Here is a 72,089-nt window from a genome sequence, read left to right as displayed (position 1 = left end):
CCAGGATTCACTCACCGCATCCTCAGTTTCTCAGAACATTGCTGCTGATATAGCCAAGGTACCATCTGGCTGCAGTTCCTGAAGCTTCTGTTAGTCATTATCCAGAATGTGAGATGATAATGAGGAAATTCACCTCCACAGAATTTCCACCAGTGAAAAAAAAGGTACAGAATCCAACTGTGAGCAATCAGTTGCAGGAGGCAAAGGTGCTGGGGATGATGGAACCAACAGCACATTTCGAATTATTTTAGAGAAGACTGTGAATTGTCACACATGGTCACAGCTACTCTCAGATTTTCAAGGTTTCCATGGAAGAAATAAGTTAGCATTAAGGAAAACAAACATCTCAAGACATTTTTTTTTGTTGCAAAAATTAGATTGGCAAAATAAAATGCTAGAATATGAAGAACTAGCAAGATTAACAGCAAGATTCTGAGACCATACAGATCAAATATTTAATAGAGAGTGGAATATCTACAGAGAATATTTGCAATAACATACCTTTGGCAGGCCTGGATTGATTTCTGCATGAATTAAAAAATTGTTACAGAATTAAAATAACAGAAGAAATGAGGAGAGATAAAGTTAAGTGTGCAGCGTAATGAAACTTAGGAACCACATTGTGGGGAATCGGAGGTCGTGTTAGAATTTGCGATGGATGAACTTAATCTTTTCTTTTTCAGTGTTTATATAAGGTGTATGGAGTGTTAATTACCAGATTACCCTCTGTTGATTGATGCGTTTTGTTTTGTATTTGTTTTGTTATTTTTTTAAAAAATTAAAGCATGAAAAAGAAAGAAACTTTCATAGAATCATAGAACTGTGCAGTTGGAAGGGATCTCGAGGGTCACATAGTCCAGACCCCCATTTGTGAATTTGATTATAAGAAAACCTCTAAGTGGTTTGCAAAAGTAAAAGCTATGCTCAATAAAAATACAAATAAACCAGACATTTGAAAAAATTCAAAAGGTGATTAAAATTGGCACTATCTAAAAATAAAAACACGCATAACTAAAGAAAAATGTTTGTTCTATGCCTAATTATGGGTCAAAGTTAAATCTTTCAGTATATTGCTTTGGGGGGCATATTTTGGCTTTTATATTGTTCGTTGTTTTCTCCCTCTCACTTTTCCTCCTTTTTTCTGTATCACTTTATTTCTTTTAACTGAAATTAATTTACATTAATAAAATGTAAATATTAAAAATGAATAATATAATTCAGAGTTAATGCATGATTTAGACAACTCTTTAAGGTAATCCCTAGCCTGTGATGTTCCAGTCCAGACACCATTTTGTAAATTGACCGACAGTTTGAAAAACCTATTAAAAAATAAATAGAAATGGAAACAGACTTTTTAGATTGATTGGTAATGCATTCAGCCTGGGAGTCCATGGAGGCAGCTACCAAAGGCAGATATTGAAATTTGAATATTTCAAGCTAGCTTTCATCACTTCAAATACAAACTCTGGGTTTGTATTTGATGTTTAGAAATGGAGCTTTGACCTGAAAACTTTATCTTAGCTATATGTTCCAATTTCTAGTCATGGTGAAAGTTAGGATAAACTCACCATGGATGTAAAGAGTATTTAGCATGGGAATCTTGAATTAACACATTTCACAAAAATGTGGTGAAATAGTTTGAGAACCTTGGAAAACAAACTGCTTGGCCTTGTAGACAAGGTTAAAAAAAATCCCCACAGATTTTATTTATTGACATTGGGAAAATTAATTATTGCAGTTGCTTCCCCCTCCTATACTGTCCTATACTGTTAGTTAATTGCCATGTGAAGGCTGCTTCTCATGTTTCAACATGTTAAATAAATAGGTTCATTCTACACTTGACCTACCTTGACTCCACAGCTGGAGTGTGAACTGCAATCTCACCTTAATGTGCATAAAGTGATCACACGGTTGCACCCATCCAAAGCATCATGGTGAGAGTTCTACAGGTAGTAAGATACATCTGCCATGGTGTGTGGATTATTTTAGGAAAACTTGTTTACAAAAATGGGATAAATGTGCATTAAAATGCTGGCAAATTGCTTAGGAAATGTAAGAAAATGAACTTAAGATGGGGGGATGAGAAAAACTGAAATGTACTGTTACCCCTAGGTGCAATTGAAATATATGTAGCAGTTTCAAGTTTTGAAAATTGTAGTTAGCCTTGACTAGGGCACAAAATAGCCTGGCAATATCACTCAGTATCCAAAAAACCAAAGTGCTGCACCAACAAGCACAAAATAACCCCTCTGCATTGCCACAAATCCAACTTGATGGTGTAACATTGGAAAATGTCGATCACTTTTCCTACCTGGGAAATTATCTTTCCACAAGGGCCGACATTGATGCTGAAATCCAGCATTGCCTGAGCTCTGTGAGCACAGGTTTCTCCCGACTGAAGTGCAGAGTGTTTGAGGACCTGGACGTTTGCAGGGAAACCAAAATACTTGTTTACAAAGCTATTGTATGATCAACCTTACTGTACACTTGTGAAACATGGACCACTTATAAACGCCATCTCCAACTCCTCGAAATATTCAAACAATGGTGTCTCTGAAATTTGCAATGCCCGTGTACTGGAAGAAGCACAGATCACCAGTGTCAAAGCAATGATTCTTCAACATCACCTTCGTTGGACTGGTCATGTTGTGCGGATGCCTGGTTATCATCTTCCAAAGCAACTACTCTGTTCCCAACTTAAGAATGGAAAGTGAAATACCGGTGGACAACAAAAGAGGTTTAAACATGATCTCAAGGCAAATCTTTAAAAATGTAGTATAAGCACTAATAACTGGGAAACAATGGCCTGTAAGCACTCCAACTGGAGAACAGCCTTTACCAAAGGTTTTGTAGACTTTGAAGAAGCACGAACTCAGGGCGAAAAGGAGGAATGAGCTAAGAGGAAGGCATGTTTGCAAACCCTCACCATGATCAATTCCCACCCGGAAACCACTGTGGAAGGATGTGTGGATCCAGAATTGGCTTCCACAGTCACTTATGGACTCACTGTTAAGATCGTGTTCATGAAAGACGATCTTACTTGACTACGGTTGATTGCCAAAGAAGAAGCCTGACACTAGTACTGCCTGCAGAGAAACTTTTTTATGGTGATGAAAGCTTGCTATGTGATCTAAAAAGGAGGCTCTTTAGTCCAATGTAGAAATTATAACAGATGGGGAGAAAAAAGGTGTAATGAACTGACAAAGACTGTACAGTAGTGACCCTTGAGATTGCCACCACATTCGCATCAGAGCCAGATTTACTGTCCCTGCTTTTGTTGTCTATCAAGGAATCTACCAGGTGCAAGGAAATTTCATACAGCTAAGGGCAGTCCAGCTGTGTGGGTATTTCATTGAATAAGCAAATGCCTTCAAAAGATATATTGGAAAGATCCTCGTGGACATCTCACTTGTCAGAAGGGGCTAGGATTTCTTTCGGATACTTTACATCTTAGCCACGGTAATAAAAAAGAAAGAAAGAAAGAAAGAAAGAAGAAAGGCAAGTGTTTGTCATTGTTTCATGGAGGAAGAAGTTAAGGTGAAATGGTTTCTAGGTGTAAGAACATTACATGGTGACATTGACTGAAATTTCAAAGAGGCAATTGTCTGCCTGTCAGTTGAAGGCCACTCGTCACCATTGCTCGAGGTATGTTGTGTTCCAAAGTGGACTATTTTTAACACTCTAGCTCGCAGCATTGTTTCAAAGTGGATTTTCAGTACAGTTTTTTAAAATATGGTTTGAGGTGCAGTGAAGGAAGGAAGGTGCAAGACAATTTCTGGAGTCCCTGGATCCTTGAACTAATGTTAAAGATCTAACTGGGCTTTGGTGCTTTGGAGAATCATTTGCTTCCCTCCAACTCTTACGCCTTTTCTCAAGTGACCATGAGATCCTGATATTTAAGCAGAAGCAGAAGTTGGGGGGGGGATGTGTATATTCAAATACACACTCTTTTTCTCAAGGACTGTACATAGATTGCAAATGATTCTTTTAGTGTTACATCACCTCCTACTCTCACTCACACATAAAAACCTGCTTCCCATTCAGCTATGAAGAATCTTGATTGAATTTTTGTGAGTGCTTCTCTTGTCTTTTAAGTTTCTCCCGTGCATATACATGTGAAGAAGAAACATTTTTGAAGCAGAGAAAGAAGCGGCGGAATGTCACAGAGGAAAGAAAGGCAGATTAAAATAATACGAAGAATATGGTGTGCCCAGGGGTCTAGATCAAACCCCTGGGCACACCATTGGCCAGAGAAGCACACGCCCCATTGCCCCAATACCTATAAAACAACAAGCATTGCTGCATTAGGGGAGTGCTTGACTGAACCACTTGCAATTGCTCATAGCCACAGAGGTCAATGTCGTCCAACTGATCATAGGGGAAGCAGTTGAAGCAGCACCACTGTTTGCTTATGGAAGTGAGAGATCATAGTCAGATAGGTGGCCCATTAATTTCAAAGCTCTGCAATCTAACTCTGCATTGGACTATGGTTGTTATTGGGAGGCCAGCCTGCCCATGAGGTGGAGTAAGGCAGGTGCCTCAAGTGGTAGAAACCCAAGGAGGCACCTTTGCAGGTGTTCCACGCCACCCATGGTGAACTGGCTCTAGTAGTGGCACTAGTTTCCTGTGAGATCCCCCCCCCCAAATCTTTCTGAGATCTCGCCTGCAGCCAGTACTGCTGTTGCCGCTTTGTAGGCACCCCTTCACAATGCAGATAAGGAAGGCATTTGGGGTAGAGCAGCAGTAGTGGGGCTCCAGTGGGGCGGTGCCTTGGTTATTATTCAGAGTAATAGTAGTCAGCAGTAGCTGTCAAGGCAGGGCAGGTGTTGGGGACCTGGCTTCCCACTGCTTTGTGCCATTGTCAGTTGCCAAGAGGGGGAGTAAGGCTGCATCTGCACTATGCTGAGCTTCCTGATGCCTTGCCCTTCCCTTTCTTGGTAATCAGCAGTGGTGCACGGTGACAGGAAGCCAGGTCAGCAACCTTGCTGGCCATTTCTATACCGCCCTACACCCGAAAGTCTCTGGGAGGTTCACATAAAGGATCACATACATAAAATCAAAATAAAAACAACAATCCAATAAACCCCCCCCACAAGCCCCACATTTTAAAAGGGCATAGGATAGGACGCCAATCAAATCAACCAAAGGCCTGGTTAAAAAGGAATGTTTTTGCCTGGCGCCTAAAGGTGTATAGAGAAGGCGCCAAGTGAACTTCCCTGGGGAGAGCATTCCACAGATGTGGAGCCACGGGGAGGCCCGTTCTCATGTTGCCACCCTCCTGACCTCTCAAGGAGGAGGCACACAAAGTAGGGCCTCAGAAGATGATCTCAGGGTCCAAGTAGGTTCATATGGGAAGAGGCGGTCCTTGAGGTACTGTGGTCCAGAGCCATTTAAGGCTTTATAGGTCAAAACCAGCACTTAGAATTGAGCCCAGAAACTAATTGGTAGCCAGTTCAGTTGGACCAGGATCAGTATCATATGCTCAAACCGTCTTGCTCCAGTGAGCAACCTGACTGCTGAATTCTGCACTAGCTGAAGTTTCTGAACCGTCTTCAGAGGCAGTCCTAGTATAACACATTGCAGTAATCTAACCTTGAGGTTATCAGAGCATAGACAACAGTAGTTAGGCTATCTCTGTCCAGATAAGGGCATAGCTGGGCCACCAACCGAAGCTGATGGAAGGCACTCTGGGCAACTGAGGCCACCTGAGCCTCAAGCAACAGCAAAGGATCCAGGAGTACCCCCTAGCTATGAACCTGCTCCTTCAGAGGCAGCGTAACCCCATCAAAAGCAGCTGACCACCCAGCCATCTGGTCTGAGGAACCACTCACTAACAGTGCCTCAGTCTTATCTGGATTGAGCTTCAGTTTGTTGGCTCTCATCCAGTCCATTACTGAGGCAAGACACTGGTCTAGCACTTCCACTGCCTCACCTGCAGATGTAAAGGAGAAATAGGGCTGGGTGTCACCAGCATACTGCCGACAACATACTCTAAATCTCCAGATAACTCCATCCAGCACGTTTCTGAGCACAATTCAAAGTTTTGGTACTGACATTTAAAGCCTTAAACGGCCTCGGTCCCGTATACCTGAAGGCGCGTCTCCACCCCCATTGTTCAGCCCGGACACTGAGATCCAGTGCCGAAGGCCTTTTGGTGGTTCCCTCACTGAGAGAAGCAAAGCTACAGTCAGAGGGCCTTCTCGGTAGTGGCGCCCACCCTGTGGAATGCCCTCCCATCAGAGGTCAAGGAGATAAACAACTACCTGACATTCAGAAAATACCTGAAGGCAGCCCTGTTTAGGGAAGTTTTTAATCTGTGATATTTTAATGTATTTTAATATTTGTTGGAAGCCACCCAGAGTGGCTGGGGAGACCCAGCCAGATGGGCGGGGTACAAATAAATAAATAAATAAATAAATAAATAAATATCCAGTGGTTTCATGTAGATGTTAAACAACATGGAGGATAGAATTGAGCCCTGAGGTTCCATGGGGCTGAAAAGCATTCCCCAAGTAACACCCTCTGGGAACGACCATCCAAGTAGGAATGGAACCAAATTGCAAAGCGCTGCCACCCACTCGCAGTTTGGAGATTCGCTCCAAAAGGATACCATCGATGGTATTGAAAGCCTCTGAGAGGTCGAGAAGAATTAACAGGGACATGTTTCCCTTTTCTCTCTCTCGACAGGGGTCATCGTACAGGGCGACCAAGGCAGTTTCTGTGCCAAAACCAGGCCAGAACCCCAATTGAAATGGATCCAGAAAATCAGCTTCTTCCAAGAACACCTGGGTCTGATCTGCGACCACTCACTACAGAACTTTGCCCAAGAAAGGGAGATTAGCAATTGGCCGGTAGTTTGTTAGGTTTTCTGAATCCCCTCACACATATTTTAACATTACTTTAAAAACCATTCTGCTAATAACCTCACTGTTCTCTCAGATACATAGTTTTCAAATGCATTTTCTTTTAAAAAAAGAAGCCATTACAAATATTAAAGTCAGTAGTTTCTGTACTGGTGTATTTTTTTTTAATCCACTCTCATGCCATAGGAAAATATGACTTCTTTTGGCAAATATTAGTCATTTGTTCATAAAAGAGTCTTTAGAAGAAATTGCATATTGCTTTTTCAAAATGTATTCAACTACTTTTTTAAAAATCCCCGAGGTATAATGATGATGTTCCCAAGGCATTTCAAATGATAGCTCATCTTTGTCAGTGGTTCAGACTGGGAGGGGTAGAAAACTAATCTCTTGAATAAACCTCTGTGACATATTGCTCAAAATCAACAAACAGCAGAAACAGGGTACAGTTTGGGTAATTATTGACTCTGGACTTCATGTCCTCGATCCTTTGGGCTTAATGGTCTTATGGGTTGGCCAGCTCTGCCACTTTTGGGGGCCTTCCTTCCCATTCTGTGGTATGTGGTTCTGGCCATCTGCCTTAAAGTGCTCTCTTGAGTGAACTATACGGTTGGGCTTGATAGGAAGTTGGATGGGTTTGGGAAATTTCTTGGTATTTTTTCTTCTTCTTAATTTTTGGTTCTTTTTTGTCTTCGTCTTTTTCTTTCTTTTCTTTTTCTTTTCTTTCTTTTTATGTCATTTTTTTCTTGGCTTAACGATACACTATTTTTGTTTGTATTATTACTGTATTTGTATTTTCTTTTTACAAGTGTATTGAATTGGGTACCAGTTAGGGATATCAACAAAATCAAGCAGATACAGTAATTGTAATTGCTTCTTATTTACATATATATATATATTTTCTGTTTGTTTGGAATGTTTATTGTACATTTATGGTAAATATTGTATATCGGATGACTGAACAACAATAAAAAAATTCTTTACTTAAAAAAAAGTGCTCTCTTGCGTGAACTGCTGGATAGAACAGTGGGACTCAAAAGCCCTATTCAGTTGACCATAGAATGCATGAACAGAGCACTGTGGTTTGTTAAGGGTTGCTTGAAACTGTAACTCTCTGAGGGGTAAACAACAGTACCCAGAATTCTTTGAGGGAAAGAATGTGCTTTGAATGTGTTTGAAAGATATAGTGTGTATACAGCCAGAGTTTTTCATTTTAATTTGGGATTAAAATGACCAAGCCAAAGGTCATATCTCTTAAGACCAGGAAGTTATAAATGAGCTCCATTTAACAACCAAATCTCACAGAAACATGAGAGCTTGGTGGTCTCCTCTTTCATTGCAATGTTCATTTAAGAACTGCTACAGTTAATGGCTTCGCAAAGTTGTGCCATATTCTGTTTAGGGTACAATAAGCTGGGAAACAGGTGAATGAAAGATAACACATTAAAGCTCCTGCTTCTGAATAGAATCCATCATGTTTGAAGTCGTAAAGAAATTCTTTAATTATGGAAATAAACTTACTGTTTGTCAGGCTCTGATAGTTCTGAGACAGGAAAATGGATAGAATCCATTTTATAAGTGCGTTTGTGTGTTGATATATGTATGCATGCAAATGATCGTGTGATAAATTGCAGAAAGTCTGTGAGTCATTTATCAGAATTAGAAACTACAGGTTTTAAGCTAGTCTGTTATATAGTTTGCAAAATTATGCAAATAAATGGTGACTTGAAAAACAAGCTTTTTTCCACCTAAACATATTATGCAGCAAATCCAAGTGCTTGTAGAAGATAAAAGGCATGGAGGAGTACTTTTGAAAGCCCTGGCAAAACAAAGGAGGTGAATCAGCAATTGTTTATATGGGGTCAATGAACATCTATCAGAGCTCTTCTATGTGCTGTTTTACCAACCCAGGGCAATGCATCTTTTACAGTAGCTTGGTCCCTTTTTCCAGAGAACAAAACCTTGTTTTGTTAGAATAGTTTAGTAGCCTCTGCAAGGACCATAATTCTGAGATTTTGGCATGCCAAGGTTGCAGCCAGGAGAATTAAAAGGCTGATATCCTTGAAACAGGGTATTGCACCATACATTTTCAGAAAACTATCAAAACGTGGTTTTCTGGTTAGTTCCAGAATTTATTAGTACTAGTAGCAGTGCCTGATGAGGTTATAGTGACCTTGATAGACTGATAAGCAATATGGTGCTTATGGGACACACTCTTACAACATCCACAGTGTACACTTACATGAGAATTCAGCTAGTGCTCAAATAATAAAAGAAAATGTAGGGAGCCTCACAAAATCCCCAAGCCACAGCCTCTGATTCAGGGCCAGATTTAGGTTTGATGGGGTCCTAAGCTACTGAAGGTAATGGGGCCCTTTATATGTCCAGATGTCCTTTGTCAACAACAAATTGTCACTAGTTTTTGTGTTGAACATCTGCTATATGGTGATTTATGGACCTAAAAGGTCCATACACAACACAAAACACTGTTGCTATATGCAGGTTTTATTTGTTTTTTATCTTATATTTTAAAAATGTACAACCAGTTTTTTCCCCTTTAATTTTTTTGGGGGGCCCCCCAAGAGAGTGGGGCTCTAAGCTATAGCTTGTTTAGCTTATACATAAATCTGGCACTGCTCTGATTCCTACCAATTGTAAACAAATCATGCTCCCCCCCCTTTCATTTTCTAAAGACAGTAGCTAAGTGGGTTGACAACAAAGGTTATGAGGCTGAACCTTTCTGGCTTTCCAGGACCCCAAGCACCAGATTTACCCTCTGCTGGTTTTCCATTTATCCACATGGTTTAGGGCGAGAGAGCTGTATAAACAGGGTGGCATCTGTTTTTAATTGAACTCCTCAGAAGAGAGTTCCATGCAGAGATAAGAGGAGAGAGGAAGGACAATTTGCTTCTGCAGAAGAACCTAGGTACATAGTAAGTCAACCTGCTTCTGTTTAACAACTGTAGTTTCATACCCTGCAAGTAGTCCCAATTCTCCAGGGATGGTCCCAAAATTATGAAAGCCATTCCACTTCTGATTTGAGCCCAGAATGTCCCTATTGTCCTCAGCAGCAGCAGCAGCTCTGAGCTCAGGGAGGAGGATGAGTCGGCGCTTGTCCCAAGTGATGGTGGCAGTGGTAGTAGCAGCTGCGAAGGAGCATCATGTTGCCTCTCCATGACTGCCCCTACCAGCCTCTCTCTTGGGTAGCTCATAATGGATGCTGGAAAGCAGGAGGAGAGGCTGCTGCTGCTGAGGCTCAGGCCTGTGTGATGCACTGGCTCTGAGGGGCAGGCAGAGGGCAGGGCCACCCTGGGTAGGAAGAAAGTGGGAGCAGAGCAGAGTGCAAGGAGTCTTGATTTTTTTAAATAAAAAAGTGCTTTGTGCATCAGTGTCTAATCTTGTGCCTTTCTAAAATTTATTTATTGGTGTGCATTTTTCTTTTTGTGAATCTACGAAAGAATAAAATAAAATAAAATAAGGACAAAGCAGTTTTCTCGGGGCGGTGGAAGGCTTGTGTGCTGTGTCCCATTGGTGTGCAGTGGTGGTGGCACTTCTCCTTCTTCTGATAGGAAATGCTCTGCAGCGGGGGGGCTGGGGCTGGGAATGGGGGGCGGTCGAGGAGGGCCAGTTTGGGGGGGGGGGAGTGAGAAATGTCCCTATTTTTCATCTAAGGAATGTTATGCAGCTTCACTAACTGACAAAACATATCTGCAATACAGTCAACAAAGCTGAATAAGACCATATAAAAACAATTTGGAAATGTTAGATTCATGAAATTCCTCACTTCCTTATCAATTTTTGTAACCCAAGGAAGCACAAATGTGATGCTGCACATATAAATTTACAACCTCTTTGAAACATGATATGCACCACTGGAGGTTATCATTGCATTCGTGAACACAGGCCCAGGAAGAGTCAATCCTCCCTATGTTTCTCCTAAATTTACAGTCCACACTGGCATCCTTGACAGCAAGTTAATGTCCAAATTGTCAGTGCTCCTTGTTTAAATCGGAAGATACAAGCTACTGGTGGAAATAGCCTTTTAGCACTGAATTGAATCCATGGATATGTTTGATAACTGTGAATAAAAATATTGGGATCTCAGTTTAATGGAAGTCCAAAAGAAAAAATGGAACAAAAAATGACAAAAAAATATTTTGGGTGCTCTGATAATGTGAACAGAATGATGCGTCCCTTATTATTCAGCCAAAGCTGACATAAAATATGAAACCCAAGATTAAACAGAAGCAATGTTCTATTTTATGACAAAAAAAGCTTATTTCAGTTTCACATTTAAAGTAAAGATGCACTAATCTTGCTTCTTCCTTAACAGTTTGTGTTCCCAGTCACAAACTTACTTTAATTTTCTTTTTCATGTTACCTTTTGAGCATTGCCCCCTCTTTTCATTATAGGTTTTTAAAAATACTCCTCCACTCTCTTCAAGGCTTCTGTTGTTTTCTTTGTTGCTAGGTGCTTATTGTTTATTCTGTAATTCTTTGTCATCATTTTCTCACATTTACTTTTTCTGCAACTCCTCTGCAATACATAAATATGACTCTCTTCTTTGTATTCATTGTACATCAAATTTTTGAATGCTTTTCTATGCAACTGTTGTTTCCCCCAATGCTATTCATTTGGTGTTTCTGCAGTGTACCCCTAACCATGTTACTCCAAAGCAAGCCCTAACAATTTCAATGGTGCTCACAGCCTAGTAAATTTGCTTAGGATTTGGTGTGCTCTGGTTCATGGGGTCACGAAGAGTCGGACACGACTGAACGACTGAACAACAACACTTCCAGAAACCTGGAGTCTTACATAGATTTAATATGATCCGCCATTCCACCAACTACTTCACAGAGTAGATCACATCACACTTGAACTCTCTGTACCATTGCAATGTAGCTACTAATCACCATTATGTTGTACACAAATGCTTAAACAGCCAATGCCCAGCCAACCAGCAAGACACCACCCTCCAAGCATGGCCTACAATTGGCCCATTCAAATTTGCCCTCTTTGGCGGGAAGACCGTCCCCAATACCGCCGGTCCAGGGGAATTCCCCCAGCAGCAGCTGGTGAGCGAGAGCAGCCTGGTTGCTGGGGATGAAGGTGGAACACAAAGGGGCTGCAACTGTCACACACACACACACACACACACACACTGAGTGGCCATTTATGACATGCAGCTGTGCTAGCCCAGTTCCATTGGTGGAGCTGTACAAAGATCAGCAGAGTTGTAAGACTGCTGGGGATGACCATCTTATTCATTGTTGCATCTGCCAGTTTTTGATCCTAAACATCCCTGATGTTGATGCTGCACTATTACTAAGCAGCTTAGTTTTGCCACTATTCTGTACATACAGTGGTACCTTGGATTAAGAACAGCTTAATTTATGAACAACTTGGCTTAAGAATGCTGTAAACCCAGAAGTAGGTATTTTGGTTTGTGAATTTTGCCTTGGAATAAGAAAATGTTCTGCTTCCTGTTGAGTGTGTTCTGTTTGTAAATTGAGTCCCCTGCTGCTATGAGAAAGCATGCCTTGTTTTAAGAATGCTTTGGTTTAAGAACGGATTTCCGGAACGGACTAAGTTCGTAAACCATGGTACCACTGTATTCTGAAACTACCAGACTCCTTCAGCTTTTTTCTGTGTGCAGTCAGCATGGGTTCTTGCAAACATACACATTGGCTCATACTACCCTCAACAGCCGTATGTAGGAGACTGAGAAGACCACAGGCTCTGGATGCCTAATTAACCACGCACACCATTTGTCATTGCTAATGCAAGCATACAACTCTAGCTGGTCAGTAATTAGTCCCAGTGAGAACAAAGGCCTCCTTCCAACCAACGTGGTTCACCAGTAATTTAATCAGGTTGTTATTTGCATTTATTGGGAATAAACCACCTCGAGTTCCCACATAGAACAACCTGGACTCCTGGTCATTTGGTCTGATATGTTTAGGAAACCCATGAAGCAGCCCAATCTGGTTTAGGTGGGAAATCTATATTGTTTTACCTAATGTGATTCAGTGCCTGTGTCTATTGTCATTCAGATCCTGTTCCATCTATCATCATTTTTCATAATCTTTTATTATAGAGGCTCCTTTCCTTTAGAAAGTCCTGTGCCTATCAGAGCTCATTTTGGGTCTTTACTACCCAAGCTGTTCCACTGACCTTTTTGACACCCAGATTGCTTTATGAGAACAGATTTCTCCAGCCTTTTCTAGATTCCTTCTATGCCTCCTCTTCCCCTTGCCTCTTCTCTGCATTTGTTATTTTCTTTTGTATTCAAGGCAAGTGTTCCCCTGATGTGTATAGGCTGCTGCTAGATCCCTAAACACTATAAGGTCACTCCTTATACAGTGACCATTACATTAACCACCTACATCCATTTCTGTCCCCACATCCATTTCTGTGAGACTGGGAGCCAGTGTGGTGTAGTGGTTAACAGCAGTAGACTCGTAATCTGGTGAACCGGGTTCGCTTCCCCGCTCCTCCACATGCAGCTGCTAGGTGTCCTTGGGCTAGTCACCCTTCTTTGAAATCTCTCAGCCCCGCTCACCTCACAGAGTGTTTGTTGTGGGGGAGGAAGGGAAAGGAGAATGTTAGCCACTTTGAGACTCCTTCGGGTAGTGATAAAGCGGGATGTCAAATCCAAACTACTCCTCCTACTCCTCCTCTTCCTCTTCTTCTAGCATAAAAATGAATAAATGTCACAGAAATGTATAAATTCTGCCTTAAAGCGGAAAAATAATATGCATTCATTTTGATACAAAGAATCTTAATCTGCACTGGTCCACAAGCTGTGAAAAGCAGTGCTATGAAACACTATATCATAATCATAAAGCAATTCTGAATAGGTAGTAAGAAAATCTGCCCCAAGCATTTCATATAACCTAAAATAAAGACACGTTGATGGAAGGCCAAGAATAGCATGGTCACTCTTAAACATTTTGCTAACATAATTTCTAATGAAGGTATGGGGTTTTAGGGTTTTTTTAAATGGAAATGTGGTTAAAGGGTTATGCAGTGCTGAAAATGGCTATTAAAAACCCCAAATCCCAGTGAATTTGGCTATTTGTTTTTAGTGCTATCGGTGATCTGTGATGCTTTCTTTCTGATGAACTTGTGTGTATTGCCCATGGTTATTGGCATATTTATCACTGAGAAATACAGAGGGCACATTTAGATGTAATAAAAAAACCACAGCTCCCATGTAGGCTCTTGCTTGTGGTAGGAAAAGAAGAGATCCTTGATGTGTTTTTATGCGGCAAAGTTGCCAACGGGCAATTGATAATATTCATTGGGCTCATACACTTTCCCTGATAAACAGCTGCTTTCTCTTTTAAGAAAACCACTACAAGAGTACCTTGGTTCCCGAATGGATTAGTTGATGAACAAATCGGGCCCTGAACGCCACAAACCCGGAAGTAAGTGTTCCGGTTTGCGAATGTTTTTCGGAAGCCGAATGTCCACTTCTGCTGTTGGCATTGTTTCCGGGGCCAATCAGCCAATCAGAAGCTGCACTTTGGTTTTCGAACATTCTGGAAGTTGGACGGACTTCCAGAATGGATTGAGTTTGAGAACCAAGGTACCACTGTATTCCCAGTTATGTAAGAATTTGGAGGAGTGTGCTTTGTTTAAACTCTAATCAGTGCAAACAATTCAGGCTCAGAACATGGTTTCCAATTCTTTCTTGTTCCTATGTGGTTCTCCAAATGTTGTTGATCTCCAACTCCTATCAGCCCTAGCCTCAGTATCAGTAATGATAGGACTTGTAGTTCAACATCATCTGAATGGCTCCATGTTTCCCAATCCCTGAGCTAGATAAACCACAGTTTCCTGCATTTGGAAACTGTAGTTTGTTTAAAAGGAAAGATAGATACTTCCAAGCATGAGCCTAATGTAGGAGTTAGGGCTGCCAAATGTCCGCGTTTTCCTGGACACCTCCGGGAATTGGGCAGGAAGATGACTTCCAAGTGGATTTTGGGCAAATCGGCAAAATGTCCAGGAAAACCAGAACATATGGCAAGGGGGGTTAATATTTTTAAAAGAATCATATAAAAATTCAAAAAAAGACCATTAACTTAGATGTCTGGATTTTCACTTTTGGGACTATGGCAACTCTAGGAGGAGTACACAAGATTATGGTTAGCTGCAGTACATTCACAGTTTCCCACTGCATTTGAAGTAGCCCAGTATCTTGAAGGTATCCTCCTAGAACTGTGCAGACCATTGGTAGCAACAGCAGCAGATATGTTCTATCCTGTTCTCTTGCTAATTATGCTATTTTTAATGTGCATTTTATATTTCACTTCCTTTAGTAATGTTTTATTTTGAAACATTTAAGATGATTTTCTGGTTAACTTTGCTGTGTTAAATTTGCATTCTGTAGTTGTCCTCTGTAATGTTTTATTTTGAAATATTTAGGATAATATTTTAGTTTTCTGTTATTTATGTTACTACTTTATATTTGACCTTCTTAAGTAATGTGTTATTCTAGACTGTTTTATTTGATGTTTTAATGCAGACTGTAAACTGCTTTGAGATTTTCTTTCCTTAAAGATATAAAGCAGTATAGAAATGAAATGAATAATAATAATAATAAATAAATAAATAATAACAAACTCTTCGTTTTCTGAAAAAGAGTTTCCCTGCTCTCTGCATTTGTCAATGTTTGTGGGATTTTCAGAAAAGCAAAATATTTGTGGATGCAAATATATTTAAATGAGTATAGAAGTTATATTGCCTATCACAGAGGTAGATGATTTTTTTTAAAGGAAAATAGCATGCCTTAACGATTTAAACTTGCCAAAAAAAGGGAGGGGAAGCCTCAAATGGATGCTCAAAGTGGAACATTTATTGTACACTGTCATATGCACAAACATTTTAATGTGTCACATTCTTCAGGAGGCGGAATAATTTATTACACTCTTGCTGTAGCAATAGAGCTTGAATTTTTCAGAAACTTAATATTATTTCTGTGTTCCATATAGGAAGCCTCTTGGGGCGTGTGTGGACCTTGCATATTTTGAAAACCAGAACATTCCAGCAGCAGTTAGTGTGAAAAGAAACTAATAACAAACGCAAGACTTGATATTCTGAGTAAATTAGATATAATGCAGGAACATAAGCACTGCTTATGAATAATGCTGAGATGTGCAAAAACAAAATTTGTTGATACTGGGAAAGGATATTACGGATCAAGGAGCAGCAGAATTGCTCACTTTACCCACCTGTCACATTCCATCCTCATCATGCCTTGGACAGAAGGCCAAATAAAGTATCTGACAGGCAGTACACAGGAATGCCTGCAACAGTGTGAGAGAACTAATTCCAATCCCACATCCAGAAAAGCTGGAAATAATATGGCACCATAAATATTGTCCAAACGGTTACAGATTTCTTTCAAACATTTCTGAACCTTAGAAATAGAGTGTGTTGTAAATCTAAATATGTCAAAGATTTGCATTCATTGTTCAATGTTAAGTGGAATGTTGGAACATTGTTGTTGTTGTTGTTCAGTCGTTCAGTCGTGTCCGACTCTTCGTGACCCCATGGACCAGAGTACGCCAGGCACGCCTATCCTTCACTGCCTCTCGCAGTTTGGCCAAACTCATGTTAGTAGCTTCAAGAACACTGTCCAACCATCTCATCCTCTGTCGTCCCCTTCTCCTTGTGCCCTCCATCTTTCCCAACATCAGGGTCTTTTCTAGGGATTCTTCTCTTCTCATGAGGTGGCCAAAGTACTGGAGCCTCAACTTCAGGATCTGTCCTTCTAGTGAGTACTCAGGGCTGATTTCTTTGAGAATGGATAGGTTTGATCTTCTTGCAGATCTTCTCAAGAGTCTCCTCCAGCACCATAATTCAAAAGCATCAATTCTACGGCGATCAGCCTTCTTTATGGTCCAGCTCTCACTTCCGTACATTACTACTGGGAAAACCATAGCTTTAACTATACGGACTTTTGTCGGCAAGGTGATGTCTTTGCTTTTTAAGATGCTGTCTAGGTTTGTCATTGCTTTTCTCCCAAGAAGCAGGCGTCTTCTGATTTCGTGACTGCTGTCACCATCTGCAGTGATCATGGAACCCAAGAAAGTGAAATCTCTCACTGCCTCCATTTCTTCCCCTTCTATTTGCCAGGAGGTGATGGGACCAGTGGCCATGATCTTAGTTTTTTTGATGTTGAGCTTCAGACCATATTTTGCGCTCTCTTCTTTCACCCTCATTAAAAGGTTCTTCAATTCTTCCTCACTTTCTGCCATCAAGGTAGTATCATCAGCATATCTGAGGTTGTTGATATTTTTTCCGGCAATCTTAATTCCGGTTGGGGATTCATCCAGTCCAGCCTTTCGCATGATGTATTCTGCATATAAGTTAAATAAGCAGGGAGACAATATACAGCCTTGTCGTACTCCTTTCCCAATTTTGAACCAATCAGTTGTTCCATATTCAGTTCTAACTGTAGCTTCTTGTCCCACATAGAGATTTCTCAGGAGGCAAATGAGGTGATCCGGCACTCCCATTTCTTTAAGAACTTGCCATAGTTTGCTGTGGTCGACACAGTCAAATGCTTTTGCATAATCAATGAAGCAGAAGTAGATGTTTTTCTGGAACTCTCTGGCTTTCTCCATAATCCAGCGCATGTTTGCAATTTGGTCTCTGGTTCCTCTGCCCCTTCGAAATCCAGCTTGCACTTCTGGGAGTTCTCGGTCCACATACTGCTTAAGCCTGCCTTGTAGAATTTTAAGCATAACCTTGCTAGCGTGTGAAATGAGTGCAATTGTGCGGTAGTTGGAGCATTCTTTGGCACTGCCCTTCTTTGGGATTGGGATGTAGACTGATCTTCTCCAATCCTCTGGCCACTGCTGAGTTTTCCAAACTTGCTGGCATATTGAGTGCAGCACCTTAACAGCATCCTCTTTTAAAATTTTAAATAGTTCAGCTGGAATATCATCACTTCCACTGGCCTTGTTGTTAGCAAGGCTTTCTAAGGCCCATTTAACTTCACTCTCCAGGATGTCTGGCTCAAGGTCAGCAACCACATTTCCTGGGGTGTATGAGACCTCCATATCTTTCTGGTATAATTCCTCTGTGTATTCTTGCCACCTCTTCTTGATGTCTTCTGCATCTGTTAGGTCCTTTCCACTTTTGTCCTTAATTGTGGTAATCTTTGTACGAAATGTTCCTTTCATATCTCCAATTTTCTTGAATAAATCTCTGGTTTTTCCCATTCTGTTATTTTCCTCTATTTCTTTGCATTGCTCGTTTAGAAAGGCCCTCTTGTCTCTCCTTGCTATTCTTTGGAAATCTGCATTCAATTTCCTGTATCTTTCACGATCTCCTTCGCATTTTGCTTGTCTTCTCTCCCCCGCTATTTGCAAGGCCTCATTGGTCAGCCACTTTGCTTTCTTGCATTTCTTTTTCATTGGGATGGTTTTCGTTGCTGTCTCCTGTATAATGTTACGAGCCTCCATCCACAGTTCTTCAGGTACTCTATCCACCAAATCTAAATCCTTGAACCTGTTCTTCACTTCAACTGTGTATTCATAAGGAATTTGATTTAGATTGTATCTTACTGGCCCAGTGGTTTTTCCTACTTTCTTCAGTTTAAGCTGGAATTTTGCTATAAGAAGCTGATGATCTGAGCCACAGTCAGCTCCAGGTCTTGTTTTTGCTGAGTGTATAGAGCTTCTCCATCTTTGGCTGCAGAGAATATAATCAATCTGATTTCGATGATGCCCATCTGGTGATGTCCATGTGTAGAGTCGTCTCTTGTGTTGTTGGAAAAGAGTGTTTGTGATGACCAGCTTGTTCTCTTGACAGAACTCTATTAGCCTTTGCCCTGCTTCATTTTGATCTCCAAGGCCAAACTTGCCAGTTGTTCCTTTTATCTCTTGACTCCCTACTTTAGCATTCCAATCCCCTATAATGAGAAGAACATCCTTCTTTGGTGTCATTTCTATAAGGTGTTGTAAGTCTTCATAGAATTGATCAATTTCGGTTTCTTCAGCACTGGTAGTTGGTGCATAAACTTGGATTACTGTGATGTTAAAAGGACTGCCTTGGATTCGTATCGAGATCATTCTATCATTTTTGAAGTTGCATCCCAGTACAGCTTTCGCCACTCTTTTGTTGACTATGAGGGCCACTCCATTTCTTTTACGGGATTCCTGCCCACAGTAGTAGATATGATAGTCATCCGAACTGAATTCGCCCATTCCTGTCCATTTTAGTTCACTGATGCCTAGGATGTCAATGTTTATTCTTGCCATCTCATTTTTTACCACATCCAGCTTACCAAGGTTCATGGTTCTTACATTCCAGGTTCCTATGCAATACTTTTCTTTACAGCATTGGACTTTCCTTTCGCTTCCAGTCATATCCGCAACTGAGCGTCCTTTCGGCTTTGGCCCAGCCGCTTCATCAGCTCTGGATCTACTTGTACTTGTCCTCCGCTCTTCCCCAGTAGCAAGTTGGACGCCTTCCGACCTGAGGGGCTCATCTTCCAGCGTCATATCTTTTATATGCCTGTTGTCTTTGTCCATGGAGTTTTCTTGGCAGGGATACTGGAGCGGCTTGCCAGTTCCTTCTCCAGGTGGATCACGTTTGGTCCAAACTCTCCGCTATGACCTGTCCATCTTGACCTGTCCATAGCTTGCCTGAGTAATTCAAGCCCCTTCGCCACGACAAGGCAGTGATCCATGAAGGGGGTTGGAACATTGAGGGGTATGCAAATTTGTGATGTGATCACATCTGAAACTGTGTACAGTTCTGGTTGACTCACCTCAGAAAGGACATTGTGTGGGATGTAATCCACTGGGAGCAGTCAAATACAACATTCTTTGTTTTCCTAGAGTGGACATGCAAGGGGAAGTCCTTGTTTCCTCCTGGGCTGGAGCATCCTTCATTGCATGTGACTAGAGGTGGGCGTGACCTTACCTGTCCAGGTTTTGCACTTGTTGGTGCAGCACTTTGGCTTTTGGGATGCTGAGCGATAGGCCAAGCTTTTCGTAAGCTTCTGCAAAGATATTTAGGATGGTATGGAGGTCATCCTCTGAGCGTGTGCACACTACATTGTCATCAGCATAATGAAGCTCTATGACGGAAGTTAGGGTAACCCTACTCTTTGCTTTCAGCCTGCTCAGATTGAATAGCTTTCCATCTGTTCAATATATGATTTCTACTCTGGTGGGGAGTTTCCCTTCAAAAAAAGTGTAGGATCATGGCAATGAAAACAATGAATAGTTGGGGCAATAACAGAAAGTACAAAATAACCCCTCTGCATTGCTACAAATCCAACTTGATGGTGTAACATTGGAAAATGTTGATCACTTCTCATACCTAGGCAGTTATCTTTCCACAAGGGCCAACATTGATGCCGAAATCCAGCATCGCCTGGGCTCTGTGAGTGCAGCTTTCTCCTGATTGAAGTGCAGAGTGTTTGAGGACCAGGACATTCGCAGGGAAACCAAAATGCTTGTTTACAAAGCTATTGCACTACCAACCTTACTATATGCTTGTGAAACATGGACCACTTATAAACGCCATCTCCAACTCCTCGAAAGATTCCATCGATGGTGTCTCCAAAATTTGCAATACCCATGTACTGGAAGAAGCAAAGATCACCAGTGTTGAAGCAATGATTCTTCAACATCACCTTCGTTGGACTGGTCATGTTGTGTAGATGCCTGATGATCGTCTTCCAAAGCAACTACTCTATTCCCAACTTAAAAATGGAAATGTAATGTTGGTGGTCAACAAAAGAGGTTTAAAGACTGTCTCAAGGCAAATGTTAAAAAACGTAGTATAAACACTGACAACTGGGAAACACTGGCCTTTGAGTGCTCCAGTTGGAGAATAGCCTTTACCAAAGGTGTCATGGGCTTTGAAGATACTCGAACTCAGGACGCAAGGGAGAAACGTGCTAAGAGGAAGGCATGCTTGGCAAATTCACACCGTGATCAACTCCTGCCCGGAAACAAATGTCCCCACTGTGGAAGGACGTGTGGATCCAGAATTTGCCTCCACAGTCACCTACAAACTCATTGTTAAAACTGTGTTTATGGAAGAAAATCTTACTTGGCTATGAGTGATCGCCAAAGAAGAAGAAAGAAGAGGACCTGTCCAGGTAACAAAAGGACAAGTCACACAGCACACTCCCTCTCTTTGACTTCCTTCTTCATTTGACCAGCTTTTAAGCTAGGAATGCTGTGCTAGTTTCTCAGCTAGCGTAAGTACTGGGATTATTCCCCCATATGGGGTAGATCCACCTGTACATATTTATAACTAAGTCTGCCTTCAGGAATCCAACTGTGAACTGATGTGAGTAAACTTCTTTTATTGAAAAAACAAAATAAAATAAAAAATTCTTTCCAGTAGCACCTTAGAGACCATCTAAGTTTGTTCTTGGTATGAGCTTTCGTGTGCATGCACACTTCTTTATTGACTTTATTGACTTTGAATAACATTGCCGTGCCTTTATTCATTTTAAGAGGGATTAAAGGGAATTTACCAGGAATATACAATTCAATCTGACACAGACTGAATTGTATAATAGTGAGAGGCTTACACAAGCCTGCAACCAGCTATCCGCTGTGCATGTCACAAAGGGGAATGTAACTCTGCTACATAAAGAAACTTGCTAGCGCAAGTTAGGAAGGATATTAATAAACAATATATCCTCACCTGCCACCCTGAACATTCCCACACATTGTAGAGTTGCAAAAGGTTCACCCAGATCATTAAGGGGAGGCAGCAACTCCCCTGTGTGAAAAGTTTACAGCGAGTAAGAGGCAACATGATAGAGGCATGTAAAATTATGTACGGCATGGAGAAAGTCAATGGAGAAAAGTTTTTCTCCCTCACTTCATAACAACAGGACTTGTGCACATCCTTTGAAGCAGAATATGGCTTTTCACATATTATATAGTCAAACTATGAAATTTTCTCCCACAAGGGCCAGTGATGGTGACCACCTTGGACAACTTCACACAGGGTGAGGCTAACAGTGGCTATTACTGTTGGCCACTGTGAGAACAGGATGCTGGAATACATGTCTATGTATCTGACAGCGGCCTTGCTATCAAGAATGCTCATGAAGGACACTGGAGAGTACCAGCTTTTTTATCAGCAAAATGAATCCTGTGTGCTTCAATTCTTCCTTAATATCCCTGTTTCAGGTTCAGGATCCACACATATCCAGGTCTACATCACACTAGGGATTGTTATCATTTGGCTGCTATGTTGCAAAATCTATCAAAAACTAAAGAGAAGAAAACCCCATTTAACCTTGCTGCTTAGCAAATTGACCTCTGCTTCCTGGGTCATCAGAGGTACAAGAAGAGTGAAAGAGGCTCATCCATCAGAGAAAATGGAGACTCTTTTATCCCAGGGAATAAAAACTTCACAATGTGTGGCTGCAGAGCAGAAGCTGCAGGATCTTGACCTCTGTGTCTTAGACGTATTTATTTTGGGTTTTTTTTATCTTTAGTATAGATCTTATTGTGATTTATGTGGAAATTATTCAGTTCGGTTGAGTATTTGTTTAATATTTTATGTATTGTTTATGACTACTTTTTATGTTGTAGTTTTTTCCATATTTTAAACTGCCTTGAGCATGGTTTAAACTGTGGAAAGGCGGCATACAAATAAAATTATGTATTATGTATGTATGTATGTACATGTGCCATTGGCCTAATCCAACAGGGCTTTTTATGTTCTTTTGAAACTAGGTGTACAGTACATCCTGTTGTGGATGGAGTTTATTGATTGATTGATTTTATATACCACCCTATAGTGTAAACAAAATCGAAAATTCTTTCTAGTAGCACCTTAGAGACCAACTGAGTTTGTTCCTGGTATGAGCTTTCGTGTGCATGCACACTTCTTCAGATACTAGAAAGAATTTTCGATTTTGTTTTGACTATGGCAGACCAACACGGCTACCCACCTGTAACCCTATAGTGTGTGTGTGTGTGTGTGTGTGTGCATGTGTGTGCATGCGTGCGTGCGCGCGCGCGCGCGCACACACACACACACACACACACTTTGCCCTTCAAATCCAGCACAATGTTTGGCCAGTCAAGTGACTCAGTGACTAACAGTGTGCTTTTTTTCAGCTCAGGCTGATATGTTACCTGCACCATCTACTAGAGATAAATGACCTAGTCACAGAAGTTTATGACCTGGTGACATTCAGACTAGACTGCCGTAATGTGCCCTGTGTGGACTTGCTTTTTGGAGGGTGCTTTAAAATTGTGATTTATTACCATTACAAAAACAGTTGTGTCCAGAATATCAACCAGAATATTGACAGGGCAGGCTTCTCACAACAGGTTTAGGGGGTTCCCTGAGGTATTTGCTCTGCATTGGGGGTGGGGACTGTGACACAAATAGGGAATTTCCTCCCAATGTACATAGCATCTTCAGGACCCCAGCAGCGAACAAAAGGCTTACATGCCTTCTTCATGTTTGTCTTCCTTGCCGAACTATACAGGGATCCCCACAATCAGTGCTTTTTTCTGGGGCTACTCAAGGATATTCAGTACCTGCATTCCCCCCCCCCAATGTTAAAAGTGTGGCAGTTCCTGTAACATCTTCATGGTAAGCACTGTCCACAATTATCATCCACCTCCCCCTCCATCCCCAGGGAGATACTGTAGATCAGTAGCAAAACACCTGCTTTGCATGCAGAAAGTCTTTGATTTAATCCTTAGCATCTCCAGGTAGGTCTGGAACTGTCCGCTGCCTGAAACCATGGAGAGCAACTGCAAGTCTCTGTGGACAATTCTGAGCTGGATGGATCAGTAGTCAGACTCGATATAAGGGAGCTTCTTTTGTTCCCCAGAAGCTGGTGCTATTTGTATTGTTTGAAACCCACACATTAAATACAAAGATGCATTTAATATCATGCATATTTGGTTCTTTAAGAGGTACCCTTCCCATGAATTACTGCAATAATAATTTTTTATCATTAAGATCTTGTTAAAATTGTGTGACTTGCACAAAAATGACAGCATTTGAAAAGCTGCAGTGTGCTTTAATGGTGCTAAATAAAGGTCTCCCACAATTTTGTTACATGCTCATTGAAAACCAGCATGCAAGACCTAATCTCCTTTTACATATGTAACAAGCAACATTCATTTCTAAATGGAAGTGGGTTCTTGGAAAGGAAAGTGAACAGTCAAGGATGTCAAGTTAGAAATTTTTTAAAAGAAGAAAAAGAGACCTTGGCTGTGTAACATCTGGACATTTCAACAAGGGCCTAATTTGGACACTGGTTTCTGAATTAGCTGTCCTTACACAGGGGTCTTCTCACAAGGAGAATTGTTCACAGACCTTAGGAGGGAAATTTCAGATAATAATGTCAGTTAATTTCCCTCCGTCTTCCTGCAAAACCACAGCATCAACTTCTGCTAAAAAGGAAGCAGTCAGATGAGGGAAGACGTGACAGTGCTTTTGGATGCAACGAGAACATCATTAACTATCATTGCTTATTGCTTATTTAATTTCAGACAAATATTTCCTATTGATTCCCCCACCCCCTCTTTTTAAAGGACATTTGGCACAGCACTTCTTGGAATCTAGAAGAAGAAGAAATTAAAATGAGAACAAATTTATCGAAAGGCACACTGGTGCATATGTTTCAGGTGTTGAGCTTTCCCCATCGCTGTGGTGTTCTCTACAAAAGCAGTGGTGTAGCATCTGCCTTGCATACAAAAAGTCCCATCAGTTCCAGGTAGGGCCGGGAGAAACTGCTGTCTAAAATCCTGTAGAGTCATTGCCCATCGATGCAGATGATACTGAGCTAGCTGGACCAGTGGTCTGAATTAATATAAGGCAGCTTCCTATGTTCCTAACTTATCCATGGGGCGTTTTAATTCACTCCATTTGCCTTTGATATATGTTTGGGAACATGCTGATTGCCATGAGGCTAGTCTCACCATCCCTCTGGAAATCAAGTTGGATGTAACCAGTATTATTTTTTTCCCTCGGGAGAAAAAGCAACCAGTTATTTAAGCAAGGCATCAGACAAGAGTAAGTAAGCACTGCTAAACTCAATAAGGCTTACTTCTGAGTAGACACATGCAGGACTTGTCTTGGTGTATTGCATGCACAATAGGGTTAAATTGGTGTCATTCCCATTCAAAAGGAGCTGAGCTGAGCTGTACATTGTTTGCTATTACAAAGCCAATTTGTTTTGCTGTTCTGAAGTTGGTACACTTGAGTGTTAGCTTTTCTCATCAAGTTACCAGTTTTCCACGCAGGCCCAGCCGTATTATTTGCAAACCTGTTGTTTGCCCAGGACACTTATCAGCAACAGAAAACACTCAATTTTCACCTTGGAAGTGAGAGAAAACAGCTCTTTACAGTACTTGTGTAAATACAAGTATATTTGTCCTACGATCTTGGACATAAAGAATGGGTGAGGAGGCAGTGCGGTCATTCCACTTCAAAAGCTGAAGCGCCGCACAGAAAAAGAAAAGAAAAGCATGCTAGTCCATCATTATGCTCAGGCTTTCCAGGAGGTGTGTTGCAATTCCAGGGGTTCAAGGCAGCTGCCTCTGCCTCATTAGCCAACCACAGGACCAGCATGAGATACAACCCTGTGTCTAATTTCATTAATACTTTGGTGTGTGCATCAGCAAGTTTGGTGAATGTTGGTGTAATCTGGATAAATTGGTGAAATTCACTACGCCGCCATGTCTTGAGCAGCCCATCCCCCATGCCTGGATTCTGTTTAGAGAAAGATCCAGCTGCGCAGGGTAGTTAGAAATGGTCCAAGACTAAATGCCTGGAGCATGACAGACACCCTCCCTTTCTCTAAGGAATGTGTTTATGTGCAGTGGTGGGTATAAAGCCAAGGCTGCATTCAGCAGGAGTGTGAGGTACTGTATTCTGAGAGTGTAGCGCAAGGCATCAGCAGTGACACTGAAAGTTACATGCTATATGGCAAAGTATAGCATGGTGAGCTAGAATGGTAAACTGCTAGTGGATTTCTCTGTATACTTGCACCTTTACAAGGCATACTTTTAAGACCAGAAGAAGTATATTATAGTCAATTATATTATGATGGACCAGCACTTCTTTAAAGTTTGTATAACTAATGTGATTATACTTTTCTTGGTGCTGAATCCACTGTCAAATTGGGCCCAGAACTGGATCAGGGAGAGGCCTTGCACAGCTCTCGGCTTGTTTGAATCTCCACAACAGGGTGAGCTCCCATTGCTCTGTCCCAGATCCTACCAACCAAGCAGTTCGAAAGCATGCTAGTGCAAATAGATAAATAGGTACCACTGCAGCAGGAAGGTAAATGGCATTTCCGTGCTCTCTGGTTTCTGTCATGGTGTTCCATTGTGCCAGCAGCGATTTAGTCGTGCTGGTCGCATGACCTGGAAACAGTGGCATAGCAAGGGAGGGGCGATGGGGGCGGGGCACCCCGTGTTCCAGGGGAGGGAGGGTGACACTCGGCGTCCCCTCCTGCCACTCCCCAAGCTGAATCCTGCCACATGGCACCCTGTCCGTGCTGCTTTACGGACGGCTGGGGCAGCCCCACAGGCTGCCGCTCGCTCGATCGCTGCAGGAGTAGCAGCGCCAGCCCAGACGGACTGAGCATGCGCGGCATTTCCGCGCATGCGCAGTCTGTCCGGCGTGTGTCATGACATCACGAAGCACGTGTCAAGATGCCCCCGCCCCCAGGGGGTGCCTCCGCATGGTGTTTGCTGCCCCGGGCGGCCAAGAGGCTTCCTACGCCCCTGCCTGGAAAGTTGTCTGTGGACAAATGCCGGCTCCCTCAGCCTGAAAACGAGATGAGCGTCACAACTCCATAGTCACCTTTGACTGGACTTAAAGCATCCAGGAGTCCTTTACTCTCTCTCTTTTAATCTTACTCTCACAGTTGCATGTTAAGAGCATTATTCAGTTGCATGTTTAAACACTACAAGGAAACACAAAGAAGAAGCAAGTCCACCAATTTGTGAAGTTGAAAAATTCTATTACCCACCCACCTCCCACACACAATTTTGCTTGTAATATAGAAAGCTGTTCTGCACTATTTAAAGTTTGGGGTCCAGTTTAACAAATAACTCCAGCAAGTTCACCTGGTTCTTTTCTTCTCATTTGATGTTTAAAACACGCACACACGCACACGCACACACCATATACACTGAGATTTGATCTGATTGATATGCAGCCCAACTTTCCCCAGCAATTTCTCTTTAATGAGAGGAAAAAATTCAAGTAGTGGAATCGTATACTTGCAATTCTCATATGGGCAGCAGATTTATAATTCAATTCTCTGTTTTGACAATGACTATTTATTTGAATATGAAATGAAGAGCTTCCACATTCATGGTTTCATGGCCCCAAAACTGAATTCTTCCCTGGGATTTAGATGTGCTTGAGGGTTCTTGGGCATAACTGGTATTCTAAGGCTATGGGTACCAGTCACAAAATAACTGCCATGCCGGGGGAGGGGGGTCATAGTGCAAAATAGGTGCCATATCTAAAGAGCAGGAAAAGAACCAGGACTACAGAGTTGTATAAATATGGAAGACAATTTTTTAAAAAACAAACAAACAAGAAAAACTATGTTCAGGTAGGTAACCGTGTTGGTCTGATGCAGTCGAAAGATATAAAAAGATTTTAAAAATGTCCAGTAGCACCTTAGAGACCAACTAAGTTTGTTCTTGGTATAAGCTTTCGTGTGCATGCACACTTTTTCAGATACACTGAAGCAGAAGTCACCAGACCCTTATATATAGTGGGAGGGTGGGGTGGGGTTTTTCTCAGGAGGGTAGTAAAAGCTATGAAAAACAATTAAATATGTAAGCCACCAAACATGTTCTAGGAATCTCCTCTTTCAAACACTGCTGAGTCTGAGTATCAGTGCTTCCTTCCATATGAGAGACCACACGGCATTACAATCTGCCAATGAAACCCTGTTCCAAGAAGCATCACATATGGAATGCCAGACTAGTTTCAAGGGGCAGAACCTTTGCTGTGGTGGCCCCTGTCATTTTGAACTCCCTCTCTCTGGACATTTGGCAGGCACAGTCTCTTGTCTCTTCCCAGAGAGGAGTGAAAATAAATATTACCTCTGTGCCTTCAATAGTCAGGTTAAGCAAGATTTGGTTTTGTTGCTCCTCTTTTGCATTTACTCACAATTTTTTAAATTATTATTCTGCTGTTCCAACTCTCAAGTTAGACTGTGGGCCTATTCATTTTCAGATATATTTCTAGATTTGAATTGTTCAGGCTGCAAATAGTTTTAATATTTTTGTATTATTGCAAATCACCTTGGGAGCCATTGGAGCTGAAATAAGATTGGGAACTATAGTAAGTAACTAAATAAGTAAAGGAAGTAAGTGAAAGTGTTGGAGGGGGGTATGGGTTTTTCAGAATGTAAGCATCATCACTGCTTCTGCCAGCAATGAGGTTTCCCAGCTAGTCACTTTGGAAACCGTTCAAATGTGGGTTTGTTTTTGCCTAACCACATCTCAAAAATAGACTGTCAAGTTGTTTCCCTTTCTTCACATATGTTTTGCTTCTAGGCTGACAACTGGATGACCGGCTGCAAGCCTCGGCAGGGGGGGGGGACCAACTTTGGCCCACAGACATCCAATTACACACAGGGGAAAAAATCAATAGGATTGCTGGTGTACCTGGTTGACAGGTAAGAAAAGTGGGCACATTGATTTGCACATGCAGTGACAGCAGAAAAGGCCAGATATAGAAGACTAGAGGCGAGCAGGTAAACTGAGCAATGGCAGGAGGTGAAAACCAGTCAAAACGTCAAGGGGCCATGGAGTACATGTGGGTGAACACATTGGAACACAAGATTCCATAATTTTGGTGTTGCTTGGATGCATGGGCAGCTGTCAGATGCCTTATTCTTCTGAACACCAGTTGTTGGGAACTGCAGGAGTGTGGAGTGCTCCTCCTGTGTGGAGCTGGACCAGATGGAGTGTTGATGTTTGGGATTTCTTGCAGCTCTGAGACTTCTGGTATCATCTGGAATACATGATTTCTACAAAGATGCTCCAATGACTGTAGTAGCCAGATGAGGCTGTCCAGTGATTAGGTGCTGCTGTTGATGAGAGCCTGGATGCTTCCTTCTCAAATCATGTGCTTTGACATTGACAAATGCATTTATTCTGTTGTTTAAATCCACCCTTATTTTCTCATCTGACAGTTCCATTAGAAATTCTCTGTTGGCTTCTGTGCCATGGGCAGATATATGGCACCAGATGGTCTGAAAGCATCTGGTATGGAACGGCTACTCACAAAACAAACAAACAAACAAACAAACAAACAAACAAACAAATGTCTTTATGGGCTACTCACAAAACAAACAAATGTGTTTAATAATAATAATAATAATAATAATAATAATAATAATAATAATACAATCATAATCAAATGGGTGTTTCTGACTGGAATGTACTGCTAGTTTGATCTGATGTTACGACACTGAGCAGCCTCACACTTCATTTTGTAATTTGTAACATTGTTGGAGAAGTTTAAAAGGGGTTCCTAGACTGGAGATACCCCTTCCACAGCTCTGCAATCAAATCCTCTAATTCTGTGGGATTTGCTATCCAGTGTGTGGGAATGCTTAGGGGTGTGGATGACGATATATTACTTTATATATCTGATCCCAGCTTGTGTTAACAAGCTCCAAACTTAGCAGAGTTACATTCCCTTTTAAAACACAGCAGAGACGGTTGCATAGGCTTGCTAAAGCCTCTATAAGAAATATATATTCCTGGTATATTCCCCTTCTTCCCTCTTAAAAGTAAAGACACAACACAGTACTGTTTATAACTCTGGAAGCCAAGAGAGCATTCTGTCCCTGAGATGCTCTTCTTTGAAGAAGTGAATCCAAAAGAGAAAGATGGGATCTGCTTCCTGTGGTTTTGTGTAAAACTCCCCAGGTGAAACCACACCTATCTCCAGTTACATAAAGGAAGTTGTTTCAGTCCAGGTAAACAGGAAGTTAAGGCTGGAGGACTGAGACACCTTCATGTCCACTCTAGCAATGTTGTGTTTTGACTGCTCTGTGTTTACATCCCACACAGTGCACATGACCTGTGTGGAACCAGGAGCATCTTTTCTTGGCCTGGAATTTGGTTTTGGTTGCCAACAACACCTGGGAGGGTTCTTTTCACTTTCACTCTTTCTGTCAGGCTGGCTGGAATGGCCAATGGGACAGCTTGTTTCTGGGGAAAAGAGAAAACTACCAGCAACACTTGATCAGCTCTATGTGCAAAGCCTTGGAAACTTTTTCTTTCTTGTTTCAACTATAAAGTGTCCCTCCTCTTAGAATTTATATTCAGGGTACTGGCATTCTGATGTTTACTTGAAAATCATTTAAATACACAAGTCAAGGGAATACTGACAAAACCATCAGATCTTATACGTACACTTAATCAGAGGTGTTCATACTTTATGATAAACACTTATTATCAAAGATAAGCATAATGCATAACAATATTTCAGTATTCCCCCCCTTTTCATGCTCATGTGGCCTATAAGACACCCGAGCATGATTATGAACCAAAATCAGGAATATCATAAATGTCTACAAGTACCATTTTCTTTATTCTTTTCCTTGGAGGATAAAAATGCTATCACTGAAGAACACACATCTTTTTAGTTAGAAGTTATAAAAGAAAATTCATGCAACAATCAAGAACAGTGCCAGAAAACCCAGAGCATGTTTGGCTCTCCTGTTTCCTAAAAGCAAAAGGATAGAATCAATTTTAGATATAGAAAAGGGGCATCAATGAGGAACCAATAAACCTCAGAAAGAAGAAAATCCCCCCGCCCAATATTTTGTCACACAGAATGGTACAATATCACAGGAGATAAACAATGACAAACAATTCTCCATTCAGAGTGTAGGCATAGATAGGAGTGATGAGCTCAGCAACTTAGAATATTGGGGGAATACAAATGTACTGGATTGGATTTTTAACTAATATTTTTCTGTTCCAGGGCAAGTTGCTACACAAACATTGCTTGCTTGGAACCCAGGGCAGAAAACACTGTAATACTCTTGGAGAATGTTTGATGCATTTATAACTGGTTTTAACTATTTCTACCACTAGGTAAAGGTAAAGGGACCCCTCACCATTAGCTCCAGTCGTGCCCGACTCTGGGGTTGTGGTGCTCATCTCGCGTTACTGGCTGAGGGAGCCGGCGTACAGCTTCCGGGTCATGTGGCCAGCATGACAAAGCCGCTTCTGGCAAACCAGAGCAGCACACGGAAACGGCGTTTACCTTCTAGCAGGAGTGGTACCTATTTATCTACTTGCACTTTGATGTGCTTTCGAATTGCTAGGTGGGCAGGAGCTGGGACCGAGCAATGGGAGCTCACCCCATCGTGGGGATTCGAACTGCCGACCTTCTGATCAGCAAGCCCAAGGCTCTGTGGTTTAACCCACAGCACCACACGCGTCTTTCTATCACTACTCACCCATTTATTACATTTCAAACTGAGGACAAAGATTCAAGAACATCACACAGTTCCTAGCAAGAGGGTGTTTCCTTGGAACAGTCAGGTTTCTGATCTGTAGCAAGCAGAAAAATAATAATGTTAGAGCCAAATTCTGGGGGAAATATTTTTATATAAAAGCCCCATTAAATTACAACATCCAAATTTCACAACTGTCTTCCCAACAGGTGTATAAAAGTTACTGTCCTTCTTTCAGAAATTTAGTCAGTGTCTATTGTCAAATGTTAATCCAGCATTTCTCTTTTACAAATTTATGAAAGAAAGAAAAAAACAGGCAGGGAATGCAGAAAATAAATATGCTGGGCAGTCACCCCACTTTCTGCTCTTTCAACCTTTGAGCTTAACAGGTAATAAATTATTTTTGAGAGATACAGTTTTATGAAGTTATTATTTTCTCCATCATCATTAAACCTGAAGACTCTGTTATCTTATCACCATAGCTGTCTTTTTAAAAATTACTGTTTTAAAAATCTAGGGTCTTAAATCATATTTAGCTCCATGAAATGAAGCATGCAAGGCATTCCCAAACAGGTTACAATATTCACTTTGGCTACACTTGCTATTCTCCATTCTCTGAAATGTTCCAATCAAAATGCCTAAATTCTCTGTGACACATTTTTCCTTCCCACCATATTTTATTTAATAAGTTTTTGGTTGGTCTCTTGAGACTGAAAGAACTTTGGAAGCACAAGATATAGATTCCTTGCATCTCATTTATGATCTTCATGGTCTGAACTTTTCAGTTGCTTTTGTAATCCAATGATTACAAATGCAGAAGCATTTGTCTGAACTTCTAATAAATGCCAAGCTTCTTTTTGATTGCCAAAACCTGTCAGAAAGTGCACCCAGATTTTTGCCTCTGCTAAACTCATGCATCTCTCCCCCTGTAGTGGGGGGGGGGGAGGAAGAGCATTCTGTTTTTTAACAGAATACCTAAGCTGGTGTCCAGGAGTAGTGAAGTCTCTAAAGGTCATAATTATCTGGCTCAGAAAAAGAATTTGCCCAGCTCATAATGCTCTCAGAAGCATTCTGAATCGAGTTCCTTTCCCTTGAGGAATTGCTCTCTGGATTTCAATGTAAAATATTTTTAGCTTATCAGATCAGGCATTAATCAGATCAGGTACTATTCACTGTAGGTGAATAGGTAAAAGCTGTGTAACATCAAGCCTTTTATTCTTGGGAAAATTATTGCTGACAGCTGAGAAACTGTATGAGCCCCGATGTTTTCATTTTTAAAAATGTTAAGTCCTTGCTCTCCCTGATTGCTATAAACTACACCACCAGATTATTTGATACAGCATCTTTCTTTTCCCCAGCAGCCCAGAGCACAATCAGAACAAGCCAACTTATGACACCAAGGCATGTTCTCACTAATCATGGTTTAAACAAACCACAGTTCCCAGAGTTTCTCCATTGGAGAGAAATGAAGCTTGTTTAGCAGGAAAAGCAGAACCTTTTATCTCTTTTTTGACACAGTGAAGAAACAGGGTGAGGGAAGCACACAATCCCATGGGAATTAGTATTCATATAGATTGGGTCCACTTCCTGGTGGACCGGGTTGCGGTCTGGCCACCTAGCCACTCCCCTCAGCGTTGGGTGTCCCATGTCATGCTGGGGGAGACCCCGGCCATGCCAGGTTGCCAGGTGGCCAATCAGGTTGCTTGGAGGCATGGCCGGGGACGATTTAAGCCTTGGCACGATTCTGAAGCAGCCTCACACCACTTGGTTTTCGCCTACCTCGTAGCAATCGTCACAACTTTGTAATGTTTGGCGGTTAGGCATTGGAATAGCGATGTGTGGGTAGGGGAGGTGCTGCCACCACCTGCCCCTCCATGGGTATTCCTTTAAAGGAATCCAGGGGTGTGGTTCTCATCCGAAGCCTGGGGAGCAGCTAGGGCCATGCCACGACCTGAGCGGGAACCCAGGGGGGCTCAAGTTGATCCACATCAGCAGGGCTCTCCCTATTGGAGGTTTACCCTTACCAGACTTCCTGCAAGGCGGGCAGGAGTCAGATATAGTCTGTTGATGCCAGTGCCTAAGTCAATACCGCTCACATTCTGTAACCAATAAAGCTGTGGCCTAAATTTTGCCCATTAACACCTAACCTAAAATTATGTGTCCTTGTGTCTTTATTCTCCTGGGGGGTGGCTTGGGTGCCTTGACATGCAACCATGGATTATTGTGAAAGAAAACAGGGCTAATCATATGAAACTGCTTGGAGTTATTCTGATGCATGCCTATCTTAATGCTCATTTCCATTACCCAAAACACTTGACAAAAATATTCTGCACACCAATCACTTTGGAAAGCAACTTTCTAATCTACATTGCTAGTTGGTGGGGTGTTTTTGTTTGCTTTGCTTAGATTTGGAATGTTTTTTTTTAAAATGAGCAACATTTATTCCCTTTGGTCAGAGATCAACTCAAGGTGTGAGATCCCACACTCTGGCTCACCAGGTCTCAGAACTATCCTCAAGGATAATGTTGTTGCTGTTGTATAAAATTGACATTGCATTATATGCAGCATTCAATTCTTGGCATTTTGCTTCAAAATACATTCCAGCGTTTCTACTTCCCCAGATCTGCACTGACGTAGTGTTCTCATGTGGTGAATTTCCACCTCCAGGCATGCACTGGTGGTATGCTAATACCGTTGAAACTGACTAATGTAGAGGACTGCTCTCTGAATAGATCTCTATAATGAAAAGCCAACCTATTGCCATGGTTTATTCCTCTTTGCTTAACGTGGAACACTCAAATCTATAAGGGGAATAAACCTATAAACTGCAGTGTTTTAACACCACACCAACTTTCAGCAAAAATAATTCACTTTAACGGAACTTCTGATTGCAGCACACAGCCTGCATCCCCCTCCCCCAGGGACTCTCAGCCTCTAACAAGGTGAAGAATTTTATAGATGTCCTTACACCAAAGCTTTCAGATTCAGTGCTCCATTCTTCTTATCTTCTTCCCCTCCACCTTTACTCCCAGCTCAGTGACTGTAACTGTCAGGAAATCAAAGACCAACTCAATCAACATATCATTTGATTCACGTAGCCAGCCAATGAGTATCTGGGAAGGGAGGAGCTTGCTATCGAAGGGACTCTTCACAAGTGAACAGTTTAGCCAAGGCAGACATACACATATCTGTATATATATATATACACATACATACACACTTATTTTCTCTCAGTGCCTTTATGTTTTTGAGTCTGAAAGGACATTCTCTCTCTCTCTCTCTCTCTCCTCCCCCCAGCACCTTCTCCCCATAATTTCTCTCTTTCTCTCTATTGCTCTATCTCTCTGTTCTTTCCTGTCCCATTTTTACTTGGAAAAGTGAGCCACCTGAAACAAGAAAATCTTGGACAATCTAGGTCAGACTGGACCCGGGAAAGAGATTCTTCATCCACTATACCAGCAATGGATTGGATCGCAAACATATCTTCAGGTGTCTACCAAAAAGAGGATGAAGTGGAGCCACTGATTAGAAGATACCTAAACAGCACTGAGGACTACCTTACCTTTTTATACGGACCCAGACGGAGCCATTTGTTCCTGCCTATGACTTGGGTATATGCCTTGATTTTCATAGTTGGAGTGTCCGGCAACCTTTTAGTGTGCCTGGTTATTCTCAGGCACCGCAACATGAAAACGCCCACTAACTACTATCTCTTCAGCCTTGCCATTTCCGACCTGCTGGTCCTGCTCTGCGGGATGCCCTTGGAAGTCTACGAAATGTGGAGCAACTACCCCTTCTTGTTTGGATTGGCTGGGTGCTATTTCAAGACGGCTCTCTTTGAGACGGTGTGCTTCGCCTCCATCCTGAACGTCACCACAGTCAGCATAGAGCGGTACGTGGCCATCATGCACCCCTTCCGAGCCAAGCTGAAGAGCACCAGGCGGCGCGCCTTGAGGATCATCATTGCCCTGTGGCTCCTGTCTGTCCTCTTCTCTCTTCCCAACACCAGCACCCACGGCATCGTACTGCAGTATTTCCCAAATCACACAGAAGTCCCAGGCTCAGCAACGTGTGCTGTGGTTCAGCCCATGTGGATCTACAACTGTATCATCCAGTTAAGCTCCTTCCTCTTTTACGTGCTGCCAATGAGTGTCATCAGTGTGCTCTACTGCCTGATGGGGATGAAAGTGAGTCCTGCATCCTCTTTTTGTGTAACTTTCTTTAATGATCCATCTCATCTTAAATCATCTCATCCTGTACTTTAAACTGTTTAAAAATTAGCCTCTACTGACTTACCATTATCTTTCTGGCAATGCAACAGAAGTTTAGATTCTGCCATGTGGAAGTAATGCTTCAGACATTCACTTCCCATAACCATTCATTGCCCAATAATTAATGGAAACCCATTTACCTGACCTATTTATGACTTTTAAAAACCACAAACATATCTTCTTCCAGCAGTCTTGCAACTCCTATTTCATCCTCACCCTTTTTCACATTTGCAAAATAATCCACTTGTAAGTTTGCTTTTTTAATCAACATTTAGGCAATGCATGTTGATTTAGAATAAAAGTGCAATCAGTCTAAGAATATTTAGTACTTTTCATCTTTTTCTTACAGCCTAATCTTAAACAGGTTTATTCAGAAATAAGTCCCACTGAACTCAATATTGCCTATGAATGAGATCACAAAAGCATACCACATAACTGTACGATACAATTTCACATGGGCACTTTTCAAGAAGGTAGGAAGAGGAGCATCTAAAGGCTAATAATAAAACAACTGGCATGGATGCTAGAAAAGGGAATACCTGAGTAAACAAACCAGAATGGTTCTGCTAAGTTTGCATTATCAAATCACTCTCCTTCTTTACTGTCTGATTATTGCCACAAAATGATTCCCTCTGCCCTCATACAAGCAGGAAGTTATTATTTCAAAGGGATCCTACAGAAATTGCTTAATCGAAACCCACCATAAGGCTGGCTTGGTGTTTTACAACAGCATGAGACACTTTTCAGATAATAATCCATTTAAAATGAAGTCCCTTCTTGTGTTACAAAAAAACCCACTAGGTCAAACCTTCCACCAAATCCACAGTTAGGAGCTTTTCAGGTGATTTGAAAAGGATTTTGCTTACCCTTTCAGCCTTTTATATATAGATGCTTTATTCCTTATGGCGTATGATCTTCCGCTATGATATATTCTTCTGGCTTCATTCACAAAAGGCAACAGCAGTGGAATCATTGATCTAAACGTCACCTTTTGTGCTGATGCTGGTTCTGTAAGATTAAGGTGCAAGTAGGCAGGGATTAATCCTATTATGTATGAAAGTATTGTTTTCCTTGCATGTCTAGCATCAAATTCATTCTGCACAGGTTTTCGTCCTGACCTGTTCTGTGTGGAAGAGGAAAATATGCCATTTCGTGCAGAAAGAGAAGATAACACTTTGTGGACTGAGATAATCACATAGAGCACAACGTCTCTCTCTCTCTCTCTCTCTCTCTCTCTCTCTCTCTCTCTCTCTCTCTCTCTCCCCCCCCCCTCTCTCTCTCTCTCACACACACACACACTAGCACCATATTTCTGTCCATTATATTCTGTTTCACAACAAGCTTCTCTCTTTCTCTCTCTAGTTGTGAGGATTTGAATGCAAAGAAGACAAAAGATCCCGAAACCTTAGTGGGAAAGTAGGATTTCTTTAACCTGCAAGAACCCTGGAAGCTTTAAAAGCTAGGCTGAGAGTAGCGATGGGGTAGAAGTTCAGTTCAGTTTGCATTTAAGGTGAACTTACCTGATTCACACTTTCTGAAACAATGCATGAAGCGAAGCAGGAAAAAATGCACTTCTCTTAATTTTGCAATGCAGATTCTCTCGGCAAACAATGTACACAAAAATGCACATATTAGTGAATGGTGCTCCATAAACTGTGTTTATGGAAGACAATCTTACTTGGCTACAAGTGATTGCCAAAGAAGAAGAAGCTCCAGGCCCCTTCCAATTCTATAATTCTATGATTCTAAGTAGCATGCAAAAATGCATTATGTTACAGAAAACTGCTGTGCAGAAATGTGCATATTAGGAGAGGCTGTAAGTCCTGGAAGATCTGAGGCTGCTGAACAGACCCTTGGGTTGAGGTATTGTTTTGGGGGGGGGTTGTTACTGGGGGGGGGGGTTGTTGCCGTTGGTTTTCTTGTATCTTTATTTTTGGATCTTGTGATTTATGTGGAAATTGTTCAGTTCCGTTGTGTATTTTTGATGTTTTCTTTATGACTACTTTTGTTATGTTTGTAATTTTGTGATTTTTTTTTTTTTTCATGTTGCAAGCCACCTTGAGCATGGTTTGAACCGTGGAAAGGCAGCACGCAGATAAAACAATCTCTGTGTGAATTCATATGAAGATATTTGATTAAAGCATAAATGCAAAGTGATAGGGGAATGTGGAGAACTGAACTGAAGAATGGGAAAACAAGAAACTGAAAGTGACAGATTTCCCCTTGTTGCCCCAGCCTCTTCTGTAATAGTTATATTCTAGTTGAGTTATGAAAGATCCTGACCTGAGCTACCTGATTTTCCAGTTATGCCCAGGAAAAAACAGTGAATATTTGTGGTAGGCACAACAATTTATATTCCAGGTTGGGGGGGGGGATGAAGTAACCTTACACAACTCCCCCCTCCATGTCCACTAGAATTTAGGGCTGGGGGTTTTCCCCTTTGGTGATTTGGAGAGAGTCAAGCTAAATGAGATGCTCTGTGTCAGCCTGATTTTTGTTCTTTAAATAGCAGTCATGGGGACTCAAATGAATCAGAATCATGGAATTGTAGAGTTGGAAGGGACCTCAAGGGCCATTCTTCAAAATTCACAGTTTTCTGAATTTTTCATTGCAGTTCTCCAACAAAATAATGTGTACAAAAATGCACATACTAAGGCGTCCCTAGCTAGCAGGACCGGTGGTCAGAGCTGTAGACCAACAACAGGTGGAGACCAAAGTTTGAGAAAAACTGTGCTGAGGTAAAGTGTCCATAAAAATGCATTTATTAGTGAATATAATGCACCAAAAATACTTTCTATGTGGGGGGAATTTGCAAAAATGTGCATATTAGGCAAAAGTTCGTGCAAAATTGTGAATATTCAGAGAAATTGGCAATAAAATGCTGACTGATTTTCATGAGGACTTAAAAGAAAAAACACCACACCCACACTGATGTGTAAATGTGGAGAGCTGAACTTAAGATTTGAAAAATGAGAAACTGAGCGAAACCAAAATGGACAGATTTGTCTATCCCTAGGTAAAGGTAAAGGTAAAGGGACCCCTGACCGTAAGGTCCAGTCGCGGACAACTCTGGGGTTGTGGTGCTCATCTCACTCTATAGGCTGAGGGAGCCGACGTTTGTCCACAGACAGCTTCCAGGTCATGTGGCCAGCATGACTAAGCCACTTCTGGCGAAAGAGAACAGCACACGGAAACGCCGTTTACCTTTCCGACGCAGCTATACCTATTTATCTACTTGCACTTTGACGTGCTTTTGAACTGCTAGGTTGGCAGGAGCTGGGACCGAACAATGGGAGCTCACCCCATCGCAGGGATTTGAACCGCCAACCTTCTGATCAGCAAGCCATAGGCTCTGTGGTTTAATCCACAGTGCCACCCGCGTCCCTATCCCTAGTAACCACTCATTCCCCACCAGAATGCTCTAGCATCCAACACACATTTCCATTAATTAGCGGAGGTGGGGGGGCAGAAGGACAGAAAGCCTTTCAACATGCAGCTCTCAATCATTTAGAAACTAATTGCAAATGAGTTATTTTCCTCCACTGGCAGAAAAACAAAGTGACGCTGACAATCTCAGTAAATCTATAGGGAAGGAAGAAGGCATGAGTTATGTATTTAGAACTTTTGCTAATCAGCAACATTTGATATCCCAAGACATTATGTAACAGGATTAGGGCTGGTTGCCATTTCCTTGATTGTTCAGTTATTGATCAATGCACTCATGCCATTTGCTACCAATGGGAAAATGCATTGCAAAGTGTGAGTTGAACAAATGACTAACAGAAACATGTATAAACACTCTACAAGCAAATCAGGATCTGTGCTCATTTTTTAATAACCTCCCGGCAAAGAAACCAGAATATAACCAGTAGCAGTCAGTGGCGCAGAGCAGGGTGGTGTGGCATTGCTCACCTGGCTTCCCAAAATAGAGGTAGCTACTGGTATCTGATGGGGAGGTGGGAAGTGGTGTGACAGCAGAGAGGTCAGTTTGGTGCTGGCACAGTGGCAGAGCCAATCCAATACTTATTCTGCTGTACCTGTACTGCATCCCTGATTCCTCAACCTGACCTCTCTCCCTCTCAGTTACCAACAGTGACACCCACACTGGGAAGCCAGGTGAGCAACACTGCCCTACCAATCACTACCAGATTTATTGTAACCCTCACATAAGCTTTGCCCAGTAAATAGGTCCTCTGGGTGATCCCTAAGTGCATTAGTGATTCCCATGAGATCGTACACATTGTTACTACAAAGAAATTCCTGGTGCAATTTATGAAACTGAAAACCAAGTCAATTTGTTTCAGACCTCAGAAATAGTAGATTTACACTGCAATTCCATGGAAGTCCCAAATGTGTTTGTAGCAGTAGGTATGTTTAAGATTGCACCCTTAAGTGTAAGTGTACAATCGTTGGAATCCCACCAGCTTCATGCGACTTTATTCCTCTAGTGGCATGACAGCAGATTTAAACTGTGAATATTACAAATCCCAAGAGTTTTGCTGCAAAGGAATGCAGAGTAATGATAAAAAGTCATATAGTATTTGCAAATGCATGAAGGTTAATTGCAATATGGGACTATGCATTTGTGTGTTCTGATCCAGAAACCTCCCCCTTAAATAAATTCACACTTGACTCAAATTTTGGTTTGGTTTTTGGCAGAATTTAGGCCACAACTTTATTGATTACAGAAAAAGTGTGCATGCACACGAAAGCTCATACCAAGAACAAACTTAGTTGGTCTCTAAGGTGCTACTGGAAGGATTTTTTTTATTTTTTATTTTGTTTAGAAAATGAGTGGTTACATAGGCTTTGGTTCAACTAGCTCCCTGCCATGCAGGTAGAACTGACCCAGTGTTCCAGCATAGGTCAGCCAAGGGTGAACACCTGGATAAGCGGAAATCTGGGAACAGACTATCTCCGTCACCCAAATGTCCCCCTAGACTCAGTCATGGGCACAATCCCCTCTCAGGGGTTGACCAAACCATCGAGACCCTGGATTCCTTTAACGGAATACCCTTCACATAGGGATGGCGAGAGCGTTCTCCCATCCCTATCACCTGAACCAGAGCCTATCCGCAACCTTACAAGTTGTGACAATTTGCCACGCGGCAGGCGAAACCCAAATGGCAACAGCTAATCAGCCAAATGGGGAAAATTCCTGCCGTGCCCCTGTCCCAACGACAGACGACACATGACGGCATAGCAAGGTCAAGCGCACAAGCCCTAAAAGTAGGGAGATGTGGGCAGGTGTTCTGGTGCACACACCAAAAGAGGAAGGTCTGGTACACGTACATGGGTATATATAGGTCCCTCGATCCGTTTGAACTGTGCCCCATTGGTCCGATTAATCTCAGCATCAAGGGACATTCCAACTCAGTGTTGTGGCTGACCAATCATACCCACCCACAACACAGGGTGTCCGTTTCCAGGTCTCACAGCAACATATGCCCTCTTTGAGGGAGGACCCAATTTATTTAATATATATGTAGGCAAAAAGATCATTTTTCCTATGGAGCATTTTTCAAGTTAATTGCCATTCTACCACAATAAATACTCCATAGCTTTTGCTGGGGTGGAAAAAAAAAAAAAAAACACTTTCAGGCAGAAAAGGCCAGCCACTGAATCATGTAGCAAAAATAGCAGCCATTAGTTGCTTTGCATGTTAAAGCAGTAAAAATATATTACCAAACAGAAATGAATTCTGAGTATATTAAACACTGGAAGGCTGTGATGAATTGATAAATGAAAGAAATGATTTCATGTTGACCACAGCTTAGAAGCTCATAAAAGAGCTTTTATGAGCAATAAATCCTATAGCATAAAGCAGGTGGAGACAAAGACAGAGCCCACAGAAATCATGGGAAACCTATATTGTGCTTCCAGACAATAGGCTTATCTACACTACTTTTTAGCTATTTTTTTGAAAGTGCAGCTTTACTTTACAGTATTCTGCCTGTTAGATCCAGCTGCCTGCTTGCTAAAAGCTACAGGACGTTTTGCTTTCCAAGCTATTAATTAAAAACACTTATCATTGCAAAACTCAATAAGAATGCCTTGCCATCTGATAAGTAATTAATCATCATTAGTAATAGCTAATAAATGTCTTTCTATTATCAAAGCACCTTGTTTTTGCTTAAGGATTCTCATAAGTATTAGGTAGGATTTGAGCATATGTTTAAATTTGATTTGGTTTCGTAATAGGTCACAGTTACATGGTGGGCCTGATTAGTTGTGATGAATATTGCAATCCTGGAGCACTGCTATGGAAATAAATCTTATACCAGTTATAGGGTTGGGTCAAGACTGGTCCTGCAGTAGTCCCTGGGAAGGTATCCTGAAGGTCACAGAATGTTTTAGAATACCACTTTTGAAGGTCAAAACCTCAGTCACCCTTCCCTTGCCAATGTCTGAGATCCATTTTTGGGGGGTAGAATCTCTCAGTGGTGAATACCAGGGTGCACATGATACAACTGTACCAGGAAGGAGCATGAGCCCAGCAAGGCATTGGCAAATGATGGTTCGTTCACCTTTGGTTTTCCTCTCTCCCATTCTGGATTACAACCAGCATTAGTTAAACTGAGTCTAGCTACAATCCAAAATCAATGGTGCATAGAAACATGGTTAGGACCAGGTTTAAAGTCCCATTGGAAGTATAAAACTAATTTAAAATCATACAAAACTCCTGTATTGCAGTGTTGCTGTTCGCAGCAGCTTTTGGTGGTGATATACATAGAGAGGCAGGATAGAAATTAAAATAACAAATGAACAATAAGACTAAATAAATTCTATTTGCCCATGCATGTTTGTACCCCACTATTGACCAGAGGTTTCATAGAGGCAGGATATTCTAGGATGGATTTTCTCCCACTCAGATCTCCTTTGTGTCATCTACCACCCCCTGCTATAAGCTCATTTTTTCAAGCACCATGGAAAAGGTTAAGTGGAAGTACATCTTTCTGTATAGGAAAAAAACGAAGTTTAAAAAGCACAGAACAGATGCCTCCGCAAACCATTCACCAGAAAATACAATCCATACAGGACCTTTGGCAGAGATATTCACACGTTCTTATAATGCATCTCATTCAGGTAAAGAAATAATAATTTAAATAGCAATCTGAATTAGTTCAAACCATAATCTATTGTGTTTAATGCCATTAAATTCAGAATTGAGCTAAACCTTTTCATTTTTTGCTTTTCTTTGGCTGGAGTTGAATCCAGGCTAATTTAATAGCATTTAGTTCCTAGAGGGTGGCGCTATGGTCTAAACCACAGAGCCTAGAGCTTGCTAATCAGAAGGTTGGCAGTTTGAATCCCCGTGACGGGATGAGCTCCTGTTGTTCGGTCCCAGCTCCTGCCCACCTAGTAGATTGAAAGCACATCAAAGTGCAAGTAGATAAATAGGTACCACTCCAGCGGGAAGGTAAAAAGCGTTTCCATGCGCTGCTCTGGTTTCGCCAGAAGCGGTATAGACATACTGGCCACATGACCCAGAAACTGTATCCGGACAAACGTTAGCTCCCTCGGTAAAGTAAAGCGAGATGAGCGTCGCAACCCCAGAGTCATCCACGACCAGACTTAACAGTCAGGGGTCCCTTTACCTTTACCTTAGTCATGATTAACTTCACAATAACTTCTATGGAACCCTCAGCCCAAGTAACATAGTCTGGACACAACCCATTGTGGCAGTATAAAGTGAATTTTATTTTTTATTTTCAAAAATTACTTGCCATCACATCAATAAGAGGATTGTGGGAAGCAAGGGGTATTAGTTTTTCTGGTTCTGTAGATATTATTGCATTTAGCTAACTACTAAAACTAAAGCTCCATTCAGACATTTGAATCCATCTTGCAGGGATGAGTCTGCTATTTCTGCCCCCTATTGCCAGCACCCTTCATGAACCAGAGGCATAACTCCTGAAGTGGGGAGCCTCCCCCCCCCCAGTCCTGTAGACTTAGAACCTTGCATGATTTAGGACCTTGAGACGAATGGGCTTCCAACTGCAGGTGATTGCTTTTGACTCAGTAAGGTAATGAAGATGGTAATGGGCAGGGCAGAGCTAGCCTGCTCACCCCTCCTCTCTCTCAAATGATTCTGATCACATGTGGGATTGGAACACCCAAATGGAATTAGAGCTCACATCCTTGAATGGAGTTCATGTTCTTGGAACATTGTCATTCTTCTTACATGCAGTTTTAGAATATATTTGATATGGTGCTTCTTATTGCTCTCCCTTCTATTCCTTATCAATTTTGGGGTGTTGGTTTTTTGGGGGGCGGGTTGGCTTTATTTTGCTTTCGGCTGTTGGTCAGAGTGATTTAGAATACTTTTACACATTCTACACATGTGATGCCCCTTTCCCTGAGTTCATTGTCTTCATCCTGTTAATAACATTCTGTGTGATGCTAGTGGTGTGGAGCACAAATTGGCACAATAAACCTCTAGTTCTTCCTGAGCTAATGAACTGCTGGAGGAGATGAAGATCCCAGTTCGCTGACAGTCATTTTCAAAGTACCAGAAAATGGCTTTCTTGGCTTCTCTCTGTTTCTCCTGGCATTCAGAGTTGTCTCTCTCTTTCTAATACTTGTTGACAGCACTTTAGTAATTAAAAGGGTAGCTTTCTTTGTTGTTGTTGTTCAGTCGTTCAGTCGTGTCCGACTCTTCGTGACCCCATGGACCAGAGCACGCCAGGCACGCCTATCCTTCACTGCCTCTCGCAGTTTGGCCAAACTCATGTTAGTAGCTTCGAGAACACTGTCCAACCATCTCATCCTCTGTCGTCCCCTTCTCCTTGTGCCCTCCATCTTTCCCAACATCAGGGTCTTTTCTAGGGAGTCTTCTCTTCTCATGAGGTGGCCAAAGTACTGGAGCCTCAGCTTCAGGATCTGTCCTTCTAGTGAGCACTCAGGGCTGATTTCCTTCAGAATGGATAGGTTTGATCTTCTTGCAGTCCATGGGACTCTCAAGAGTCTCCTCCAGCACCATAATTCAAAAGCATCAATTCTACGGCGATCAGCCTTCTTTATGGTCCAGCTCTCACTTCCATACATCACTACTGTGAAAACCATAGCTTTAACTATACGGACCTTTGTCGGCAAGGTGATGTCTCTGCTTTTTAAGATGCTGTCTAGGTTTGTCATTGCTTTTCTCCCAAGAAGCAGGCGTCTTCTAATTTCGTGACTGCTGTCACCATCTGCAGTGATCATGGAACCCAAGAAAGTGAAATCTCTCACTGCCTCCATTTCTTCCCCTTCTATTTGCCAGGAGGTGATGGGACCAGTGGCCATGATCTTAGTTTTTTTTGATGTTGAGCTTCAGGCCATATTTTGCACTCTCCTCTTTCACCCTCATTAAAAGGTTATTTAATTCCTCCTCACTTTCTGCCATCAAGGTAGTATCATCAGCATATCTGAGGTTGTTGATATTTTTTCTGGCAATCTTAATTCCGGTTTGGGATTCATCCAGTCCAGCCTTTCGCATGATGAATTCTGCATATAAGTTAAATAAGCAGGGAGACAATATACAGCCTTGTCGTACTCCTTTCCCAATTTTGAACCAATCAGTTGTTCCATATCCAGTTCTAACTGTAGCTTCTTGTCCCACATAGAGATTTCTCAGGAGACAAATGAGGTGATCCGGCACTCCCATTTCTTTAAGAACTTGCCATAGTTTGCTGTGGTCGACACAGTCAAATGCTTTTGCATAGTCAATGAAGCAGAAGTAGATGTTTTTCTGGAACTCTCTAGCTTTCTCCATAATCCAGCGCATGTTTGTAATTTGGTCTCTGGTCCACATACTGCTTAAGCCTGCCTTGTAGAATTTTCAGTATAACCTTGCTAGCGTGTGAAATGAGCGCAATTGTGAGGTAGTTGGAGCATTCTTTGGCACTGCCCTTCTTTGGGATTGGAATTTAGACTGATCTTCTCCAATCCTCTGGCCACTGCTGAGTTTTCCAAACTTGCTGGCATATTGAGTGTAGCACCTTAACAGCATCATCTTTTAAAATTTTGAATAGTTCAGCTGGAATATCATCACTTCCACTGGCCTTGTTGTTAGTGAGGCTTTCTAAGGCCCATTTGACTTCACTCTCCAGGATGTCTGGCTCAAGGTCAGCAACCACATTACCTGGGGTGTATGAGACCTCCATATCTTTCTGGTATAATTCCTCTGTGTATTCTTGCCACCTCTTCTTGATGTCTTCTGCTTATGTTAGGTCCTTTCCACTTTTGTCCTTAATTGTGGTAATCTTTGTACGAAATCTTCCTTTCATATCTCCAATTTTCTTGAACAAATCTCCGGTTTTTCCCATTCTGTTATTTTCCTCTATTTCTTTGCATTGCTCGTTTAGAAAGGCCCTCTTGTCTCTCCTTGCTATTCTTTGGAAATCTGCATTCAATTTCCTGTATCTTTCACGATCTCCCTCACATTTTGCTTGCCTTCTCTCCCCCGCTATTTGTAAGGCCTCATTGGACAGCCACTTTGCTTTCTTGCATTTCTTTTTCATTTGGATGGTTTTCGTTGCTGTCTCCTGTATAATGTTACGAGCCTCCATCCACAGTTCTTCAGGCACTCTATCCACCAAATCTAAATCCTTAAACCTGTTCTTCACTTCAACTGTGTATTCATAAGGAATTTGATTTAGATTGTATCTTACTGGCCCAGTGGTTTTTCCTACTTTCTTCAGTTTAAGCTGGAATTTTGCTATAAGAAGCTGGTGATCTGAGCCACAATCAGCTCCAGGTCTTGTTTTTGCTGAGTGTATAGAGCTTCTCCATCTTTGGCTGCAGAGAATATAATCAATCTGATTTCGATGTTGCCCATCTGGTGATGTCCATGTGTAGAGTCGTCTCTTGTGTTGTTGGAAAAGAGTGTTTGTGATGACCAGCTTGTTCTCTTGACAGAACTCTATTAGCCTTTGCCCTGCTTCATTTTGAACTCCAAGGCCAAACTTGCCAGTTGTTCCTTTTATCTCTTGACTCCCTACTTTAGCATTCCAATCCCCTATAATGAGAAGAACATCTTTCTTTGGTGTCATTTCTATAATGTGTTGTAAGTCTTCATAGAATTGATCAATTTCAGTTTCTTCAGCACTGGTAGTTGGTGCATAAACTTGGATTACTGTGATGTTAAAAGGTCTGCCTTGGATTCGTATCGAGATCATTCTATCATTTTTGAAATTGCATCCCAGTACAGCTTTCGCCACTCTTTTGTTGACTATGAGGGCCACTCCATTTCTTTTACGGGATTCCTGCCCACAGTAGTAGATATGATAGTCATCCGAACTGAATTTGCCCATTCCTGTCCATTTTAGTTCACTGATGCCTAGGAATTTTCTTAACAGGCCTTATTTCACTGCAAATCAATGGTAGCCTAGGCAAGAAATAGTATAGCTTACATCAATACACGATGTCCTTTCTTTTGAAAGCCCCAGAGCTGATGAATACACACACGGGGTTACCAAAGATGACAGATGACCATCCAACCTCTGCTTAAAACCTCTGCATTTCTGGTGCCAAGCTGATGTCCATGAATTAAAAACAAAGAAACAAACGGAACTCCTTCTATATAACACCAGTTGTTCTGGCAAGCAAAGGAGTTGAAATTTAATGTTGCCATGAGCCTTCAGCATGCTTGCTTTGTCTGGTTACCTATATGGGCAGAACACCCCTGTTTTCTTGATTGTACATGTTGCAGGACTGGACATTTGTGCATGTTCTGGACTGGACAAGATTCCATCGGAAGAACTTTCTGATAGTAAGAGCTGTTCAACAGTGGAAGAGACTCCCATGAGAGGTGGTGGACTCTCCTTCCATGAAGGTTTTTAAGCAGAGGTTGGATGGTCATCTGTCACATGCATGATTTAGCTGAGATGCCTGCATTGCAGAGGGTTGGACTAGAAGATGGCGCTTAGGGTCCCTTCCAACTCTACAATTCTAGGAGTTGCTAACTTAGTGCCTCCAGATGTTGCTGCACTGTAAGTTGAATCAGCCCCTGCTAGCATGACCAATAGTCAGGAATAATGGAAACTGAAGTCCAACAATGTCTGAATATCTCTGCAATATCCTTAACTGTACACTACAGGCGATCTTAACTGTACACTACACAGTATTCCAAATGTGGTCACACTTGTTTTTCTATATGTTGTTTTATCTTTAACAATACTTTCCACCAGTTTTTCCAGAACAGACTGATTTTCACTGATGTTGTTAGATCCATTCCTACAGCAATGTTTCCTGACTTTTTCTCCTCCAATTACCAGCTGAGAGGAGACTGTTCTTTGGAAGTAGATGAAATGGGAATTAATGTTAAAAGGCCATCCGGGAAGTCTGTCACTAAGATGTTATGTAAGTAACAAATTTGTGCTTTGCATTATGAATGAATGTGAGGCAGGCCAATGTAAGAGAATGTATTTTAGGAGGCAGCTGGAAGTCATCTATGTAGGTGTCTCCATCCATGTTTCAAGACTCAGGCAAAGAAAAAGGAAGAATGGGTACATCTCTTTGCTCTGAGCAGCTACTGTGCTAACCTATGGCTCACCAGGTGGTGTTGGACTACAACTCCCATCATGCCCGGCCATTGGCCATGCTTTGGGAGGCTATAGAAAGCAGAGTCTGATGAGAACTGGAGGGCTAAAGGTTTCCAGTAGATGTTTCAAACTATTAATCTACTAATATTTTAACAGCTTTCTCTTTGGCCACTAATGCACCCACTTTGTAATTGCCATAGCATTGTGATTTCAAGTGGGGAAACTAGATGGCAGTCAAACATGGTAATCCCTATTTGCACTGCGTGCCTGCACTTTTAATCACAGCTGCAGAGTATGTATGTGCACTGTATTTCAGGAACCAAGCCCACAACCCTGTACTACTAACCAGGGAGTGTTGTTGTTGTCGTTCAGTTGTTCAGTCGTGTCCGATTCTTCATGACCCCATGGACCAGAGCACACCAGGCACAGGGCCAGCGCGTCCATTTAGGCGAACTAGGCAATTGCCTAGGGTGCCAAAATGGAGGGGGCGCTGGCCAGGCTTGGGCGGGACGGGCTAGCAGCAGCTTCTCCACTGTAGTGGAGAGGTGCTGCTTGCCCCTAAACCACCACCCCGGCTCCCGCTAAATCAGGCTTTGGCGGGGGGCAGGGGGGGCGAGCAGCAGCTCTCCGCTACAGTGGAGAAACTGCTGCTTGCCTCTCCACCCCCCACCTCCCACTAAAGCAGGCTTTGCCGGGGGGGCGGGGGGCCAGAAGGTGGTTCACCTAGGGTGCAAGAAGCCCTAGCACCGGTCCTGGCCAGGCACCCCTATCCTCCACTGCCTCCCACAGTCCATGGAGTTTTCTTGGCAGGGATACTGGAGTGGCTTGCCAGTTCCTTCTCCAGATGGATCACATTTAGTCTAAACTCTCCGCTATGACCTGTCCATCTTGGGTGGCCCTGCATGGCATAGCTCATAGCTTCCCTGAGTTATTCAAGCCCCTTCGCCACGACAAGGCAATGATCCATGAAGGAGAACCAGGGAGTAAGTCCCATCAAATTCAATGAGGTCTATTGCTTAGTACAGGGGTAGTCAACTTTTTAATACCTACCACCCACTAATGTATCTTTCTTGATGGTAAAAATTCCTTACCGCTCACCAGTGCTAGATGGAGGATTCAGCTTGTGCTGTAGAACCCCCTACCACCCACCACCCACCTAGAATCCTGAAACGCCCACTAGTGGGCGGTAGGGACCAGGTTGACAACCCCTGGCTTAGTAGATGTGCATTGGGTTGCCCTGAACCAGGTGAGAGACCAAAATCTACAAATTTGCCCATTCCTCTGATAGAATAATAAAATGTCCCATAAGAAGCAGTGCCCAGGCCTTCAGTTTATACAGCCCCATCCAAATTTGCACTGGCAATGGTTTGTCTAGAGTTCACTTATTCTAAGTAGATTGTTCATTAAGAACCAGTCTTAAGTATTTATTTCTACTTGTAAAATAACACACTGATTTAAAATATATATCAATGACATACTGAAGCCTGATATCAGTGTAGAATCAAACTTTTATTGTAAGCTAATTTCATCTTGTATGAGAAAAACAGAAAATGTTATAAATGGGGGGGACCCATGATATTTCTGTTTGATTAAAGTGGGAAGCTATCTGAAGTATTCATTTGCTTTCTTGAATCACTTGGTTTGATGAAGTAAAATAGCAGCCTATATGTCTTGCTCTTCCCTCACTCTTCTCTCTCTGACAGTTGTCCTAGTAATTGTTTTTGGAATATGCTGGGCTCCGTTCCACACAGACCGACTCTTCTACAGCTTTGTCGTAAACTGGACAGAACCACTTGCCAATATGTTCAACTTAATCCATGTGGTGTCAGGTAACTTTCTCTTTTTCTCACAGTTTGTTCAGCACAAGCAAAGCATCCCAAAAGAAAACTCTGATGGTTATGTTCAATCAGAATGACATAAACCCTCTGACAACGACCCTCTGATAAACCAAAGAAAATTATCATTCAACAAACTGAGATTTGGAAAGAATGGTCTCCAGTGAACATCAACTGCTGAATGAAAATGTGTTTTCAACAGACTGTAATTCTTCCTCCCTTCCCCAATTCTTATAAGTACAAAGGGCCATGTGTCAGGCAAAGGGCAGTAGCAGACAGTGGGGTGAAATGGGGTGCTCACCTGACCTCTGGTCACCTGTGTTGCTGCTGCATACCAGGGCACAGAGGTGGTGTGGTGGCAAGGTTGCTGCAGTGCAAATGCACTGACAGGAGCACAGGATTGGCTCCGCTGCTACATTTGCAATGGGCTATCCTGGTATGCAGCAGTGATGCAGGTGACTGAAGGCAGGGCAGACTTTGGTCTTCCAAATTTCAGCAGCGCCCTGTGCGAGGTCAAAATTCAGTGCTCGCCCCATCTCTTGTCTTCCATTTTGCTCTATCCATTGCTCAGGCTCCATGCCCAGTGCAGCAGAACAGCTCATGCTGCCCTAAACCCACCTCTGCTGAAGATCAGATGATTGCCATCACTCCACTGTCCACTACTGGATGAAGGTTCCAGCCTTTCTTCCTCCAAAGTCTGTGCTTCTGGGGGAAGCATTATATTGCAAATATTCTCCCACTCCCTCTGTCCTTGATAGCTTAGTTGCTGACCTTGAGCCAGACATCCTGGAGAGCGAAGTCAAATGGGCCTTAGAAAGCACTGCTAATAACAAGGCCAGTGGAAGTGATGATATTCCAGCTGAACTATTTAAAATTTTAAAAGATGATGCTGTTAAGGTGCTACACTCAATATGCCAGCAAGTTTGGAAAACTCAGCAGTGGCCAGAGGATTGGAGAAGATCAGTCTACATTCCAATCCCAAAGAAGGGCAGTGCCAAAGAATGCTCCAACTACCGCACAATTACGCTCATTTCACACGCTAGCAAGGTTATACTTAAAATTCTACAAGGCAGGCTTAAGCAGTATGTGGACCGAGAATTCCCAGAAGTGCAAGCTGGATTTCGAAGGGGCAGAGGAACCAGAGACCAAATTGCAAACATGCACTGGATTATGAAGAAAGCTAGAGAGTTCTAGAAAAACAGCTACTTCTGCTTCATTGACTTCGCAAAAGCATTTGACTGTGTCGGCCACAGCAAACTATGGCAAGTTCTTAAAGAAATGGGAGTGCCTGATTACCTCATCTGTCTCCTGAGAAATCTCTATGTGGGACAAGAAGCTACAGTTAGAACTGGATGTGGAATAGATTGGTTCAAAACTGGGAAAGGAGTATGACAAGGCTGTATATTGTCTCCCTGCTTATTTAAATTATATGCAGAATTCATCATGCGAAAGACTGGACTGGATGAATCCCAAGACAGAATTAAGATTGTGGGAAGAAATATCAACAACCTCAGATATTCTGATGACACAACCTTGATGGCAGAAAGTGAGGAGGAATCAAAGGACCTTTTGATGAGGGTGAAAGAGGAGAGCGCAAAATATGGTCTGAAGCTCAACATAAAAAAAAACTAAGATCATGGCCACTGGTCCCATCACCTCCTGGCAAATAGAAGGGGAAGAAATGGAGGCAGTGAGAGATTTCACTTTCTTGGGTTCTGTGATCACTGCAGATGGTGACAGCAGTCACGAAATTAAAAGACACCTACTTCTTGGGAGAACAGCAATGACAAACCTAGACAGCATCTTAAAAAGCAGAGACATCACCTTGCCGACAAAGGTCCGTATAGTTAAAGCTATGGTTTTCCCAGTAGTTATGTATGGAAATGAGAGCTGGACCATAAAGAAGGCTGATTGCTGAAGAATTGATGCTTTTGAATTATGGTGCTGGAGGAGACTCTTGAGAGTCCCATGGACTGCAAGAAGATCAAACCTATCCATTCTGAAGGAAATCAGCCCTGAGTGCTCACTGGAAGGACAGATTCTGAAGCTGAGACTCCAATACTTTGGCCACCTCATGATAAGAGAAGACTCCCTGGAAAAGACCCTGATGTTGGGAAAGATGGAGGGCACAAGGAGAAGGGGATGACAGAGGATGAGATGGTTGGACAGTGTTCTTGAAGGTACCAACATGAGTCTGACCAAACTGCGGGAGGCAGTGGAAGACAGGAGTGCCTGGCATGCTCTGGTCCATGGGGTTACGAAGAGTCGGACACAACTAAACGACTAAACAACAATATAAATCTGTGCTAAGGTGCAAAGGTGCCAGAATGCTAGTTGCCTGGATCCTTGTCTTTAAGAAAAGCATGATCTCTCAAGCCCATCATGACCCACACTCAGCATTTTTACTCATAAAAATAAGCAAATCCCATTATTATTGTTCTAGACCATCTCTAATATAGATATGATAATAAACCATATGTTCTCTTTGCTGATTTCTCAGCCAAGCAAGGAATCTCATCAGAAAGTACAAGAAATAGATAGATAGATAGATAGATAGATAGATAGATAGATAGATAGATAGATATAGATACAAATTCTTATTGTAGGTCTGAGAATTTATAAGCATCTAATTATATTACTGCTGCAGACACAATGCAAATACATAGGGTACAATCCTATACTGAATAACCACCAGCCAAGCAACTATAGTATTTAGTGGAAATCCATTATGATGGCTGAATACCAGGTATGTCTGGCATTCAGCCATCACAATGGACTTCCACTAAATACTATAGTTGCTTGGCTGGTGGTTATTCAGTATAGGATTGCACCCTATGTATTGCACAACCATGACAGATGAACCCTGTTCATGCTTCTTGCTTGTCTGAATGGAGGATAAAAAGCTGTGTGTAACAAAGCATTCATTGCTCCTTGCACTTTTGCCTCTGGCCCCAGTCATTGCTGGCATATGAGAAGAGGGGGGAAAGGTTGCTCAGAAGGAAATGCAGCTCTCAGACTGAGAAAGTTTCCCCACTCCAGCTTTAAATCACACACACACACACACACACACCTTAATTTATATATAATTAGGCAGACCTGTCTTTTAAAGACACAGGTTTGCTATCAGCTGTCATGTGGTAATTTAGGTTGGTCCCAAGGTGTAGCAGATCATTTTCTTACAAGCTTTGAACATAACAGCTCCTTTCCCTTAACTGCTTTGTATTCAGACTGGAGCACTGTAATCTCTTTGACAGCACTGCAATAATTTTTGTCTCGGAGAACAAGTGCAGCTAATATATCTAAAAAACATTGCCTTTAATTAGGCAGAAACAGGGCCTGTAAATGCACCACCTGATAAGACTAGCCTTGTTCCTGTCAGCCAGTTAAGCTGAGCAGAGGATCTATAGCTCACAAGTTGTCTCCCTCTTTCTTTCTGCTGTTTTCCCTCTCTTAGGCATTTTCTTCTATCTGAGTTCTGCTGTTAACCCTATAATCTACAACTTGCTGTCCAAGCGTTTTAGGATGGCTTTCCTGAGTGTCATCTTTCCTCAGTGCAAACACTGGCACCCCAGACACTCTACCAGTCACCTCCCATCCCAGCGGAGCATCTTCATGCTTGGGGAACGCCATGTTGCAGGGTGTGCAGAAGAAAGAAGCCATCCGTATCCGCAGAGGTCATCCGTCTGCAGCTCTCACCTGTCTGGCGGTCTGTGACTAATGTGACCTTTGGATGTCCTCCCAGCCACATGGGAGCTACTTATCCATGACCAGCTCTTGCACAGCTGAAAGATCATATGAATGACCCAAGCATGGGTTTCTTTCTTGTGAAATTGGCGCAGTTACCAGGAGGAGCAGGGCTCATTCCATGGGAGAGGCTACACAATCAGGCCCCATCCACATGGTTTCCCAGCTGTGCAGGAGAAGCTCGTGCATAAGGGCACTTTGATGGATGCTGAAAGATGAGGCCCACATGAGGGATGTGAAGAGAAATAAAAATTACACTTCCTTTTGAGGAGACTGGGGGCTTTGGGGAGCACCCTTTCATCCTACAAATCGTCTTTCTGGTGGTGTTCATTCTACAGCCTTCCCGGGTATCTATACTTCCTGAAAGTCCACTTATGGCCTCATCTGGGCTTTCCTGTAAGTGTAAGAAGCTAGAGGAGGCACCTAGCATGTCTTTGACAGCTGTTCGTTATCATTTTTCCTTTTAAAGAAATCAGTGCAGAAAGTGAGAGTGTTTTTAAAGAAATCAATCAATCAATCAATCAATAAAAGGAAGCTGTTCCCTTAAAAACAACATCAGCAAGCGCACCAATCTCAGACACCTGGTAGCCAACTTCTGCAACTTCTGGTACTTCAGTTAACTCCCAGGGGGAAGGCATCATGAGGTAACTCATGCCGTGGAGCTATTAGGATCAAGTAGCACCAGCATCCAGAGAGGTTAGAGACTGCTGGAAGAAAGACTGAATAGAAAAAAAGGTAAAAAGGTAAAGGACCCCCTGGACGGTTAAATCCAGTCAAAGGCGACTATGGAGTTGCGGCGCTCATCTCGCTTTTAGGCTGAGGGAGCCGGTGTTTGGCCACAGACAGCTTTCCAGGTCATGTGGCCAGCATGACTAAACCGCTTCAGGCACAACAGAACACCATGACAGAAACCAGAGTGCACGGAAACGCCGTTTACCTTCCTGCCGCAGCAGTATCTACTTGCACTGGCGTGCTTTCAGACTGCTAGGTTGGCAGGAGCTGGGAGACAGAACAACGGGAGCTCACCCCATTGCAGGGATTTGAAACGCCAACCACAGTGGTAGACCACAGTGCTACCCATGTCCCTATTGAATAGAAATAAATATATATGCACAGCACCTTCAGCCAGCTTGCAACAGTAAGGTAATCTCAGTCCTTATAAATACAAACAAAAGACATTCTAAAGCACCCTGAAAATGGGGCATAATGACAGAAGCTTCTTTCATGCGAGAAAATAAACATTTCAAGAGATCAGAGGACATTTTTGAGCAGTGTATGAAACTTTATTCGTTACACTACAATGACTGTCTCATTCCCTTATCCATATTCAGTAACTGTTGTGATTCAAATTTATCCCTTGATTATTATTTTTAATTTAAAACATTTCTAAACTGTCCATCATCCTTTGAGGAAACCAAGGTTGGAATACAACATGTTCCAATGCAACCAACAATAATAAAGCAACTGATAAGGTCACGCGATCAATTAAAATTCATGATAAGTTCATTTGCCTGGGTAAATAAAAATATTTTTTTGTCTGGTGCCTAAAAGATTGCAGGGTAGATACTGGTAACAGTGGTGGAGTTACCCAGAACAGCGGCCATGCCGTGCACCCGGGGTCGGGGCGACCTGAGGGGGGGGGATCTGCCATGCAGGGCGATTAACGGGGCATTTGGCAGTGGTGGCGGGGCGATCCACCAGGCGGGGCGATTTGTCGGGCAGGGTGATCCACTGTGATCCACTGCACTGGGCAATTGGCAGCAGGGCAATCCGCCAAGCATGGGGGCGGTGGGGTGAGCCCCCCACGGTGTGCCTTTTTGTCACCCCCCCCCCATGGATGGCACATGGGGCGGACCACCCCCACCATCCTATGCCCCTGATTGGTAAAAATCTCTTTAAGAAAGCTCTTTCTGATGCCTCCATAACTGAGGCATCAGAGCTAAAAGAGCCCTCTCTCCTAAGATAGTACAGGAAGTGTCTGGGGAAGAGCCTCAGCTGAAGATCTAAAGGCAAATTCAGACTGAGGTGGGAAGGGGTGCTCCTTCAGGTATCTGGATTAGTTAAAACTCAGGTTTAGTTTGCCTAAATGGATAATCAACATGCTACAAGCTCCCCATGGAAAAAGAAGCATTAGATGGACAGAAAGAATTTGTTCTGATTTGCATATCTGCTACAGTCGAATGCATTCCCATTAATACTAATTTTTCAGTCAGGCAGAGTAGGGAGAAGTCATGTGAATACAGAGCACAGATTCCCAGACTTATAATGCAATATGAAGCATGTTTTCCCACTGTATTCATTGGGACTTTCTCCAAGGTACATAACATGTACATAAGTTTGCACACTTTTAGATTTGGGTCTACTATTTCAATAGAGAGATGAGACTATCAATGCATTTGTATGGCTCTACAAATTCTGGTATTGTATATTCACCTATTTTAACTATTACATGAATCTGACCTTTAAGCCTTAATAGGGTTTAAATAAAAAATTGTTGCCAGTTTTTTGTTGCAATTTATTAGGGCTTTATAACAAAACCTGGTGTTTCAGAAACTAGAACAATAACCCATACTGTGGAATGAGCATAATTAGTGCTTTGGTATTGTTCATTGTTGTCGTTCTGATATCATAGTACCAGTCCAGATACAAGTGTGGCCTTTATATGTGTAATGTACAGATAAATCGGCAAATATGTAAAATGTCAAACTCCAACATGTGGTAAGGAATGGAAGATCTTCTCACTAGTCATGTGTAAGGTGTTTTTCTCACTGAACAGAGTCCTGGTACATTTAGATAAATTGTATGCATCAAAACAAAGCTCAGAGATTGTGTTCCTTCTCTTTCTTCTCTACTGCTCAGAGAAGCAAGCACATATTGTTCAAATTACAGTGATCACCCTATCATATGCAACCCATAATTTCTAGGTTATTCTGAGTTTCACAAGGAAAATCAAATGGAATTGAAGTATACTCTTGAAATGGTCAAATTGCCACATATTAACCCATACATATACATATATCTGAATGTAGAGATTTCCATAGTATCTACACATAGGCATCTATCTTACTAATACATAGCTCAGTGTTTAGCAGAGAAAAGATTAAACTTCTGTATTCAGAAATGCTGCTTCACCAGTTCAGCTAAACTGCAACCAGTTCAAACAAATGTGATACTCTACTTCCAATTCACACCAAATAACAGTGCACTGTTGATATAAACATGGATCCTATTAATCACCAAAGACACTTTACTTCTCCCTGCAGACACAGGCAAATCCTTTACTACCCCCAAGTGGAGAAACATATAAGTTCAGTTATTTACATTTATACCCATTTTAACATACCGGGTATTCCTTCCTTCAATCATTAACATTCTCTTTTTTAAAACCAGAATTTCATTGTGAATGACTATTTATGTGACTTTTTATACCTTTAAATATTTTGCTAACTCGCAATCTGATAGGTGATTTGGAGTTGCAGACATCAAGGCTTCTAATAATTACACTATCCCAGTGACTGGGAGCCAGTACTGGTAACATTTTGAATAACACATGAATGGATCCTTCCATCCCAAGCAGTCAAATGGATACAGTTTACCAGTAAGGTAAACTCTTTGGGTTTCATTGGAGAAAATGATGCTCATTATTTTCTCAGGAGCAGAAGAGCAGTTGTTATGAGCTCCAAACTTCTACAGCTCTTTGGTACATATCTAGTAGAATAGCTAAAAATGATGTTTGACTGATTGCATGCATAAAATCCCACCAAACAGCACTTTACAGATTGAAGGATTGGCTTAGCTGGTTTACAGACCAGCCTTTATCACAATGGATACCCATTGGTGCTTTAGCTATGCTAGGATCACAGGACAGATAGAATCTTTATTTGCATCAGTCACTAGCCATAGCAATAAAATAAAATACAATACAACGTACTGAGGACAGAGCTAAATGCTTAGCTATACAAAGTACATTCTAAAGGTTAACATCACAGGATTAAAAAGGAGGGAGGGAGGTTAGATGCCCCAGTCCTATTTTCCATCTCCCCTATAATTTTTATCCCTCCCTCCCCAAGAAGCCAAGGGCAACAAGACACAAGAAGACTGTTTTAAAATATAATTTTATTTTTTTAAATAAATAAATAAATACCAAATATCCTCTCAACTATTAATTTCAAAGTTGCCTGAAACAATGTTTTTCACCTACCAAATGCCTTGGTGAACGGGAATGTTTTAAAAATCATGCCTAATTTTCCTGGAGGTTTTTGGTTTTTTTTAATGCGGATCCCTGCAGAAATGTGGAGAACTGAAGCTAAGTTAGGAAAAATGAGAAACAGAGAGAAGTGAAACTGACAGATTCATAGCAAAGAAATCTGAGGGATGGCAGGAGTACACAACAAGTTGCAGAGCCCCACAGAATGCAATCATGGAACCCACCCACTGGTTTGAAAGTGACACACAATTCACACAGCCAGTAGCATCAACCAGGCTCAAAGTCTGAACCAGCCAAATGCTTCACTACAACAAAGTCTGCAATGAGAACCCGAGTCATCTGTGATAGACCTCTGAGCATACTGTAGTTCTGATAGGCTCATTCTTTTGGAGATTACTCAGTCTAGTAGTCCATGGCAGGCAAAGAAGCCAGCTGGCAAGCAAAATGGCACCCATCCAGGCATCAGACCCCACCTTAGTGTTTCATCAAAAGTCAGCTGCTTTAAGGAGTTGGCAGCATCACAGATCTTTCAGTGCCTAAAATATTTGCCCGCTCCCTTTCCTGCCAGAGTTCAACAATGTAAAATGCTGCTTTTTCTGTGTGATTGATCATAAGCACAGGAGCATGAAAACAACGGGTAGATGGAAATGTCAGGAAACCTATAGCAGTTCGACAGTTCAGTCTCTATTTGATCTGACAGCACCTTTCATAGCAAACCTCTGGTGAACCTAAGCACACCATGGTCATGGAATGCTCTACTGGGAAAGAAAGAGAATGGCTCAGCTCTACAGTGTCACAGTGGAAGAAAGTGATTCAGCGTAGAGGAGCTGATGGATTTCTTCTGAGCCAAGCTCAAAAACTAGCTTAGGGGACTCAGTAGTAGCCAGCAGGGTAGCACAGGTGGGGGGCTGCACTGCTAATCTGGCTTGCCAATGCTGTGCATTGCTGCCTGTTACTGAGAGGAATAAGGGCAAGAGAGTGGGGAGATCAGTGTGATGCAATTGCTGGGCTCCCTGCTAGTTTTCTCAGAAAAATCTCTTCTAAGCCATTTCAGTTCAGCCCTTGAAATTTTAGATAAAAGGTGCAATGTTCAGGAGCAATTCTTTGTCAACACTAAAAAAAAGTCAAGTGGTCACAAGAATCTGCCATGAAGACTTTTTCTTAAAAAGAAAAGAAAACTAAATATACAAAATCAGGCTCAGAATAAGAAATCAGTGCATCAAGAGTTAAAAACAATACAGTTTGTCTTTTCCATACACAATGGGTTGGATCCAGGTCGTGGCGCCTCCTATTTGGACTTCCTTCCCATTAAATATTATACTAGGGCTGTCTCTGTCATCTTTTGGGTACCTATTATTATTATTATTATTATTATTATTATTATTATTATTAATACCACAGCCACTCTGGGCAGCTCCCAACAGAACAGCTACTGAAGACATTCTTCAACAAGCCTTTTTTTTGGGGGGGGGAGATATTTCCCAGCCTGCATCTGTATTGGAATTCTTTTAAAGATGTTTGAGTTGTTTTATCGCTTGTTGTTTGCTGCCATGGGCTCCTTTGGGATGAAAAGCAGGATAGAAATTTAGTAAATAAATAAAGGGAAGCTTTCAAGAGCACTCATTTCCCATCGTTGTCTTGGTGGTGCTGGCACCTTATAAATGGCCGAGTTTTGCAGTACTGTTGGTCTTGCCATTTCAAAAAAGCGGCAAATTTGCAAGGCAGCCTTGATGCATAAAATGGAATGGAAAGCAAATAAACAAGAAAAAGAAAAATCCCCCCTCAGATAAAATACTGTGTATGTATCCCTTGACACCCCCCTCTCTCCCCCACACTCTCTGTACGACAATAAATTAGTGGAGAAAAACAGCGGCAAAACAAATGTGGTTGCAAATATGATTAGATGTCTGCCTTCGCCATTAGAGTTGAGTGACATCAAGAGTCAGCAGAATCAGTAGGAAAGCCAGAAGAGCCCTGCTGTAAGGTAAGCATGATGTCTAGGTCAGAACAGTAGGATCTCTGAAGCTCTTATGTGCTCAGCTTAATGTGTGGACATCAGGTACCGTAAACAGAACAGGCAGGTTCTCAACTTATTTTACCACTTAATTGAAAAATAAAGGATACCCCCGGTCTACTTTCTGAAACATTACTATTATGTTATTATGTGCCATTCCCATAATGTAGCTCCATTGCCAATGACTCACTCCTTTGCCATCCCTGCTGCTTACTGCAATTCTTTCATCCAACTTTATTTGTCATCTCTAAACTGAATGTCTTGCGGGTGGGAACCAAAGAAATAGAAGTACTTGGTTTGTGGGTTTTTTGTTGTTGTTTTTTTTTAAACAATAATCCCAAAAAGTTTCACCCTATGTTGCATACTTTGATTAAAGATACAAAATAACTAACATACATAAATAATAGTGTGTGTTTTCCATGTACTGTAAACATATCGTTAACATCTGATTGTAAATTATATTGGTATGTAATAAATTTGTTTTGACAACCTTACCCGACTTCTGAATTCCTGTTGCATTTCCTTTGTTACAACAATTTGACTTCTAATTATTTGAAACACCAACTGCTTGCTCATCAAAGCATATCAAAGCCATACTGAGCAGCAGGGAGGCAATGGTTTCTCTTGCAGAACAATATAAATTAAGTACTTTTTAAAGCAGGCATGTCCAACAGGTAGATCGTGATCTACCAGTAGATCACAGGACGTCTGTGGTAGATCACTGGCTCCTCCCAAAGAAGCTGAACAACTGTGGCTCCCCTAAAAAAAAGCTCCCCTGAAAAAACTCAACAACTTTGACCGAACCGCCCCCAAAATGGGCCTTCCCCTCCTTCCTAAAAAAGCTAAACAACTTTGACCTGAACCCCCCAAAAGGGGGTAGATCACTGTCAGTTTTTTAAACTCTTTGAGTAGATCGCAGTCTCTTTGGAGCTGCCCCCCCTGTTTTACAGTTTGTGGGTAAGCACCACCACTGAACACTTCCCTGCTAAACTCAATGGGGTGTACTTCTGAGTACATTCTGTGCATCTGGCCAAAATGACACTGCCCCCATCTGATGGGGCCTAGAGTCAAAAGTACCCACCCCACCACAACCCAAGAATTGCTGCTTCTGGCACCATGCTTCCCACGATATTGCAGGGCCTTGTGTCAAAAGACTTAAGTGAGTTTGTGTACATCAATTACTGCGACTGGCAGCATTCTGCCTATGCTGCCCACCAGTACCTATTTGCATGCTCCTGGCACCTGCCAGTATCTATCTTCCTGCTGCTGCTGCTGCTGCCTGCTAGGGGCTGCCAGCCTGTCTCTACCCACCACTTGCTGCTACTGCCTGCCTATGTTCTTTTGTCTGCATCTACTCTGTCTTGCCAGACCCTGAATGGTGCATGTGTACGCAGCCAAAATGTCTACATTATTCAGAACCTAGCAAAATGCCACAAAATTCATTGGTTTCGCTGCAACAAACAGAACTGCCTTCTCCGGCTGCTAATGGTGTAAATAGGGCAACAGAGGTTTCCCTATCAGTGTAAATAGCAGTTTCAGGGGTGACAATTTTGGTTGGGGCCACAGTGGAGGGAGGGAGGTTCATTTCCCCACCCCCACGGTCCAGATATTTCTCAGTTCCCCGTGCTATTTTCATTTTTTTAAAATGTAAGCATTAATCACACTCAGGTCATTAATGTCATGTCTAGCTTGGCCTTAGAGATAATCAAAGATGGAGAAAGGGAAATGGTGTCTTTCTGAGTCTGAAATCAACTGCCTGGATACATTGTTCCTTTGTAAACCCAGCCATACTCTTTGTGAAACACACTCTTTGTATCAGGTTTGGTGGAATCTTTTCAGTTCAACAAAACTTTGGATTTCTGCAGACACTAGACTTTTGTAAGTGACCAGTGATTTGCCATTTTCCCACATGAAACCCATCCAAAGAAGCTCACAAACAATAAATTCTACAAGGATAAAAATCCATATTACTAAAACTAAGGATATAAGAGATTCACCAATAACATGGAGCAGTTCCTGTTTTATGGTGATGTCAAAGGCAATTCTTTATCCCCATCTTCTTAGGTTTGGCATGTTTTGAGCCATAAGGAATTCAAAATAATACCCCACAGAACTAGCAACGAGATTACTCACTGAATTTGTCAGAAGCTATTTTCCCTTTACCAAACAAGCTCCCTTGTACCTCTCAGTAAGTGGCTTCCTTGCTTCTCTGATCACAGTCCTATTTGAAAAATGCTTCTGAAACACATACCATCTGCAGTTTTCAAAACTGCCCATCCAGAATGCCTCAATTTAAAAATATAACACAATTTTGGTATGCCACCTATGACAATTCTGATCATCACATTCATCCTAGATAATCTGTGTGTATTTGCCCAAAAAAAAGAAGGAAGGAAGGAAGGAAGGAAGGAAGGAAGGAAGGAAGGAAGGAAGGAAGGAAGGAAGGAAAAAATAAAAAATAAAAAAGAAAGCTCAAATTATACAAGCTGTGAAGTCTACTATTATAATCAGGAGGGAAAACTGGTAAGCTGCAGCTGGCTACTCTGAGGATGCCAATTGGTATCCATTTCTCCCTGCTTGGATTTGTTAAGGCAACACACTGCTTCACTGCCTTTTTTGCCCCACCACCAGAGGAAATGATAGATCCAGAGGGCTGTCTTCTTTTCTCTAGGGGAGGAATGGCTACCAGGTTACTTCAACCAGCTGGGATGGCCTCTCTGAACCTAGACTGCTTGGGCAAAATGGCACAATCATGCCATGACTGGAAGAATCTAGATGCTTGAGGCTGAAGATGCTGACTCTGGCTGTTCTGGAGTAATATTTCTGCTTTCCTATATCCAGTACTTTTTTTCTGGGGATACGCATACCCCTAAACATTCTGTGAATCTTTGTACTTTTGTCCATTTACTATATTTATTTTCCCCAATTTAAACTATAAAATGGTGGTTTTTCTTGAGTCAAAATGAGAGTACCCCTAAACATATTTAAAGAAAAAAAGCACTGCCTGTATCCAAAACTCTCATGCATTTTTTTTTCCATTGGAAAGTCAATGGAAACCAGATGAATGCATCCCGAGATGTTCCTGATATTCCTAGGCCCCAAATAGATGGAAGATAATCTCTATCTCTACCAACCTCAGCTGCTAAAATCTGCAGTGGGGACTCTCTTGGTAGTTCCACTACCCTCAGAAGTGCAGGGAATGGCAATCCTTGAATTATGGAATTCCAACCTCACAGAAGTGCACCAGGCTAGACATCAACCCTGCCCATGACTTACCTAACTTACAGAGCAAAACTAATGGCAGTTGTTGTTTGGACCCTAGGTGAGAACCCATAGGTTGAACTGGAGGATGTGTCAGAAGGAAAATTAATTGATATTGGTTTATATGTATTAGTAACTTTGTATTGTAAGATTTTTATATGCAACTGTGTTTTTGCAATATTTTGTTTAAGTTGTCTGTTGTTGCTTCAGTTTTCAGTACACTGCTTAGAAATATTTTCAATATATTAAGCAGTATAGAAATTAAGTAAACAACCAACCAATCAAATATTGTCTTGGGTTCATAAATAGGGAGATGGGCTTAACATTCTAAAGTTGTGTGTTGCCTGTCTATGTTTTGCATTAGTTAGTGCTCCTATTTAAGACAGAATTTTGGGTGTGACACTCTTAAGGCAGATTTCCTATGGTGTGGTATACTACTGCATTGACCTTTAATGAGATCCATTGTTGGAAAGTTGTTAAAAAAAACAAAAACCTGTACAGTTGTACCTCGGGTTAAGAACTTAATTCGTTCTGGAGGTCTGTTCTTAACCTGAAACTGTTCTTAACCTGAGGTACCACTTTAGCTAATGGGGCCTCCTGCTGATTTCTGTTCTCATCCTGAAGCAAAGTTCTTAACCTGAGGTACTATTTCAGGGTTAGCGGAGTCTGTAACCTGAAGCGTCTGTAACCTGAAGCGTCTGTAAACCAAGGTACCACTGTACTGTTCTTCACTATGGATCCCTGTGGTGACCAAAAGGATTCTGTCTACAGCACTGAAATGAAACTTTTTTTCTTTGAACAAAGCAGCGAGTAGCTTCACAGCCATGAACTGTGCAATCACTTAGGTAGCAATTGCACTTTGGCTTTCCCTTAAACAGGTTAAAGTGGAAGACAAAATCTCTTTGGAGAATTTGGTGGGCACAATCAGAGCAAAAAGTTAATGGTCCTTATAATATCAGTGACTCACTTTCCAGTAAGCTTACATGTACCATGGAAGTTTCCAGAGTCGCGGACATAATGCTGAAAGGCCGTAGGCTTTGTCTCAACATGCTGCCATTCTTTATAACAGAGAGTGGGGAAATGTGTGTGCTCTTGCTCCAGGAAAGACAACTGGGAATATTTTTTTCCCAATTATTATCTAAAATGAAATTTGGAAATGACTTTATACTAATACATACACATGCAGAGAGAGAGAATATATGAACATACAAAGAGGCATCAAACAAGGATCACATCGCATCGCATCACATCGCATCTTATCATTGTTATTCGCACTATAAATGGAACCATTGGCTAATGCTATTCAACCTAATCAGAAAATAAAAGGAATATTAAGAAATGGATATAGAATACCATTGAACCTCTTAGCTAATGACATTGCCTTGATGGTCTCGGACATGGAGACATTGCTGTCAGAAGCCATCATGTGGGGAAATAGTTGGACTGACCATCAATAAAACAAAATCCAAACAATTTCTGAATGTCCCCTCAGAAGTACAAGCAAAAATACAAACACTGTTCACAATATAATAAATATTTGGGAATCAACATCACAAAATCATGGACACAATTACTTAAAGTTAGCTTTCTACCAATGTTGAAAAGTGTTAGAAATGATCTTTCCACAGTAGGGAAGACTGTTACCAGATGACCTGTGTGTGTTGCCCATGTTCTCACAGTTGATAGGCAACCTCAAAGCCACCCTGCTTTCTCTTCTTAGGTGTCTTCTTAGGATTTGCACCAGACAGCCAACAGAGGACTCCCAATACATGATTGTCCTGTGATAACCCTTCACCTAAACCACAGAGCCTAGGGCTTGCCGATCAGAAGGTTGGCGGTTAGAATCCCCGCAATGGGGTGAGCTCCCATTGCTCGGTCCCTGCTCCTGCCCACCTAGCAGTTCGAAAGCACATCAAAGTGCAAGTAGATAAATAGGTACTGCTCTGGCGGGAAGGTAAACAGCATTTCTGTGTGCTGCTCTGGTACACCAGAAGCGGCTTAGTCATGCTGGCCACATGACCCGGAAGCTGTACTCTGGCTCCCTTGGTCAGTAATGTGAGATGAGTGTCTGTCCTTAAGTCTGTTTGATTTTCTCAGGTTTATTCCTTCATCTGATGAATGGCAGAAAATATAGAGGATTCTGTCCAAGCCTCACAATTTTTATTCTCTTGCCTTCAACTTCAAGCAACTACCGGTAGGTTTGGCAAATGATAAGAGAAACTTCATTTGTATTCAAGTCCCAATTTCAATTACCTGGATAACCTTTTCCATTGTATCAGCAAGAAAAAAAATACTCAAGTCCCCTTTAAAGAGGTTGACTGGTAGGGAAAGTGCCATGCCACTGTTTGCCAGGCAGTTCCAACAATTCACACAACTCAGTGATAATAATCACTTATGTATTTGCTTAAATTTTCATGACTGTTGACTCATTTTATTTTAAATAGGTTTTGTAAGTTCCTTGGATCATCTGTGTAACATTTCTCAGGGTGAAAAAGAAAGCTGCTCAGTGATAAATGCATGGAAGAATCACCTCCAGCTGGAGCTTCCTATGCAAAGAATATTGCAAATGAAACAGATACAAAATTCTCACTAGGGTTCTTATAGCCCATGGGTAGGCAAACTAAGGCCTGGGGGTCAGATCCAGCCCAATCGCCTTCTAAATCTGGCCTGCGGACAGTCTGGGGAATCAGCGTGTTTTTACATGAGTAGAATGTGTCCTTTTATTTAAAAGGCATCCCTGGGTTATTTGTGGGGCCTGCCTGGTGTTTTTACATGAATAGAAAGTGTGCTTTTATTTAAAATGCATCTCTGGGTTATTTGTGGGGCCTGCCTGGTGTTTTTACATGAGTAGAATGTGTCCTTTTATTTAAAAGGCATCCCTGGGTTATTTGTGGGGCCTGCCTGGTGTTTTTACATGAATAGAATGTGTGCTTTTATTTAAAATGCATCTCTGGGTCATTTGTGGGGCATAGGAATTCATTCATTTCCCCCCCCCCCAATAGTCTGGCCCCTCACAAGGTCTGAGGGACAGTGGACCGGCCCCCTGCTGAAAAAGTTTGCTGACCCCTGTAGCCCATCCCAAGCCATGATCCACTCAAAGGAATGGGGGCAGCTAGCTAGTCTGCATTTATATTCCATTGCAATTTTGTGCAGCAGATGCTCCTGCAGCAGAACTGAGCCCCTAAGATGGGAAAGCTGAGGCACTGCTGCTCCTGCCATGTCATTGGCAGGGCTGTGTACTCATTGTGCTTTCAAGGCGCATTCAAAGCACATTCTTTCCCTCAAAAAATTGTGGACACTGTAGTATGTTAAGCATTGCTGGTAATTGAAATCTGTGAAGTGTAAACTGCAGTGCCCAAAATTCTCAGAGAGAAATAATGTGCTTTGAAGACATAGTGTGTACATATGAAAACAGTCTTCTGTGGTCTGCTAGAAAAGCAGTCAGTAGCAGGCTTGTTGCAGACAAGGTAGTAGTTACAGCCCTGTGCAGGCATCACCTGAAAGTCAGTCCAAACCCACTCTTCCCCCCTCCCCCAGCCCCAATAGGTTTGCGCTGGTGCAGAACAGCAGCCAGCCTAGATGGGGATGAGGCACATGTCAGGAGTAATATGTGAATTGCATGCTGCACCCCAATGCTGTCTGAAGGTAGAGAGCCGTGCGGGTGGCACTGTGGTCAAAACTACTGAGCCTCTTGGGCTTGCCAATCAGAAGATTGGTGGTTCGAATCTCCATGATGGGGTGAGCTCCCGTTGCTCTGTTCCAGCTCCTGCCAACCTAGGAGTTCAAAACAGGCTCTTGCAGAGCCAGGCAGAGGCCTGGGCCAGGTAGATAATGTGCCCCCCTTTTTTTACCCTGGGGATCTCTGAATCTTATAAATAAATAAGTATATAAATAATTTTCACAAAAGTTATGCTGACAAACAATTTTATTTCAAGGCTTGAACCGTATCTGCATATAAAGACAAAATGGAAAATATAGATATACAATAGTGCTTTTTAAAAATACATAGGGAAAAGGATTATTTTAAGTATTTACATTTAAATAATGGTGAGCGATTGTGAATATGCTGACCGTGACCCCCTTTGGAATCGGAGGCCCGGGCCAAGTGGCCCATATGACCCCCCCCCCTCTGTTTGCAAGTAGATAAATAGGTACCGCCGTGGTGGGAAGGTAAACAGCGTTTCCGTGAACTCTGGTTTCTGTCACGGTGTTCCGTTCACGCCAGAAGTGATTTAGTCATGCTGGCCACATGACCCAGAAAACTGTCTGTGGACAAACGCCAGCTCCCTTGGCCTGAAGTGAGATGAGTGCCGCAACCCCATAGTCACCTTTGACTGGACTTAACCATCCTGGGGTCCTTTACCTTTACTTATTTAGAGAGCCAAGACAGACTATTTAAATCCAATCTGCCTCAAGCTTTCATCACTTCCTCAGTCACCCAGGTTATGATGTAGGACTAGCTGGTCCCATATGGGCTGAATAGGATATCTTCCTTTTAATCAAATTAGCACAAGATGAGAAAATTTGTTTTGTTCTGTTATCAGCTGTACGCTGTCCATCTGGCAGGTCACAGCAATTAGTGCTTTGTGGATTGGGTGTTAAATCCTTTTTGGCATGTCAATTGGTCACAAGTAGAGGTCTATGTGAAAAAAGTAACACAAAGAGACAGGTACACTCTGAAGCACCTTTAAGGGCATTGGGGGTGTGTGTCCCAAGGCTTGTCACTCAGAGCTATGGGACTCAGGAATGTGCAACTCTTTTTGGGCTGCCATGACTCACTCACTCAGAGGCTTGGAAACGATTCCTTATGAGGAACGGCTTAGGGAGCTGGGTATGTTTAGCCTGGAGAAGAGAAGGTTAAGGGGTGATAGGATAGCCATGTTCAAATACAGTATATAAAAGGATGTCATATAGAGGAGGGAGAAAGGTTGTTTTCTGCTGCTCCAGAGAAGTGGACACGGGGCAATGGATTCAAACTACAAGAAAGAAGATTCCACCTAAACATTAGGAAGAACTTCCTGACAGTGAGAGCTGTTCGGCAGTGGAATTTGCTGCCAAGGAGTGTGGTGGAGTCTCTTTCTTTGGAGGTCTTTAAGCGGAGGCTTGACAGCCATCTGTCAGGAATGCTTTGATGGTGTTTCCTGCTTGGCAGGGGGTTGGACTGGATGGCCCTTGTGGTCTCTTCCAACTCTATGATTCATGTGGCTTGAGGGAGGATTGACTCAGGAAGACTCCATCTACACTTGCAAATGTGTGGCAAGTGGGAAGGACAGTCTGTCTCCAATTCACAGGAATGGTTGTCTCCCCCTAGGGGGCGTTTGAAAGGCAGATCCTGCATTAGGAGTATCCTGCACAGTGTTACAGCTGCTGCAGGTTCTGTTGTGTTAAAAGTTAGAGAGTTGTGGCCCTGGTTGACCCAATGACATGAGCCTTGTCTCATTCTGGATATGCAATTGCCAGAAACAGGATAGGACAAGGTGTTTTAGACTCACATCATTCTTGAACATTAGGCATGTTGGCTAGGGTTGATGGGAGTTTGAGTCCATCTGGAGGTTTCAGGTTCCTTAAGCCTCCATAGCTATCAGCTGTATTCTCCCATTTAAGCTATTCCTTTTTAGAAGCAGATTTGTCCATTTTTGTCTTGACTTCTCCATAGTGTGCTTCTTGCCCCCCCTACCCTCCCTCTCTTCCTACTCCTCTCTCCTTTACCAATCAGAGCTAATCATCTCTGGCAGGTCCAGGCCATTTCCATGCTGGTCAACTACAACGTGAGTCCTGTCACTCAGCCATTTAGCTTGGAAGGAGACTGCTTCCTCTGATTGTCCCGCCTGTGGCAAGTGGATCCGTTTCTTAGCAACTCCCCTCCTTTGTATCCTTTTGTTATTTCCAGCTCATTATCTCTCCCCATGCTGAACTCCAAATTAGGTTAATTACAGATAAATTTCATATCTCTCCAAGACAGAAGGGGCACTTGTAAAACACTATTCCAGTCAATAGAAAATGAGAGCCTTGGCCTATGTTAAGTTGCTTTGGCAAAAAGAAAAGCAATTCAGCTCCACTTGCGTGTCTGCATCATGCTCTCTCAATCAATAGTCTTTCTTTCTGTTTTCTTTGAAAGTCAAGAATTTCAGAAGATAAATGCCATCCATTTCAAGTTCATACTGTAGCTGCTGTTTTGCCCTTCCATTTTTATTGTTATGAATGAGCTCTCAGACTTTGCCTCCTCCAGCCTTTGAGGTGCCCTCAAAGAGGGCATGTGTTGTGTAGCGGTGTGGCCTGGCGACCAAACCTTTGTGTTGTGGGTGGGAACGTTTGGGCAGCCACAACACCCTGTTGGTAGGTCCCTCGATGCTGGGTGTAATCATACCAATGGGATGCTAGCTAAAGGGATCGAGAGACCTACATAAGCCCATGCACGTGCCCCTGAGCTTCCTCTTTAGGGCCAGTGCATCGGAACACCCGCCCACCTCTCCCTATATTTAGGGCTTGCGCTTGACCTTGCTATGCCATCGTGTGTCATCTATCGTTGGGACAGGAGCACGGCAGGAATTTCCCCCACTTGGCTGTTGCTCTTTGGGTTTCAGCTGCCATGTAGCAAATTGTCACAACTTGTAAGGATAGGCAACCGCGGATAGGCTCTGGTTCAGGTGATAGGGGTGGCAGAATGCTCTTGCCATCCCTATGCGAAGGGTATTCCATTAAAGGAATCCAGGGACACAATGGTTTGGTCAACCCTGATAGGGTTGGGCCCGCGCCTGAGTCCAGGGGGACATCTGGGTGGTGGACTAGCATGACCCCACTTTCTGCTGTTCCAGGTGTTTACCTTAGGCTGACCTATGCAGGAGCACTGGGTCAGCGCTACCTGCCACGAGCCTATGCAACCACTCACTTGCTGTAATCAATAAAGCTGTGGCCTAAATTCTGCCAAAAACCAAACCAAAAATTTGAGTGTCTGAATTTATTTAAGGGGGAGGTTATAGGTCTACACACGCAACTGAACTCTGACTCTCATCAGCCCAGTCAACACAGCAAATGGCAAGGGAGGATGGACGCTGTAGTTCAACAACATCGGGGGGGGCACCTTAAGACAATTGCATCTTCCAGTCTGACCTGGTTATGGTTTTATGACATGGTGCAATAGTTGCCAGGTCTATGCACTGCCCAAGTAGCAAGATTCCTCCTTCCATGAACACATACTCCTTGCCTATATGAAACCTTGACAATGAATCTAGCTGGAAAGACTTGAGAAACCAGCTTGTTCTCCTGTTTAACTGCCTGTCCCCTCCTGCCTGCAAAGTATGCTATGAGCCATTTTGACTCAGAAGAGTTTGGGAGGCCCACATAAACTTGCACCAACCGCAGGCCCTCCAATTGTCCCTGTTTTTTATGGACAGTTTTGGATTTACAGAAGCCATCCCAGTTTCTGAATTGATCCTGGAATGTCCCAGTTTCCCATAGGACATCCCCTATTTTCATCGGAGAAATATTGGAGGGTATGGAATAGGATGTCCCTATTTTCATCAGGTAAATGTTGGCGTGTATGCAGTTGTAACTGAGAGGTGAGGAAAGGACAGGGGCTGCATCAGTTGTGGGGCAGAGGTGATCAGCTTTACCCCACAGGTTCACTTGTCGGATGCAGTAAAATGTAAGCCAAGGCATAGGATTGTTGTACAAAGCCCCAAAGTTTGTACAGGTGATCTTGCAGAGTAGTAGCTATGTCTGTTACTAAATATCTGCATTATATATATATACTACATATTTGGTGTGTTGTTAGCCTTTGATTTTCTTTTGGCCAAGTTGGCAGGTTTCAGTACTTGTCTTAAACCAAACCATTATCTCCTCAAGTGTTTTTTGTTTTTTTTACCCACATTGTCTTTACCAGCTCTGTGGAGTACAAATATCAGTACAACATCTTTACCACTGGAGGTCACTCATGTGCTATGCACAAAACTGAAAGGCTCATTGGTTTCATTTCGATTCCCCTTGCCCTTTTCCACCTGATATTTTTCTCCTTAGATGCAGTTCAGATGTTATGTATTTTATTCACATGAATTGTCCAGTAGCCCTTGACTGTCTGCTTAAATGAACAAAGGTAATGCGCAAGGCAGGCATTTATAGTTATTGGCCTGCAGCAACATCTCTGAACTCAGACTCCGGAAAATGTGTCTCTAAGATCTCAGAAGTTGGTGTGTGCAATGACCCACAACCTCCTGCCTCTCGCATTAGGTTTCTTCAACTGAATGCCAACTTGTGGACAGCAGGGGTGACTCATCTGGGTTTGTAACAAAATAATATCTAAAGTACCCTTACCAAAAGAGATTTGGGGGAAAAAATTGAAAACCAGCAGGATCCCTTTATTTACTGCTGTACAGTGGAACCCCGGGTTGCGCACACCCCGGGTTGCGGATGTTCGAGTTAAGAATGCCTGCAACCTGGAAGCATTTCCAGAGTGCGTGCATGTGCAGAAGCACTCGAATCATGCTACTTCCGGGTTTTTTTCTTTTGGGGGGGGGCGTTCGTGATACACACACCCATGTTACGTAGCACGATCTGGAATGGATCGCGTGCGTGACACGGGGTACCACTGTATCATATCACCATGATTATTCTTCCCTAGTATGTTCTGAATGGTGCTTTTCTTCCTCCAAAATTCACTGAGTCATCATGGATACACTCAGAAACTGTTAAGTAGAACTTCATGCCGCAAATTAAAAGGCTGAAAAACGGCCTCAATATATTACCATTCCCCAAACCAAGCTTTGGCAGTGCCCCTAGAGGCCTCATTGTTTTACACCTGCCCAGCCGACCCTCCTCCTCAGGACTAAGTAGTAAATTTTTGCCTGCCCACAAAGTGGCCAAGCTGGGCATTCGTTGTTGTCAGGAGTGCCAACTTG

The 72,089-nt window shown here is 42.3% G+C and overlaps 1 protein-coding gene across 1 annotated transcript; it reads left to right on the top strand.

The window, feature by feature from the left end:
- Positions 1-34,737: 34,737 nt before the first annotated feature.
- On the top strand, positions 34,738-53,785 carry NMUR2 (neuromedin U receptor 2). The gene is made up of 4 exons (XM_033142556.1): positions 34,738-35,526; positions 47,868-47,952; positions 49,838-49,963; positions 53,424-53,785. The coding sequence occupies exons 1-4, from the start codon at positions 34,801-34,803 to the stop codon at positions 53,681-53,683; spliced, it is 1,197 nt and encodes a 398-aa protein (XP_032998447.1). The 5' UTR covers positions 34,738-34,800; the 3' UTR covers positions 53,684-53,785.
- Positions 53,786-72,089: the final 18,304 nt, after the last annotated feature.

Source organism: Lacerta agilis, chromosome 2 (assembly GCF_009819535.1).
Source record: "Lacerta agilis isolate rLacAgi1 chromosome 2, rLacAgi1.pri, whole genome shotgun sequence".
Classification (NCBI taxonomy): domain Eukaryota; kingdom Metazoa; phylum Chordata; class Lepidosauria; order Squamata; family Lacertidae; genus Lacerta; species Lacerta agilis.
The sequence above is the reverse complement of the archived record's forward strand: the minus strand, read 5'-3'. Positions and strand labels throughout refer to the sequence as shown.

Bases quoted from the DNA above. Each gene is read 5' to 3' on its own strand.
- NMUR2 (XM_033142556.1), top strand. From the start codon at position 34,801: ATGGATTGGATCGCAAACATATCTTCAGGTGTCTACCAAAAAGAGGAT. The intron at 47,953-49,837 runs GTAAGTAACAAA...TCTCTCTGACAG, and splicing joins GTCTGTCACTAAGATGTTAT to TTGTCCTAGTAATTGTTTTT. The intron at 49,964-53,423 runs GTAACTTTCTCT...TCCCTCTCTTAG, and splicing joins CTTAATCCATGTGGTGTCAG to GCATTTTCTTCTATCTGAGT.